The sequence below is a fragment of the Hibiscus syriacus genome, unplaced genomic scaffold (genome assembly GCF_006381635.1).
Source record: "Hibiscus syriacus cultivar Baekdansim isolate YM2019G1 unplaced genomic scaffold, ASM638163v2 tig00113421_pilon, whole genome shotgun sequence".
Lineage (NCBI taxonomy): Eukaryota > Viridiplantae > Streptophyta > Magnoliopsida > Malvales > Malvaceae > Hibiscus > Hibiscus syriacus.
In genome coordinates this window covers 168639-240727 of record NW_024063462.1, presented here as the reverse complement: position 1 = coordinate 240727, position 72089 = coordinate 168639, and the positions used below count along the sequence as shown (strand labels likewise).

General features: G+C 34.9%; 2 protein-coding genes and 1 long non-coding RNA gene across 3 annotated transcripts; 1 reads left to right on the top strand and 2 right to left on the bottom strand.

Moving 5' to 3' along the window:
- Window positions 1–17234: 17234 nt before the first annotated feature.
- LOC120186438 lies at window positions 17235–47707 on the bottom strand. The gene is made up of 4 exons (XR_005522202.1): window positions 47516–47707; window positions 47380–47381; window positions 35841–35927; window positions 17235–17246 (listed from the first exon to the last, which is right to left on the bottom strand). It is a non-coding gene; the product is annotated as an uncharacterized LOC120186438 (long non-coding RNA).
- LOC120186436 lies at window positions 31191–33497 on the top strand. Its single transcript, XM_039190363.1, has 5 exons — window positions 31191–31465; window positions 31578–31614; window positions 31705–31865; window positions 31961–32665; window positions 32844–33497. The coding sequence occupies exons 1-5, from the start codon at window positions 31247–31249 to the stop codon at window positions 33162–33164; spliced, it is 1443 nt and encodes a 480-aa protein (XP_039046294.1). The 5' UTR covers window positions 31191–31246; the 3' UTR covers window positions 33165–33497.
- LOC120186437 (protein yippee-like) lies at window positions 33643–34448 on the bottom strand. Its single transcript, XM_039190364.1, has 3 exons — window positions 34304–34448; window positions 34116–34171; window positions 33643–33864 (listed from the first exon to the last, which is right to left on the bottom strand). Exons 1-3 carry the CDS (start codon window positions 34376–34378, stop codon window positions 33747–33749), a joined length of 249 nt encoding a protein of 82 aa, XP_039046295.1. The 5' UTR covers window positions 34379–34448; the 3' UTR covers window positions 33643–33746.
- Window positions 47708–72089: the final 24382 nt, after the last annotated feature.

The window sequence follows — 72089 nt, the reverse complement described above, 5'->3', positions numbered from 1 at the left end:
TTTTATCTTTTAATGAAGGTATGTAACGATGCACTCTATAGTGTATCGATGCATCCCTTAATATGTGCATCGATGCACTATATATGCATCTGTACACAAATCGCATTCGATGTTTTCATTTTAAGGGGGTGCATAGATGCACTAATTGCATTCGATGTTCATTTATTTGAGAGTGTATCGATGCACACAACCCAGAAATGTTATTTTGAGGACGAAAATCCCTTCATAATCCTCTCAACACTTCCTATTTCACCTCTTTTTATGTCTCTAACTTTCATACACCTACTTAAACTAATTATACCCATTCAATATCTCTTAAACTTCAAAATTCAATCCTCCACACAAAATTCAAGAATCTTACTCAAATTCCAACATGTTCTAAATCTAATTCTAACACTTCATATTCCTTAATAAAGTTGGTGACAAGTCAAATTCAACTTCCAATTCTCATTATGAACTTTATTTCAAAATTTCATTCAAGAACTCCTAACCTTTAATTCTTCATACACTCTTCATCTTGTTGTTTTAAGATAAATTAAGCTTTCCTTAAGCTTAATTATCATCTAATGATCAAAACAAAACTTAAATTTCAGCAAACAATTAGCTCATGAGAAATCTCACCTTTGTTTTGACCCCTTCACGTGTGGAGAAAGAAGAGAACTTTGGAACCTTGTGTTTTGCTTTATTCTCTTCCACGTGTAGCTAATATATATCTCTTCTTTAATTATTTTCCATGCAAATGACTATTATATACTTCAATTCCATCTTCCTTGCAATTTAACCCTATACCAAATTACAATACTATTCAATTATTCTGCTTTAGTCACCAAATTCTGAAGTTTTACAATTTAGTCACTAATCTGGTATTGAGGATGTTACAAATCTCCCCTTAAGAAAATTCATCCTCGAATTTTCATTGCTCGAAGAGATAGGGGTATTGATTCCTCATATCCTCTTCACGCTCCCATGTTGCTTCCTCTACCTTGTGATTCCTCCACAATACTTTGACTATTGGAATAGTCTTGTTCCTTAGTTGCTTAATCTCATGAGCTAAGATTCGAACTGGCTCTTCTTCATACGTCAAATTCGGTTGAATCTTGATCTCTTCTGGAGTCACAATATGGGAGAGATCAGATCGATACTTCTGAAGCATTGAGACATGGAAGACATCATGAATCTTTTCCATCTCAGGTGGCAAAGCCAGTTGATATGCCATTGGTCCAACTCTCTTAACGATCTCATACGGTCCGATGAATCTAGGACTAAGTTTTCCCTTACGTCCAAACCTTAAAACTTTCTTCCATGGAGACACTTTTAAAAACACTTTATCTCCTACTTGAAACTCAATTTCTTTTCTTTTTATGTCTGCATAAGATTTTTGTCTATCAGTTGCATCTTTAAGGTTATTCTGTATCGCTTGGACTTTTTCTTCCACTTCCTGGATCAACTCAGGACCAAGAACTTCTTTATCTTTAAGCTCGAACCAATTTTGAGGCGTACGACATCTTCTTCCATAAAGAGCTTCATAAGGTGTCATTTTAATACTTGATTGATAACTGTTGTTATATGCAAACTTGGCAAGTGGCAAGTACCTCTCCCATGATCCTTTGAACTTGATAACACAAGCTCTCAACATATCCTCCAAAATTTAGATTGTTCGCTCGGATTGTCCATCCGACTAAGGATGGAACGTTGTACTGAAGTTCAACTGAGTTCCCAACGCTCTAGGTAATGATTTCCAAAACTGTGAGGTAAATCTAGGATCTCGATCCGAAACAATAGAAATAGGTACACCATGTAGACGTATAATCTCCCTGATATACAGCTCGACATACTTATCCATGGAAAAGTCAACTCGTACCGGAATAAAGTATGCTGACTTAGTCAATCTGTCTACAATCACCCTGATTGAATCTCTTTAATTCGGAGACAAAGGAAGTCCCGATACAAAATCCATTGTTACATTCTCCCATTTCCACTGAGGAATAGACATTGGTTGTAATAATCCTGACGGAACCTGATGTTCAGCTTTGATTTGTTGACAAGTCAAACACTTAGATATGAATTCCGTAATATTTCTCTTCATTCTAGGCCACCAATATCGACTCTTGAGATCCATATACATTTTGTTTCCTCTAGGATGCATGGTCAATGGGCTACAGTGAGCTTCCATTAACAAGTCTTTCTTTAATTCATCGTTATCAGGAATCACTAGCCTCCCTTGATAATATAGGTTCCCATAAGTCTTCAATTCATAATTTGTATCCTCTCTATTTCTTATATGTTGTAGCTTCTTTGATCACTTTTCATCTCTAACATGCAATTCTTTAATTCGATCTAGCCATGATGGCTTGAGAGTCAATTTCGCAGATATAACTTCGTCTCCTCTTAACGATAGTCTGACATCCATAGCTCGTAAGGCGGCAAACGTCTTTTGACTTAAGGCATCTGCTACTACATTTGTTTTCCCCGGACGGAAATCGATCACTATATCATAATCTTTTAGGAATTCCACCCATCTCCTCTGTCTTAAATTCAACTTCTTCTGAGTCATCAAATACTTTAAACTCTTGTGATTGGTATACAAGTAGCATTGATCACCATACAAGTAGTGACGCCAGATCTTAAGAGTGAACACTACTGTATCCATCTCCAGATCGTGCATTGGATAATTCTTTTCGTGTGGTTTTAATTGCCTCGATGCATACGTACCACTTTACCCTCTTGCATTAACACACATCCCAAGACATTATGAGATGCATCACTATACACTACAAAGTTCTTGCCAGACTCAGGTTGAACTAGAACTGGAGCTTCTGTCAAAATCTTCTTTAACTTTTCAAAATTCTCTTGGCACTCCGGAGTCCACAAAAATTTTATCTCCTTCCTCAATAATTTAGTTAGGGGTAATGCTATTATCGAAAAGATTTTAACGAACCTTCGGTACTAACTTGCTAATCCTAGAAAACTCTGGACTTCTGACACATTCTTTGGAACTTCCCACTCTAAAATAGATTTAATCTTTTGGGGATCCACTCGAATTCCTTCTGCAAAAATCACATGTCCAAGGAAAATCACTTCCTTCAACCAAAATTCACATTTAGAGTGTTTAGCATAAAGCTTCTTTTCTCTCAAAGTCTGTAAAACAATCTTCAAATGCGAACTATGCTCTTCTTTCGACTTCGAATACAGTAAAATATCATCGATGAATATCACTATGAATCGATCCAAATAGAGTTAGAATATTCTATTCATGAGATCCATGAAAGCAGCCGGTGCATTCGTAACTCCAAATGGCATAACAATAAAACCATAATGCCTATATCTCGTTCTGAATGCCATCTTTGGAATATCTTTATCTTGAATCTTCAATTGATGGTAATCAGAACGTAAATCAATCTTCGATAACACTGAAGCTCCCTTTAACTGATCAAATAAATCATCAATTCAGGGGAGGGGATACTTGTTCTTAATTGTCACTTTATTGAGTTGTCTATAATTAATGCAAAGACGCATGGATCCATCCTTCTTTTTGACGAACAAAACTGGAGCTCCCCATGGTGAGACACTCGGTCTGATAAACCCTTTGTCCAGTAATTCTTGTAATTAGATCTTTAACTCTTATAACTCTTTTGGGGCCATTTTGTATGGTGTCATGGCGATAGGTGCAGTTCCTGGCATTACCTTAATATGAAATTCTACCTCTCTATCTGGAGGTAAACCCGGTAATTCTGCAAGAAAAACGTCGGGAAACTCTCTGACTATAGGAATTTCTTCAATCCCCTTCTCTTTAGCTCTAACATCCAACACACTAGTAATAAACCCTTGACATCCCTATAACAATAACTTCTTTGTCGACATTACTGATATTACTTTAGCCAATGGATTCACCTTTCACTAAATACAATGACTTATATACCTTCTGGACTTCTCAACGTTACTCTTTTCAGTCTGCAATCAACATTAGCATAGTAACAATATAACCAGTCCATTCCCAATATCACCTCAAATTCATCAAAAGGTAATTCTATCAGATTAGTAGGGAATTCAATTACCTGAATCCGTATGGGACACCCTCGACATACCATATTGACTCGAGCATTGTGCCCTAACGGATTAGTCACTATCACCTCATTGCTAGTAGCTTCTAACAAAATATTCAATTCTTTTTACTAACTTACTACAAATGTAAGAATAAATAGACCCCGAATCGATCAGTACAAACATATTCTTGTCATACAACTTAAAAATACATGCGATAATCTCTGGGTCATCTCGATCCTCGCTAGTCTTGAGATTATACACACGAGCCGTAGAACGTATCTCTTGCGGAGCCGAGGACTTTGACTGACTTCTTCCTCTGCCTCTACCTCTTCCCCTCTGGGTAGTTGAGGCAAACCTTTCTGGCTGAGAAGATTCACTAGCTAACATGGGACAATCCTGAACAAAATGCCTGGTGCTCCCACATTTAAAGCAGGCTCCAGAAATCATCCTACATATCCCCGAATAATTATTTCCGCAATGTGGACATTGTCTCACTTGACTTGGGCTAGATCTCCCAGCTCCAGATCCCACTGACTGTGTCTGTCAACCCTTATTTGATTTGTTCCCCTCGCATAAGATGCAACTGACTCTGATCTCGCTTGGGGTTGAGAACTCATATCTCTGCCCCTTTTTTATGGTGCAACACTTGATGATGCACCTGATATTTTTGATGACTGAGCTCGAGAATCTCTGAACCTCTCATTCTGAGCTCTTTCCAAAGCTTTAGCACGATTCACCACTTCTTGAAATGAAGATAAATTTAACACAATTAGCATTTCTTTCAGTCGAGGATGCGATCCCTCTACAAACCCCTTGCAAGCATCCTTCTCTATAGGAATTAATTCAGTAGCGAAACGGCTTCACTTGTTGAATTCACATTCGTACTCATACACTGTACGGTTCCATTGCTTCGAGTTCAGGAACTCTTGCTTCATCTATCGGATAAATTGATCTCCGATGTATTTATGCTTGAACTCTTCTAAAAACAAGGACCAAGTTACCTGATCAACAGGCATTCTCAATGTAACATTGGTCCACCAAATCCTGGCTTGCCCTCTGTTGTAACCGTCTTTCGGTTGGGCCCCGAATTGAGATTCAACTTGGATTAAATGAATTGGAGTCACCACCGACCATTTAAAACAAATTTAGGTAGGTCGTACACTATCTTACCTGATTTACGTTATACCAGAAATGTGTCGGGTTCGGGAGTCGGTTACGGTCAATGAAGGATTAGCACCCTTGAACCGCCCTTTTGGTACCAATTAATTCATTAGTTGTCTTAATCGCGAAAATCAAAATTTAAATTGAAATTTAAATTTAAAAATTCAATTCAAATTAATTATCTTTGATCGATTGAAAGTATCCCTAAAAAGTCAAAAGTGTTATATTATAAAAATGAAAATAAACATGAGAAAAGAATAATAAAAAACATTAATATAATAATATTAATAAAAAATGAAAAAATATATATATATATAACAATGTAAAAAGAAATAGAAAATATTAAAATTAGGAGAAAATGAAAAATATATATAAAGTAAATAAATAAAAAATGAAATAAAAAGAATAAGTCAAAAGTTGTTATATCTCTCATGTTTTGTGTGTAGAGAAACTGGATTTGCAATGAAAATGCTTTGCCACTCCTCGTGCTTTTAGATACTGGATTTGGATCCTCCACGTTTATTTTTTGCCCTTTTTTTCCCTCAGTTTTTCCAAATCGTTGCCCCTTCCTCTGATTTTGGTTTCATGTTTTTCTATCCTTTCCTCTTGATGCTTGAGTCTATTTATAGTCTAAAGAAACCTATTTTTAGCTCAGATTTAGAGTTCTACTTGGACTCAAAATGCTTCGGTTTTAGTGTTTTAATAGGACTCAAATACGTTGGTTTTAGTGTTTCAATAGGACTCAAATACGTTGGTTTATTTTCTGAATCTCACTAAATTAGGGTTATTGAGTGTGGGGCCTGCAAAAGTAATAAAATAAAAAATATTAATAATAATAATAATAAATAAATAAATATAATATAATAAAATGTTTTTGTAGACCCGGACAAAAACGAGTGTCTACAGCTGCCCCTCTTTGCATATTTTTGTGTTAACAAGAATAGGGCAAAGATGAAAAAGACAACCAGTTTTTGTCCAGTTCTCTTTGATTTGAGACTTGATAATGTTTGTTGTGACACTAAGTCGATCCATTGGGCATGATATACTTCTTCTTGAAGTTGAAATTGTGGGGAATCGGTAAGTGACTCTTTGCTGCCAATCTTGGTCGACCTTGGTCTTCTTCTCGATTTAGAGACATGGGTGTAAAAATTTGACCGGAAAGTAGTTCCTTGCTGACTTAGTCAATCTGTCTACAATCACCCTGATTGAATCTCTTTTATTCGGAGACAAAGGCAGTCCCGATACAAAATCCATTGTTACATTCTCCCATTTCCACTGAGGAATAGACATTGGTTGTAATAATCCTGACGGAACCTGATGTTCAGCTTTGATTTGTTGACAAGTCAAACACTTAGATATGAATTCCGTAATATTTCTCTTCATTCTAGGCCACCAATATCGACTCTTGAGATCCATATACATTTTGTTTCCTCTAGGATGCATGGTCAATGGGTTACAGTGAGCTTCCATTAGCAAGTCTTTCTTCAATTCATCGTTATCAGGAATCACTAGCCTCCCTTGGTAATATAGGTTCCCATAAGTCTTCAATTCATAATTTGTATCCTCTCTATTTCTTATATGTTGTAGCTTCTTTGATCACTTTTCATCTCTAACATGCAATTATTTAATTCAATCTAGCCATGATGGCTTGAGAGTCAATTTCGCAGATATAACTTCGTCTCCTCTTAACGATAGTCTGACATCCATAGCTCGTAAGGCGGCAAACGTCTTTTGACTTAAGGCATCTGCTACTACATTTGTTTTCCCCGGATGGAAATCAATCACTATATCATAATCTTTTAGGAATTCCACCCATCTCCTCTGTCTTAAATTCAACTCCTTCTGAGTCATCAAATACTTTAAACTCTTGTGATTGGTATACAAGTAGCATTGATCACCATACAAGTAGTGACGCCAGATCTTAAGAGCGAACACTACTGTATCCATCTCCAGATCGTGCATTGGATAATTCTTTTCGTGTGGTTTTAATTGCCTCGATGCATACGTACCACTTTACCCTCTTGCATTAACACACATCCCAAGACATTATGAGACGCATCACTATACACTACAAAGTTCTTGCCAGACTCAGGTTGAACTAGAACTGGAGCTTCTGTCAAAATCTTCTTTAACTTTTCAAAATTCTCTTCGCACTCCGGAGTCCACAAAAATTTTATCTCCTTCCTCAATAATTTAGTTAGGGGTAATGCTATTATCGAAAAGATTTTAATGAACCTTCGGTACTAACTTTCTAATCCTAGAAAACTCTGGACTTCTGACACATTCTTTGGAACTTCCCACTCTAAAATAGATTTAATCTTTTGGGGATCCACTCGAATTCCTTCTGCAAAAATCACATGTCCAAGGAAAATCACTTCCTTCAACCAAAATTCACATTTAGAGTGTTTAGCATAAAGCTTCTTTTCTCTCAAAGTCTGTAAAACAATCTTCAAATGCGAACTATGCTCTTCTTTCGACTTCGAATACAGTAAAATATCATCGATGAATATCACTATGAATCGATCCAAATAGAGTTAGAATATTCTATTCATGAGATCCATGAAAGCAGTCGGTGCATTCGTAACTCCAAATGGCATAACAATAAAACCATAATGCCCATATCTCGTTCTGAATGCCATCTTTGGAATATCTTTATCTTGAATCTTCAATTGATGGTAATCAGAACGTAAATCAATCTTCGAAAACACTGAAGCTCCCTTTAACTGATCAAATAAATCATCAATTCAGGGGAAGGGATACTTGTTCTTAATTGTCACTTTATTGAGTTGTCTATAATTAATGCAAAGACGCATGGATCCATCCTTCTTTTTGACGAACAAAACTGGAGCTCCCCATGGTGAGACACTCGGTCTGATAAACCTTTTGTCCAGTAATTCTTGTAATTAGATCTTTAACTCTTATAACTCTTTTGGGGCCATTTTGTATGGTGTCATAGCGATAGGTGCAGTTCCTGGCATTACCTTAATATGAAATTCTACCTCTCTATCTGGAGGTAAACCCGGTAATTCTGTAAGAAAAACGTCGGGAAACTCTCTGACTATAGGAATTTCTTCAATCCCCTTCTCTTTAGCTCTAACATCCAACACACTAGTAATAAACCCTTGACATCCCTATAACAATAACTTCTTTGTCGACATTACTGATATTACTTTAGCCAATGGATTCACCTTTCACTAAATACAATGACTTATATACCTTCTGGACTTCTCAACGTTACTCTTTTCAGTCTGCAATCAACATTAGCATAGTAACAATATAACCATTCCATTCCCAATATCACCTCAAATTCATCAAAAGGTAATTCTATCAGATTAGTAGGGAATTCAATTACCTGAATCCGTATGGGACACCCTCGACATACCATATTGACTCGAGCATTGTGCCCTAACGGATTAGTCACTATCACCTCATTGCTAGTAGCTTCTAACAAAATATTCAATTCTTTTTACTAACTTACTACAAATGTAAGAATAAATAGACCCCGAATCAATCAGTACAAACATATTCTTGTCATACAACTTAAAAATACATGCGATAATCTCTGGGTCATCTCGATCCTCGCTAGTCTTGAGATTATACACACGAGCCGTAGAACGTATCTCTTGCGGAGCCGAGGACTTTGACTAACTTCTTCCTCTGCCTCTACCTCTTCCCCTCTGGGTAGTTGAGGCAAACCTTTCTGGCTGAGAAGATTCACTAGCTAACATGGGACAATCCCGAACAAAATGCCTGGTGCTCCCACATTTAAAGCAGGCTCCAGAAATCATCCTACATATCCCTGAATAATTATTTCCGCAATGTGGACATTGTCTCACTTAACTTGGGCTAGATCTCCCAGCTCCAGATCCCACTGACTGTGTCTGTCAACCCTTATTTGATTTGTTCCCCTCGCATAAGATGCAACTGACTCTGATCTCGCTTGGGGTTGAGAACTCATATCTCTGCCCCTTTTTTATGGTGCAACACTTGATGATGCACCTGATATTTTCGATGACTGAGCTCGAGAATCTCTGAACCTCTCATTCTGAGCTCTTTCCAAAGCTTTAGCACGATTCACCACTTCTTGAAATGAAGATAAATTTAACACGATTAGCATTTCTTTCAGTCGAGGATGCGATCCCTCTACAAACCCCTTGCAAGCATCCTTCTCTATAGGAATTAATTCAGCAGCGAAACGGCTTCACTTGTTGAATTCACATTCGTACTCATACACTGTACGGTTCCATTGCTTCGAGTTCAGGAACTCTTGCTTCATCTATCGGATAAATTGATCTCCGATGTATTTATGCTTGAACTCTTCTAAAAACAAGGACCAAGTTACCTGATCAACAGGCATTCTCAATGTAACATTGGTCCACCAAATCCTGGCTTGCCCTCTGTTGTAACCGTCTTTCGGTTGGGCCCCGAATTGAGATTCGACTTGGATTAAATGAATTGGAGTCACCACCGACCATTTAAAACAAATTTAGGTAGGTCGTACACTATCTTACCTGATTTACGTTATACCAGAAATGTGTCGGGTTCGGGAGTCGGTTACGGTCAATGAAGGATTAGCACCCTTGAACCGCCCTTTCGGTACCAATTAATTCATCAGTTGTCTTAATCGCGAAAATCAAAATTTAAATTGAAATTTAAATTTAAAAATTCAATTCAAATTAATTATCTTTGATCGATTGAAAGTATCCCTAAAAAGTCAAAAGTGTTATATTATAAAAATGAAAATAAACATGAGAAAAGAATAATAAAAAACATTAATATAATAATATTAATAAAAAATGAAAAAAAATATATATAAAGTAAATAAATAAAAAATGAAATAAAAAGAATAAGTCAAAAGTTGTTATATCTCTCATGTTTTGTATGTAGAGAAACTGGATTTGCAATGAAAATGCTTTGCCACTCCTCGTGCTTTTAGATACTGGATTTGGATCCTCCACGTTTATTTTTTGCCCTTTTTTTCCCTCAGTTTTTCCAAATCTTTGCCCCTTCCTCTGATTTTGGTTTCATGTTTTTCTATCCTTTCCTCTTGATGCTTGAGTCTATTTATAGTCTAAAGAAACCTATTTTTAGCTCAGATTTAGAGTTCTACTTGGGCTCAAAATGCTTCGGGTTTAGTGTTTTAATAGGACTCAAATACGTTGGTTTTAGTGTTTCAATAGGACTCAAATACGTTGGTTTATTTTCTGAATCTCACTAAATTAGGGTTATTGAGTGTGGGGCCTGCAAAAGTAATAAAATAAAAAATATTAATAATAATAATAATAAATAAATAAATATAATATAATAAAATGTTTTTGTAGACCCGGACAAAAACGAGTGTCTACAGCTGCCCCTCTTTGCATATTTTTGTGTTAACAAGAATAGGGCAAAGATGAAAAAGACAACCAGTTTTTGTCCAGTTCTCTTTGATTTGAGACTTGATAATGTTTGTTGTGACACTAAGTCGATCCATTGGGCATGATATACTTCTTCTTGAAGTTGAAATTGTGGGGAATCGATAAGTGACTCTTTGTTGCCAATCTTGGTCGACCTTGGTCTTCTTCTCGATTTAGAGACATGGGTGTAAAAATTTGACCGGAAAGTAGTTCCTTGCTGATGTAACGCGGTTGATACGCCCTCGAGCTGAATTGAATTGAACTCAAAGGTCTTTGGCAGATAGCCCTTCTTGCCTTGAGCTATGCTGCAAATGATGGTGCCTTTGAATTGAGTGGAGTCGAACTCGAAGGTCTTTGTTGACAGATAACCCTTCTAGCCTTGAGTTATACCGTAAATAATGTGCCCTTGAAGCTGATTGTAATCAAATTCGAGGGTCTTTGGTAGATAGCTCTTCTCGACTTAAGCTATGCTGCAAATGATGTACCTTTGAGCTGAGCATAGTCAAACTCGAAGGTCTTTGGTTGGCAGATAACCCTTCATGACTTAAGTTATGCTACAAATGATATGCCTTGGAGCTGAGCGTAGTCGAACTCGAAGGTCTTTTGGTCACAGATAACCCTTCTAGCCTTGAGTTATGCTGTAAATGATGTGCCCTCGAAGCTGAGTGTAATCAAACTCGAGGGTCTTTGGAAGATAGCCCTTCTCGACTTAAGCTAATGCTACAAATGATGTACCTTGGAGCTGAGCGTAGTCGATCTCGAAGGTCTTTGGTTGGTAGATAACCCTTCTCGACTTAAGTTATGCTGCAAATGATATGTCTTGGAGCTGAGCGTAGTCAAACGCGAAGGCCTTTGGTGGGCACGATTCCCTTCGTCGTTAAGTTGAAACTGTGGATGGCCCATTCGTTGTGAAGTTGAGTCTCGAATTGGATATCCTTCGTCGTGAAGTTGAAATCCAAATATTTGTGTTGTTTCGAGGCCAATATCCTTCGCCGTGAAGTTGAAATTGACTCTGAAACTGGAAAGTTATTTGTTGACAGCCAGTCGCCCCTTCTAGTGAAGTTGAGCTTGTGTTGTCTCGAGTCCAATATCCTTCACTGTGAATTTGAAATTGAATCTGAATGAAACTGATAAGTTATTTTTTTGACAGTCAGTCACCCCTTCGCTGTGAAGTTGAGCTTGTATTGTCTCGAGTCTAATATCCTTCATTGTGAAGTTAAAATTGACTTTGAATGAAATTAAAAAGCTGTTTGTTGACAGTCAGTCGCCCCTTCGTTGTGAAGTTGAGCTTGTGTTGTCTCGAGTCCAATATCCTTCGTTGTGAAGTTGAAATTGACTCTGAATGAAACTGAAAAGTTGTTTGTTAACAGTCAGTCGCCCCTTCGTTGTGAAGTTGAGCTTGTGTTGTATCGAGTCCAATATCCTTCGCTGTGAAGTTAAAATTGACTCTGAATGAAACTAAAAATTTGTTTGTTGGCAGTCACCCCTTCTCTATGAAGTTGAGCAACCACCATCAATTTTTGAATACGCTTTTGAATCGAGTATCTTTCATCTTGAAGTTAAAATTTGACTCTAAAAGCTGTAAAAAATTATGTCTGTTAAAAATGATAAATGTGATGCTCTTAAGTATGTCTAAGATGCATGCAACATGAATGAGTTATGTTTTAGCTCTTGGATTGGAGTCCCCTGTTTTAGCTGCTAATCTTGTCCATGGAATTGATCGTGCCCCATTTACTTCTCGAGCTTTGGCTTTACAGACCTTTCATGTCTGAGACTGTTCTGTTTGAAAAATGTTTTTCTCCTTTTTCTTGTTTTAGAAGGGAAAAGGATAAAAATTCTGGAAAGTATTGTTCCTGAATTCAGGCTCGCAATTGAATCAAATTGTAAACATGAGTTCAAAGTATATCAAAGGAATCAATAGCTCTTTTTAAATTTTTAGAGTTATAGCTCTTTGACAAATGTTAAAAAGCATGAGTTGGCTTTAGGTTAGCCTTATTTTTAAGGTTTTGATAACCCCAAATATCATTTTTTTGAAATATCACAACATGCTTTAGCATTTTAATTAGATGCGGACAAAATGACACAACTAGCATTATTGATTACTAGACCTTCTATTTTGGTTCTCTAAAATCTTCCATTTGTTCAATTTTGTAAGCTCCTCTAACAAAGGTAGTGCAGAAATATCATCTAAAAATGAAATTCTTGAGTCCTCGTGTGAAATTGACTATAACAAGTGTTCCTTAACTCCCTTAGTCCATTTTACCGAGACTTCATGCTTAGATAAATTTGATTTAATTTGTCGTTATCTGGCTAGCTGAATCCTTAAAGCCGGGGCGTTTAACAAATTTCTTTAGAGGGGCAACTTAACATTATAATCAGTTTTATCACGTTAATTGAAGGGTTCATCTCATCACAAAGTCTTCGGTAGGACAATTACAATGGAGAAAACACCGAATTGCCAAGTATTCGAGCAATGTCATGGTTTGAACGTAATCTACTCATAAGGCCAGAGCTTTCAAGTTTCCTCTATAACCAATTTCCTTAGTGGAATAGCTCAGCTTTACGGATTTAATTTCTTAAGATTGTCAAGAAGAACCTGTTATAGTCTAGGTGTTGTTGAAAGTCAAGGAATCTCATTTTTAGATTTCAATTTCCAAGCAATTGACCTAAACTAGATTTACCTACTCGACTATTTCATATGTAAAGATAATGATCATCATTGAACGTCTTAAATAAAAAGTATACTAATGTCATATTGAAAAGGATGCCCCATGTTGTCCGCACCTTATGAAATGAAGAGGTTATATTGGTTTATTGCAAAAGTAGGGTACATTGTTTGAGTGCATATTCTGGGTAAAGTCAAATTCCTTGTTTTAAATCATGTTACTTCGTCAAAGATCTGTAACTTTGAACCATTTAAAGAGTTTCTTAATTCAGATGATATTCAAAGAATTGCAAGTTTGCAAATGTAATTCATTGCTTAAAGTCTTTAAAGTAACATAAATTTATTTAAAAGTCCTTACAAAAACTTGAGAAAAAAATGGAAAAAAAATCAAACAGAATGCCTCAAATGATGAAATGATCTTCCTCACTTGGATGCCCCCAAGTTGTTGAACTCGATCCAGTTCTGGTTACGCATGTTTTGCACGACTCTCTTGAATGCGTAATAATTCTCAATTGTGTGCCCTGGGACACCGCCGTGATATTCACAATGAGCATTCTCGTCATACCACTTAGGGTATGGGGACTTCATGGTTTCCACCAGGTATGGTGACACTACATGGGTGTCAAAAAGTTGCTAGTAAAGCTCTTTGTAGGTCCTGGGAATAGAATCAAAATGTTCCCATTTTTTATGAGACATGTGAATATAATAAAAAAGAAAAATAACGTGAAATATACAGGAATGCATGATGCATGCAATGTTCGAGGCATTGATCAAAAAATGTGTCTGTTATTAGAAATAATCCTTATTGGAGGCAAAATTGTTTTATCTTTTAAGAGACAAAAATATCATGACTGCTTCTGACATGTTGACTAGTCTTCTGCCTTCGTCTGTTTCCGGTTGAATAACCTGACGAACCGCTCTGGCTTCTCTGGATGAACCGTGCAAATGTTGAGTTTCTTTTTGTACTGGCCCAAGAAGTCTCGAATGAGTGCATCTCTGGCATTTATCTTTTGTTAAACCTATTCCCAACGAATACATCATTGAAGCCCTCAATTGATAGGAACTATGTGAAGTTCATTTGTATGTTTCTTGAATTCGTCAGCAAGGGTCTTCAATTTCATCTATCGTTTTGCCATTGTTGTCTTTGAAGGGACTCTGTTGAAAACATTTTGATGTTTCGATATAACAAATTAAGTTAAATAAATTTTAAGATTTTACAAATGATTTTATAAGTATATTCGACACAATTATTCAAATATCAAATCCATTACTCCAAGACTTTTCAAGATCAAATTCAAACCTTACTAAATGTGTAAAATTGTGTTTTATACTTAATATATTTTTGAAACAATTTTCACAAAGTATTTTGAACCAAAATCAAGCCTAAAATCAATTTTTCAGAGTGATGCACCGATGCACCAATCCATGCATCGATGCACCATGAATTAAATTGAACATCGAATGCATTTCATGCATCCATGCACTGAGGATTTTATGAAAACATCGAATGCATTTGATGCATCGATGCACCAGCCATGCATCGATACACTCTGGCTATTTTGAAACATCAAATGCACTTGATGCATCGAGAGTGCACTGATGCACTAAGGGTCCAACGGTAAAAATATTTGAATTTTACACTGAAGCACCGATGCACCATGGGTATGCATCGATGCACTGACACTCCCAACTCTTTAATTAATTGTTTTCACACTTAAACGGCTCTATTGACTCAACTAAGCATCCCCAATGTTCAGAATCATTTGAAGGTGTATTTAAACAAGCTTAGAAGCCACTGATCAATAACAAGAAACAACAATCAACAAGAATCAAGAGAGATCAAAGAGAAAGCATCAAACCTCAAGTTTGAGCATTTTAAGCCTATTTTTCATTCAATATTCATTTTGCTTTCAAGAACACTACTTGTACTCAATTGTATTCATTTTTTAGTGTTCTTTTCTTTGTTCTAGAATTGTGCAAACAATCTACCTTGTGAGGATTTCCTTGTAAGTTTGCAAATTTGTAATCTTCTCTTTGAGAAAGAATGTTCTCAAGAATTGGGGTATATTCTTGAGGGAGTTGTAAAGTTATCTCTTTGGCCTCAAAAGAAAGAATAAATTAGTGAATTTGTTGGAAAATCCTTAGTGTGGATAACTAAGGTAGTGGACGTAGACTTTGATTGAGAAAGTCGAACCACTCTAAATCGATGTGCAATTACTTTTAATTTTCTGCAAAAGCTTCCACCAAAATTTTAATTGCCAATTCACCCCCTCTTGGCTGATTCCGTCGATCGATTAACTCAACAGACTCCCTTCATCTTGCCCTTTAAACCTCTGCCAATCAGTTCTTCAAAGATAGACTTTCATTGTGCTTGATGTAGACCCAGTTCATTCTGAGTCATTTATAATGCAGCAGAGTGATACACTCTTCAATTATGGGCACCACATTTTCTGGATTGAATGCGACACATAGTCGCCTTGTATACTATCCTCTATTTTTTCATCTCTTGTATTACAACCCCTTTATCCATTAATGCATATTATTCATGTTTAACAAACACGTTTTTGGTGGATCAATAGATCTTTTAAATGATGCAAGTGATGAAAAATAAAATAAAATAAAAATGAAAAGAGTTAGTGAGGTGAAAATAATAAAAAATAATAATGAAAAATAAGTCCTACCCCACATGATGTTTACCCCACATACTTTAATTCCTACCCGGACATGATCTCTATCTCGCATGATGTTTAACACACACATTTTTGGTGGATCAATAGCTTCCACCAAAATTTTAATTGCCAATTCACCCCCCTCTTGGCCGATTCCATCGATCGATTAACTCAACAATTGGTATCAGAGCCTCACTCATTTGAAGCTTTAATTGCATCTTGAGTCGATTCAGGAAGAGTTACATCGATTGGCAAGTCATTAATGGCCTCTAGTTCAAATGTCAACTCTGGTCTCGATTCGATGCTCGTCAACAAGCATCCTTTCTTTAATGGAGCTAACTATGCCTATTGGAAGAATAGGATGATGTATTGCATTCAAGCAAGTGACATGGGAGCATGGAATGTTGTAGAAGACGGATATATCAAGCCTCTCACTCATCCAAGATTGTGGAGCGAATGAGAGACGAAAATGTTCCAGCTCAACTCTAAAGCCATCCATATCATATTTTGTGCTCTTGGACCAGATGAATATGGAAGAGTTTCATCTTTACAACTGCCAAAGAAATATGGGATAAACTACAAGTCACTCATGAAGGCACCGACGAGGTAAAAGAATCTAAATTAGTCTTCTAAAACATAGTTATGAAAATTTCATGATGAAACCAAATGAAGATATCAAAGCTATGACAGATAGATTCTCAACGATTGTTAATTGTCTCAAATCATATGGAGAGATCATTCCAAACGAAAAGCTTGTGAGGAAGTTAGTTTACTCACTTCCAAAATCATGGCAATCCAAGAAGACAGTAATCATCGAGGCTAAGAACCTAAAGTCCTTAACTCTTGAAGAGCTAATCGGTTCCCTCCTCACTCATGAAATGATGCTTGAAGATGAGGTGGACCTCGATAAGATTAATGAGACACCAAAGGAGAAGGAGAATAAGAAAAACATTGGAGTTGCTCTCAAATCCACAAAAGATGAGAGTGATTCGGATGAAGATGACGATGATGAGGAAATGGCATTTTTTGCCAAATGGTTCAGAAAAGTGATGAGACCTTACCGAGTAAGAAAATTCAAATGAAATGAAGGCCTCAAAAATGAACCAAATGAGAAGGACCTGATCATTTGCTATGAATGCAAAAAACTGGGCATGTCAAATATGATTGCTCACAATTGAAAAGAAAGGGTCATTCGAAGAATAAGCACAAGGCTCATGTGGCTACATGGAGCGATGAAGAGGGTTCCGATAAGGAGGAACAAGAAGTAGCAAACTTGTGCTTGATGGCATTCGGGGAAGATTCTAAGGAAACCTCTAACTCATCTGAATTAGATGATTTATCTTATGATGAGTTATTAGAGGAATATAATGGGTTGGCTTCAAATTATGAGAAATTGTTTTTAAAATATAAAAATGATGTCACAAAATTGAAAAATGAAAATAAACTCATATCCAAGACCAACAATGATTTTGAAAGTAAAATCAAAGATTTGCAAATCAAACTAGAAGAATTTGAAAAGAAAAATTCAGATTTGTAAAATTTACTTTCAAAGGTCAATGATGATCATCAAAAGAAAATTGATGATCATCAAAATAAAATTGATGATCTTAAAGCTTCTTTTGATAAAGTTGGAACAAAACGTTTTGAAAATGGAGAAAATTCAAAATCCAACTTTGATAGAAAAAGGTTTAAAAACTACAATCATAGAGGTCCCCGAAGAACCTCTAATAGAAAAATCATTAGAAGTATATGGGTTCCTAAAGGACTCATTACTACTAAAGATAAAGATATCCTACACAAATGGATACCTAAGGGGACTAGGATTTTGGAAACTAATGAATATGAACCCAAAATAATTTGGGTACCAAAAATTAGAAATTAATCTATGTTTGTAGGAAAAGGAACATTGCTACAAGGCACGAGAAATAAATTCAAACTCATGGTACCTTGATAGTGGATGCTGAAGACACATGACCGGAGACAAAAGCCGGTTCATAGAGCTTAACGCCAAAAATGGAGGAGAAGTGACTTTTGGTGAAAATTCAAAAGGTCACATCGAAGGTATAGGAACCATAGGTAATACCTCTTCCATACAAATTAAAAATGTTTTATATGTGAATGGATTAAAGCATAATCTCTTAAGTATTAGTCAATTATGTGATAAAGGATTAAATGTCATGTTTAAAACTAATGGTTGTAAAGTTATTGACATTGCATCTAATCGGATTATGCTTGTTGGTAATAGAATATGAAACATATACATGGTGCATTTAGACTCTATTGATATGACTAATTTATGCCTAGTTGCTAATTATGAGCATGATAGTTGGTTATGGCATAGGAGACTAGGGCATGCTAGTATGAGTGTTTTGCAACGGCTAATTTAAGGAAATTTAGTTTGAGGGTTGCCTAACCTTAAATTTGATAATGATAAAATATGTGATGCTTTTGCTAAAGGAAAAAAAGAGTGAATTTCTTTTAAATTCATTAATGATGTATCAACTAGTAGAGTATTACAATTGATCCATATAGATCTTTTTGGGCCAACTAGGACTACTAGCTTGGGTGGAAAACAATATGCATTTGTCTTGGTAGATGAAAATTCTAGATATACTTGGGTTATGTTCTTAATTACTAAAGATGAAGCATTAGAAAAATTCATCATGTTTTCAAAAGTAATCCAAAACGAAAAATGTTACTCTATAACTAGTGTTAGGAGTGATCATGAAACTGAATTTGAAAATCTTGGATTTACTAATTTTTGTAATTCTAATGGTATTAGCCATAATTTTTCAGCACCTAGAACCCCTCAACAAAATGGAGTTGTTGAGAGGAAAAATCGAACTTTAGAAGAAATGGCTAGAACCATGCTATGTGAAAACAATTTGCCAAAATATTTTTTGGGTGAAAGCCACAAACACTGCTTATTATGCTGTAAATCGAGTAATGATTAGGCCAATCTTATCGAAAACTCCATATGAACTTTTCAAAAATAAAAAACCTAACATTAGTTATTTTCATCCTTTTGGATGTAAATGTTTTGTTTTAAACAACGATAAAGACAATCTTGGCAAATTTGATGCTAAAAGTGATGAATTAATTTTTATGGGTTATTCCTTAAATTCTAAAGCTTATCGAGTATTTAATAAAAGAACTTTAGTGTTAAAAGAGTCTATACATGTTGTTTTCGATGATAATCCCCTTCCGAGGAAGGATTCTTGTTTGAATGATGATGTAGGTATTATAAATATAAATGACGTTGAACATGACGGTGGAGAACGATCATCAAAGGAAGAAACGAAAGATGAGGAAACTCAAGATTCTCTCGAGAATCCAACCATTGAAGAAAGGGAAGTATCTTACCCAAGAGAGTATAACTATGTCGAGGATGGTGAGATTATAAGTGATTCGTCCAAAGGGGTAACAACTCGATCTTCTCTTAGAAATATTTATAATTATATTGCATTTATCTCATGCATAGAGCCTATGAATATTAAAGAAGCATTAAAAGATGAACATTGGATTATGGCTATGCAAGAAGAGTTAAATCAATTTGAGAGAAGTAAAGTATGGACATTAGTTGAAAGGCCTAGTAATAAATCTACTGTAGGTACTAGATGGGTATTTAGGAATAAACTTGATGAGAGTGGTAATATAGTGAGAAACAAGGCTAGACTTGTTGCTCAAGGCTATACTCAAGAAGAAGGCATAGACTATGATGAAACATATACTCCCGTAGCTAGGAGGGAAACAATTATAGTGTTATTAGCATTTACATGTTTTCTTGAATTTAAATTATATCAAATGGATGTTAAAAGTGCATTTTTAAATGGTTTTATAAAGGAATAAGTGTATGTGGAACAACCTCCAGGTTTTGAAGATTTAAAATTTCAAAATCATGTTCTTAAATTGACAAAAGTGCTTTATGGTTTAAAACAAGCTCCTAAAACTTGGTATGAAAAATTGTCAAACTTTTTAATTGAAAAAGGTTTTTCAAAAGGGAAGGTTGACACTACATTGTTTTTAAAGCATAAAGGTAAAGATTTATTAGTATTTCAAATTTATGTTGATGATATAATATTTTGTTCTACTAATGATGTTCTTTGCCAAGAATTTTCTAAGCTAATGCAAAGTGAATTCGAGATGAGCATGATGGGGGAGCTCTCATTTTTCTTGGGACTCCAAATCAAGCAAAGAAAAGATGGCATCTTCATCAATCAAGCTAAGTACGTCAAAGACATGCTCAAGAAGTTTGGACTGGAAAATGGGAAACCGCATGACACTCCAATGAGCTCATCAACAAAGCTTGACATAGATGAAGGAGGTAAAAGTGTGGATGTTAAATTGTATAGGTCAATGATTGGTTATTTGCTTTATCTAACTGTAAGTAGATCGGACATTATGTTTAGTGTTTGCTTATGTGCTAGATTTCAATCATACCCTAAGGAATCACATTTACTAGCTGCTAAGAGGATCTTTAGATACCTTAAGGACACTCATAGTTTAGGACTTTGGTATCCTAGAGACTCTAGCTTTAGCTTGCATGCCTTCTCTGATGCGGATTATGGAGGATGCAAATTAGATAGGAAAAGCACCTCCGGTACTTTCCAATTCCTTGGAAATATGCTGATTGCTTGGTTTTCAAAGAAACAAAATTGTGTTGCATTATCTACCACTGAAGCAGAATATATTTCAGCCGGTAGTTGTTGTGCACAAGTTTTATGGATGAAACAACAACTTTTCGATTATGAATTTGAAGTAGGTACCATTCCTATCAAGTGTGACAATACTAGTGTTATTTGTCTCACTAAAAATCCCATCCAACACTCTAGAACTATGCATATTGAAATTAGACATCACTTCATTAGAGACCATGTCGCTAAGGAAGATGTAGTTCTAGAATTTGTTGATATTTTGCACCAATTAGCGGATATCTTTACAAAACCTTTAGACAAAGAAAGATTTTGGACACTTAGGAGAGAATTAGGTTTAACTGACCTATCTTCAATTAGTGTTTAAAATAATCTTATCACTTTTAAGTATAAATGAAAAATGCTTATAATAATAATTTTTGATTGCATTCTTTGCTATTAGTTAGGGGGAGTTTTTGTTGCTTGATGAAAATTAATTTTATGTTCAAAAGTAGTTTAAGGATTAATTTGATTGATTAAACATGATTAATTTTCAATATATGAGTTGCCAATACCACTAGAGCCAATTAATTTAGCATTTTGAGTGTTTAAAATAGATTTTTGACATTTTTGTGCATCATGCATCGATACACCTAACAGTGCATCGATGCATCCTTGAATGTGCATCAATACACCATGAAGGTACACCGATACACGCCTTGAATGTGCATCGATGCACAAGGCCATGCATCGATGCATCCGTTGGGTTTTAGGTAATAAAACCCTATTTTCTCATTCTTTCAAATGTCTAAACCTCAAAACACCCCACCGTTCGTCCCTCTCTTATTCAAAAATCTCCTTTTGCTCAAAATCAATGAAATATTATCGGAATCTTCGAGCTTTTCATCTCTATATCCTGCTACTATCATTAAAACGTGCAACACAACATCTCATTCTCATCAATCCAAAATTTTCAAGGTATTTTTTCTAAAAACCTATTTTTATTATATTCTAATCTTAGGACTAGTTTTAATTAGTTATAGGATGAACATTTTATCGGGCATTGATTGTTTGATAATTACAAACTAGATTTTACAACCAATTTCATCAAAAACTCACAAATTTTCAAAGAGATTTTTGAACTTTTGAAATAAAAAAATCAAAAATTTGAATTTAATTTTTAAATTTGATGTTTTTGATTTAATTATGTTGTTTTCATAAAAACTATACATATTATGATTTTACAAAAATTGTTTTCAAATAGTTTTCAAAACTTTCCCATTAGGATTCGGTTTAGAGAACCTTGAATTAGTGAGGACTCAATTGAGTTTTGGGATTGATTATTGTGCATACATGTGTTTCAAATTGCAGGTTACATTCCTTTTCCGAATCTTTAAAACATGTCAAATCCCAAACGCCCTAGGACTTCATCGAGTCATTCTCGTTCAAACCAACCTCCTAATCTCGTTCCTCCTCCACCTACATCTCTATTAGGATCTTGTTTTAACATGCCTGAGCGTCGTAGAGACGAATTGTACTCTAGGTACAGAAATTCTTTTCAATCTTATAGAATCTGGGAAGAGCGTATTCCTTCTCTTCAAGCTATGATAGATATTGACTTTGAATACCTTCTGATTCTTAAAGCTTGGAAGTTTGATAAAATGTTTCAGCTCCAACCAATCGTTTATCAACTGTTAGTTCGCATTTTCGATTCCAATGCGGTATGTACTCAAAACGAAACTCAATGTGGGACTATAGCCATTAGATCCTATCTTTAAGGCCAATATATTAATATTGACCCCGAGACTATAGGTTTCTATTTTGGGTTAGATGATGATGGGTTATTTAATGAGACTGAAAATGTGGAATATCCTTATGTTCCAAATTCTGGTGTTAGTACTCTACGATCTCATCACGATCGTTTTCTTTATTTGATGATCTCTTGGTGGTTTAGACCATCCGGAGGTAGGTACTCCACTCTTCGTGCTAGGGATTTATGGTGGATGCACTGTATTAAAAATAAGATCAAAATAAATCTGCCCCACATTATTTTTAGTCAACTAGTGGATATCATAAACATTGTTCCTTCAAAACATGTTGAAACATTGATTTATGGATGTCTTCTGAGTAACCTGTTTATCAAACTCGGTCTAAACGTCTCTCTCGACAATCCTATCCCACTCCAAAATCAAATCAATCTTACTTCCTTGAAGAAAGCAGATTGGAAACAAGATGAGGAAATCGGTCTTTGGGTATTTCGACCTGGTATGCAAACCTCGGGAGCTAGCTCTTCACGCGCTGCTCCTAGCTCTTATCGTACTCCTCCTCCTCCTCCGGCACCGACTGCTGACGATGTTCCTGAGTTTCAAAAACTTATGCAAGATATCGACGATCACGTTCGAGACGATGAGCCTGCACTGAAACCGGCACTGTAAGAAGATCAAATGCCACCATATTTTCGATCCTTCTTGGAGTCGTTTGATCTGAGGTTTGCCTCCATGGAGTCTCAGATTACTGAGTTTCAGCAGGAGATGTGTGAACGTATGGACGCACTCACTCTTGAAGTTCGAGCTCATTATCCTCCTCCTCCCGATCCTCCGATGGAGTGAATTTGTTTCCTTGTTATGTTTTCTTGGATTTTCAAACTTTGATTGATTTTGATGTTTCTGGATGTTTAAATTTGATGGTTGTTGGATGTTTTGAACTTATTTGTTGTTTTATGGATTTTTGAACTTAATATTTATATATATTTTGTTTGAATTTTCATTATGAGCTTAATTTTATTTTTGCATCATTTACATACTAGTTTCATTATGACCAATTGTGCCATTTCACATTTGTTTATGAATGTTGGTTATGGAACTAATGGCTAATCTCTGTTTTGATTGTGATCTTAGCAGCTTAAGCTATATATATATATATAATCAATTGGCTATGTTTTCAAAACCTTGTTTAAATCTATTTTTTAAGTCTTTTTGATTTAACAAAAAGGGGGAGAAGTGTTAAGTGTTAAAATGTTTTAAAGGGGAGAAGTGTTAAAGTAAGAGAGAGTAATTTCAAACTTAATTTTTCAAAATTTATTTTAAAAGAAAATCATAAAATTACACACATGTTTTGTTATATCAAAAAGGGGGAGATTGTTGAAAACATTTCGATGTTTCGATATAACAAATTAAGTTAAATAAATTTTAAGATTTTACAAATGATTTTATAAGTATATTCGATACAATTATTCGAATATCAAATCAATTACTCCAAGTCTTTTCAAGATCAAATTCAAACCTTACTAAATGTGTAAAATTGTGTTTTATACTTAATATATTTTTTATACAATTTTCACAAAGTATTTTGAACCAAAATCAAGCCCAAAATCAATTTTTCAGAGTGATGCACCGATGCACCAATCTATGCATCGATGCCCCATGAATTAAATTGAACATCGAATGCATTTCATGCATCGATGCATATACCATGCATCGATGCACTGAGGATTTTATGAAAACATCGAATGCATTTGATGCATCGATGCACCAGCCATGTATCGATACACTCTGGATATTTTGAAACATCGAATGCACTTGATGCATCGATGCACTCTTAGTGCACCGATGCACTAAGGGTCCAACGGTCAAAATATTTGAATTTTACACTGATGCACCGATGCACCATGGGTATGCAACGATGCACTGACGCTCCCAACTGCTTTAATTAATTGTTTTCACACTTAAATGACTCTATTGACTCCACTAAGCATCCGCAACGTTCAGAATGATTTGAAGGTGTATTTAAACAAGCTTAGAAGCCATTGATCAATAACAAGAAACAACAATCAACAAGAATCAAGAGAGAAACAAAGAGAAAGCATCAAACCTCAAGTTTGAGCATTTCAAGCCTATTTTTCATTCAATATTCATTTTGCTTTCAATAACACTACTTGTACTCAATTGTATTCATTTTTTAGTGTTCTTTTCTTTGTTCTAGAATTGTGCAAACAATCTGCCTTGTGAGGATTTCCTTGTAAGTTTGCAAATTTGTAATCTTCTCTTTGAGAAAGAGTGTTCTCAAGAATTGGGGTATATTCTTGAGGGAGTTGTAAGGTTATCTTTTTGGCCTCAAAAGAAAGAACAAATTAGTGAATTTGTTGGAAAATCCTTAGTGTGGATAGCTAAGGTAGTGGACGTAGACTTTAATTGAGAAAGTCGAACCACTCTAAATCGCTGTGCAATTACTTTTAATTTTCTACAAAAGCTTCCACCAAAATTTTAATTGCCAATTCACCCCCTCTTGGCTGATTCCGTCGATCGATTAACTCAACAAACTCCCTTCATCCTGCCCCTGCAACCTCTGCCAGTCAGTTCTTCAAAGATAGACTTCATTGTGCTTGATGTAGACCCGATTCATTCTGAGTCCTTTATAATACAGCAGAGTGATACACTCTTCAATTGTGGGCACCACGTTTTCTGGATTGAATGCGACACATAGTCGCCTTGTATACTGTCCTCTATTTTTTCATCTCTTGTATTACAACCCCTTTGTCCATTAATACAGATTATTCATGTTTAACAAACACATTTTTGGTGGATCAACAGCTCTTTTAAATGATACAAGTGATGAAAATAAAATAAAATAAAAATGAAAAGAGTTAGTGAGGTGAAAATAATAAATAATAATAATGAAAAATAAAAGTCCTACCCCACATGATGTTTACCCCACATGCTTTAATTCCTACTTGGATATGATCTCTATCCCGCATGCTAATTTCAAACAAATCCTAACCGCATATTTGTCTAGCTCGCATGCTTTGAACAAAAAGTAAGGCAGGAAACAAAGCAGCCTAGGGTTTGGAATGAGGTTTTGGGGTGGGCTCTAATTCCCTGTACTCTCCCGGTTTAGGTTCTAAAAAATGTACTCGAGTTCTCCTTGCTGGTTCCCCCTTGGGCTTGCCAGACCCTTAGTCCTAAGCCCATCTCAAGCTTATGTGGACTAAGTTAAACTCGAGAGGATACATTCCCTTATGCCCATACGGAGAATAAATTCACACGAAGAAATAAGGTATGTGAATCTCAAAGGTTACTTGCTAGGCCCATACAGAGAATAAATTCCCTCAAAGGCGTCGCTTTCACTCCCACTTAAAAGGGTTCGGACTCGGGTATAGAGCTAAAGATGACAATTTTGAAAAATATCTGAAATCATTAAAAACCGTTAGTACAACTATTTATTTGAAAAAATAATCAAAGATAAATAATAAGAATTGAATAAAGAAATTAAAATTTAAACCTGTAATTTTCGCTAAAAAAGACAATCGAAAATTAATTTCGGCATGACTCACTTACCTATCGCCAGCGGAGTCGCCAAGCTGTCAGAACCGTCTTTCGGTTGGGCCCTGAATAGGGATTCGACTTGGATTAAATGAATTGAAGTCGCCACCGAGAATTTAAAACGAATTTAGGTAGGTATGACACTATCTTACCTGATCTGCGTTGTACCAGAAACGTGTCGGGTTCGGGAGTCGATTACGGTCAAGGAAGGATTAGCACCCTTGAACCGCCCTCTCGGTACCAATTAATTCATCGGTTGTCTTAATCGCGAAAATCAAAATTTAAATTGAAATTTAAAAATTCAATTCGAATTAATTATCTTTGATCGATTGAAAGTATCCCTAAAAAGTCAAAAGTGTTGGATTATAAAAAATGAAAATAAACATGAGAAAAGAATAATAAAAAATATTAATATAATAATATTAATAAAAAATGAAAAAAATATATATATATATAACAATGTAAAAAGAAATAAAAATATTAAAATTAGGAGAAAATGAAAAATATATATAAAGTAAATAAATAAAAAATGAAATAAAAAGAATAAGTCAAAAGTTGTTACATCTCCTATGTTTTGCATGTAGAGAGACTGGATTTGTAATGAAAATGCTCTGCCACTCCTCGTGCTTTTAGATACTGGCTTTGGATCCTCCACGCTTATTTTTTATCCTTTTCTTCCCTTAGTTTTTCCAAATCGTTGCTCCTTCCTCTGATTTTGGTTCCGCGTTTTTCTCTCATTTCCTCTTGATGCTTGAGTCTATTTATAGTCTAAAGAAACCTGTTTTTAGCTCAGATTTAGAGTCCTACTTGTACTTAAAATGTTTTGGTTTTAGTGTTTCAATAGGACTCAAATACGTTGGTTTTAGTGTTTCAATAGGACTCAAATACGTTGGTTTATTCTTTGAATCTCACTAAATTAGGGTTATTGAGTGTGAGGCCTACAAAAATAATAAAATAAATAATAATAATAATAAATAAATAAATAAATATAATATAATGTTTTTGTAGACCCAGACGAAAATGGGTGTCTACACCCTCAAAGTAAAGAGACTACTCCATCCAACTTGTCAGCATCAGAACAATGAAGTCCTTCAAGCATAATTTTCATGTCATTAAGCCAAAGGTCCGCCGCAACAGGACCTTCTTCGGCTTCACCTCTAAACTCTGGTGCTCCTAAACCCTTCAACTCTTTTGCAACATTCATTTTCGGAGTTAAAGTAGCAGGAGGTTGGAAACGCGCCAAGACAGCGTCCAACGTCCTGAAGAACACATCATGATCACTCACAGACACTCCAGAAGGTGTATGTTCTTCACCTTGCCTGGCCAGGGCAGGTGAATTGCTACTTTCAGCGGGTCTGTCATCTCCTGCTTCACTTACTATTATATCATATCAGAAGTTTTCACTATTTTGTTGGCATGTATACTTTATAAGACACTCTAGACTCCGGTTTATGCCGAGAATCGACTAAACCGTAGCTCTGATACTATTAAATGTAACACCTCTAACCCGTACCCGACCCGAATACGAGTCTGAGGTGTCACATTGACTTTTCAAACTTTGACTCTTGACAAAATTCAAGGAAAATTTAAAACATTCATTAAAATAAAGGTAATTTATTTACATAAATTGACCAAAATAACCAAAATCGATCAGAGCATTCATAACTGACACTTTTCTTACATGCCAACACACTATATACAACAAAATACATACTTTATCAGTTACTTCTGATATGATCTTCTAGCAGTGTTGATGTTCTTGCCACTCCTATTTCTGTTCTTCCCGATTCCTGGTACCTACGTGTAAATCACTTACACGCTAAGTCACAGACTTAGTGAGGCATAACATAAATATATATATATACCTATATAACAATGAATTCATGAACATGCATTCTTACAATTGATCATGACATTTCAACTTGCATGTATCTATTACACTATAACAAATATGATGATAATATGCACATATATAAAACTTGTATTCTTATGATAGTTTCACTTTAATTTATCTTTGGATCGCCCATGTACGTTATTGAGAACAGAAGGTACGCGAGTACACTGAGGTTGTGCACAATGCTATCACCACATCTCGAATAAAATCCCACTAGGGGCACTGAATATTTGTCCCGAAGGACCACAATGTCCCAAAGGACCACTGATAATCCCTCAACTCTTGGCATGCCAATTATACCTACAACTCTCACGTTAAGTCACATGGGCTTAATTATAATACGATTCTCATTTTCATATCTCTTCTATCACTTTTCACATAAACACATAATTCACTTCATATGAGTACACATGATAATTTTCATTATTTCCCATATCTGAATGGACTCTCATATTGTTGCATTCATTCAAATAAGTTCCTATTAAAGCATAAATAAATTATGCATGAAAACATTATAGCATTAATACATATATAAATATGCATGTACATGAATGTGAAATCATAAGTTTAACTATAAGAGATAGACTCATCGCAAGTCTTATCTCAATACAATTTCATATAAGATATGCACTCACCTTAGCCTTGCTTTGACTCGATTCTAATACTTTGTTTGTTATGGAACAAGATTATGTTCTATATCTACATAGTAATTTGATACATATCAATATACTAATTGATATATTCTAAATTATCACTTCTTAGACTAAAAAGAAAGCTATTTTTATCTTTTAATGAAGGTATGTATCGATGCACTCGATAGTGTATCGATGCATCCCTTAATATGTGCATCGATGCACTATCTATGTATCTGTACACAAATCACATTCGATGTTTTCATTTTAAGGGAGTGCATCGATGCACTCCTCATGCATTGATGCACTAATTCAATTCGATGTTCATTTATTTGAGAGTGCATCGGTACACATTGAATGTGTATCGATGCACACAGCCCAGAAATGTTATTTTGAGAACGAAAATCCCTTCATAATCCTCTCAACACTTCCTATTTCACCTCTTTTTATGTCTCTAACTTTCATACACCTACTTAAACTAATTATACCCATTCAATATCTCTTAAACTTCAAAATTCAATCCTCCACATAAAATTCAAGAATCTTACTCAAATTCCAACATTTTCTAAATCTAATTCTAATACTTCATATTCCTTACTCAAGTTGGTGACAAGTCAAATTCAACTTCCAATTCTCATTATGAACTTTATTTCAAAATTTCATTCAAGAACTCCTAACCTTTAATTCTTCATACACTCTTCATCTTGTTGTTCTAAGATAAATTAAGCTTTCCTTAAGCTTAATTATCATCTAATGATCAAAACAAAACTTAAATTTCAGCAAACAATTAGCTCATGAGAAATCTCACCTTTGTTTTGACCTCTTCACTTGTGGAGAAAGAAGATAAAAAGAGAACTCTAGAACCTTGTGTTTTGCTTCATTCTCTTCCACGTGTAGCTAATATATATCTCTTCTTTAATTATTTTCTACGCAAATGACTATTCTATCCTTCAATTCCATCTTCCTTGCAATTTAACCCTATATCAAATTACAATACTATTCGATTATTCTGCTTTAGTCACCAAATTTTGAAGTTTTACAATTTAGTCACTAACTCGGTTTTGAGGATGTTACATGTTTACACTTAGACCCTTAAATTTTGAAAAATTCAATGTAGTCCTTATAATTTTCTTTATATTTTTAATTTGGTCCCTTAATTGTAAAGTAATTATAATTTTGTCCTTAATGTTATGAAAAAGATATGATTTGGTTCTTAATCAGAAGCTACATGGGAAATTGCTTAACAAGGGTGATTTATTCATGATTGGCCATGAGATTCACATGTATCATTGAATATTTAGAAATGCTTGTTTAAAATCTGATTGTGATTTCCGATTACATCTCCGACCCTGTTTTTAATTAAGCCGAGTAGAGGGTGTTACACGGCTAGTGTACTATTTTTGCTTTGTTTTTCTACCTATTGCATTGCATGTAGAAAATAAAGGGTAAATTATGTTCCCATTTGCAAGGTAAATTTATAAGTGGTGGATTGTTGTTATCACTATCTGCAATAAACTATGCTTACTATTGTCAAAGAGGCAAAGTCTACAATACCAGTATGATATTTGGTAAGCTCTTTTACTTGAAAAACATAAGGCTTTTGTTCGATAAGCTTAATTTCGAAATCATGGTCTATCATGACTAAGCTCTTTACGTCCTCCTGATGTGTTAATCATTTGCTAAGGTAATGCAATGATCTTGTTTTAAGGATCAATGGCGGTTCTGTTGAACTTGACTCTCTGCAGCGGCGAGAAGGAGAGGAATGAAGTTAGACAAATAGGGGTAAAATGCATTAACTACAACCTTAGTCCCTGAAGTCTCGAGGATTTTCGAAATTGAAAATTTGTAAAGTTTATCGACCAAAATATAAGAGAAGAAAATAGTTGAGTGGTGAATGATGTAATTTATCCAATTTATAATGGTTGTAATTAACATAACATTTAGTTATTGACGAAAATTGTTGGTCAAATGGTATTTTTTCGAGTTAGAGGGCCATATTGATCCAAAAAATAGGATGAGGGCCACATTATTATTTTTTTTGGAAAGTTCAGGGACTTTAGGTGCCTTTCTGCCTTTCTTTTTTTACCCTTATCTATCCCACTCATTTGCACGTATCAAAACAATCAATTGTTTTTAAGGTAATTTTTTCGTTTCTCTTGAATAAATATATTTCCTAAAATTATGTGCATAGTCAATATAAGATACAAATTATATGACAAAGTACATGGGTGGAACTTCATGGGGCCAAGGGGTTGCCAATTATTTTGTAAAAGTATTGATTAATATTAATATATATTTTTAAAAAATAATAAAAAATATTTACTAGACTTCTCTCAATTAAAAAAATTATTTATGAAAAATAAAAAATATATTAATCCGGTTATAATAAATTTTTAACACTGTATTTGAGAGGAAATATTTTTTTGAATTTAATATAGTTGTATTGATTCTCCCATAAGTACATTTAAAGATTGAATGGATTGTGGCGAGTGTTAAAGCCGAAAGCTTTATCGGCTGGACCTTGAAAAATTAACTTTCCAAAACTTGTGGCCAAAAATGGAGCTGCTGTGCAAGCTTTAATTATTAATTGGAGATCTTAAGTTAGTAGTGAAAATATATAATAATATCGAGACATATATCACCGCCCATCGTCCAATCCAACGGTCACGGATCAAAACAACAAGGCTTGAGATTCTGAAGAAAAACTCAGATTCAACACTACTCCAACGCTGATTACGTGTCTAAACGCCACGTGGAAGATGGTGCTATTAGTATAGTTATTTGAGGTACTGATTTCTATGAACCGCAACTGAAAGCTTAGCTACTGTTGGGAAAGATGAAAGCTTTACGAAGTTGTTGTTCCAAGGCCATCATTGAGAAGCATAAAGATGTAGGGTTTTCTTGTTTCTTCAAGGATCTTTCTCGTAATAGAGCTGAATTATGCTTATTCCCTGCAAAAGATGTTAGAATCCGGTGCTTGCATTTGCTTTCTCTGCGGCAACACAGGCGCCTTCAGCCTTTTCTTTCATCTTCTTCTCCCTCACCAGACTCACAGGCATGTACCCTTTAGCCCTTTTTTGTTTTTCTTTTTTTAATTTCTTGAAATTCATTCTTTTTTTTGTGTTTTTCTTTGTCTGATTCTTGATTGGAAAATTTCCTTTATGTAGGTGGACTTGGAGAGTATTGAAAATCCTGAACAAGAGAGTAAGATCTTTTGTCCCTTTTAACTATTTGTCTGTTATTGTGTTTTTTTTCTGAACTTTTTAGTCTCATCCCAAATCCTTTGATGCACAGTTCCATCAAAGACTGTTAATGTCAAATTCGAGTTGCAGAAAGAGTGTTCATTTGGAGAGCAGTTTTTCATAGTAGGGGATCATCCTTTGTTAGGGTTATGGGATCCTGAAAGTGCTCTACCACTGACTTGGTCAGAAGGACATGTTTGGACAGCAGAGCTGGTAAGGAGGAATTTTATGCAGAATGTTAATTGTTTTTCTTCTGAAACTTGTAAAGGCTACGCATTGAAGGGATTTGTTATTTTGAACTTGCTCAGGGCATACCTGTTGGAGTATCTATCCAGTTCAAATTCCTTCTCAAAACTCGAACTGGGGACCTTTTATGGCAACCGGACCCAGATCGGATTTTTGAATCCCTTGAAACCGAGAATACCATTATTGTTTGTGAGGACTGGGAAAAAGCTGAAAATCAGAAAGTCGTTGAAGAAGAGCTGATCGCTAATGAAGATGGACCTCTTCTTGATTCTGAGATGGCAATTGCTGTAGAAAACTTTAAACCTCCGGAGGAAGAACTAATCGCTGAGGCAAATCCCACCTCTCCTGGAATGGAACAATTACAAGCATTATCCGAGGAATCAGCAACCGGCGATGTTGATACTTTACTAGAGAAGCCCTTGCCTATCGTTGCTGAGAATATTAGTTACCCAGAAGAAGACTTTATAGCAAATGCAGATAATGGAGTGCTCTGTTCGAGTAAAACTAACTACCCGTATGATGAGGCTTTGGATGTTTCAAATATGAATGCTTTGATAGCAGAAGACCTTGGAGAAAACGACAGAGTAGAAACCGCCGATGCCGAAGGAAATTTGGAAGAATATGAAGGTAATCCTGTCCTAGTGCCTGGCTTGAGTCCAGTAGAAACAATGTCAGCTGAAGAATCAATGGTGAGTGAAGATGACAAAAATATTACAACTGATGCATCGGTTGGAGTTAATGAAGCTTTAAATCAGAGATCGTCCGAGGTATTGCTCTACCCTTTCTTTTCTTCTTCAACATCTTTTCTATTCCTGTTAAGAATTTTCATGCTACTTCGTTAGCAATATCTGGTTACAGCTTGTATCTTCCTGAGAATGATATGTAATTCTTCCCTTGAAAATTTTGACATTGTTGTATTTTACTGCCCAATGTGACAATATTCAGCCAGAAAAAAAGCAAGAACCCGAAGGTACACCACAGGAAAAAGAAACAACTGCAGCAATCAAGGACTACAGGGAACAAAATATCAACCAACATATTCAGGAACCCGTAAAAGCAAAAGATCACAAAAAGCTCAACCAACATATCCAGCAGCCCCTAGTAGCCGAAGAAGAGGAGCAGCTCAATCAACATATTCAGGATCCCCTAGTAGCCGAAGAAGAACAACCTGATCCGGAGTCTTTTCGAAGCAACGTGTTGCAGAGTGATGTCCAATGGGGTCGAAACGCATTGCAGAAGCTTCTCAATGTTTTAAGATTTCGATAGCTCATTTACACTATAAACTAAATCTTATATAGTCTTTTAAGCAGAATGCACATTACTATGCTTCATTTCTGTTAAATGAAAGGGTTAGGCTACTGGTACTGCATTAGTACTGTTAGTATGTACATACAAACACTGCTTCCTTTTTTTTCTGTTAGGTTCTTGTGTACTCTACCATGTGAAGTAACCATTATTTTGTACTATTTGTTTAGGTAGCACTTTGTTTTGTCTTCTGCGTATATTTGAGGAAGAGTGTACTGGGATGCAAGAGAAGGAAATGTGGTGATTTTATGAAAGAGATGTATTCAATCGTTGATCAAAGATAGTATTTGTTCATAACCTTACTTCACCATTGACGCTGCTCGAATTTAAGACCTCAAGAGAGTGTCACTCAATTGGTGTAGTTCATGCATTAATTATCTTAAGGATAACCACTAAAATGCCATTTATAATAATTAATAAGACTTGCATAAAGATTTCATAAGCAACCAATGAAACAAAAATGGACTTTGGAAGAATGGTATCATTTTCGTATCATTTGCAGAGGTTATCTAACAGAATTTTTCCACATTAAGAGGCCAAAAATCACATGAGGTGAAGAGAATGTACAATTAAAACATTTGGTAGTATAAGAATCACTGCCCTAACCACAGCTTCATGGCTCACCGTGTAGTTGCTTCCATCAGGACCCAACACCTTAAACCTGCTCCACAGTTCAAAAAAGAAAAAATACATTTGAGAATATGTAGTATTATTATATTCAGGGATTTAAATAACAGTTGCAGCCGTATTTTTAGTTGTTTTGGATTTATCGCGAATACGGACATAGCGGGTGTTATTGTGGGTATTGCAGTTATGCAACAACAGTTTCGAACAACACCGATATCGCTATATAACATATCGTTATTTAAATCCCTGATCATATGCAAGCAGAAGAGAGAGTGAAGGTGGGACCTCTCAAGAATGAATTTTCCCTCCTTGTACTTCTGAGTCTTTTCATGTGCAGACTCCTAGAATCAAATCACACACAATTCACAACATTAGGAAAAAGGAAGATGCTCTACTGAATTTAACTCATGGAACTAAGCCTCGAAAGAAATCAAAGCAGCAAAAACTCCAAAAATTGCAAAACTATTTCTTACGTATTTCCATCCCACAATTGAGCCACACCCCACACAGAATATATCAACAACGGTGTGCATCCCAGTCATCATCATCCGGTCTTCTTACTCTCCTACTGAGATATTCACACTGTTATGGATTAACAAACAAAATAAGTAAATTCAAGCATGCATATCTGCAGAATGCATATAAGCAATGAGGGCCATGATAGAAAAAGGAATGACCAATGTATTGATTCTTGGCTGACTGGTTCAAATTGTTTATACCTCATAGGGGACAGCTGGTTCACAGAATATAACATTAACTCTAATAATGAAATTCTTGGAATATAATATTGCTTGACATGAATGTTAGATTAACTTGTTTAGTTTATTTGACAATAATGCAGGATTATCGTGTTTGGTTGGTTGAAAAATCTAAGATTAGCTGATAAAATTATTTTCGTTACATTATCTAAATTTTGTTAAATATTAATATACTTAGTATTATAATAATAATATTTTTTAAAAATAAAGTACACGAATAGTCCCTCGACAATAGGGTGATACTTTATTAAGTCCCTTGACTATTAAAAGTTACAAAATAGTCACACGACTATTTAGTATGTTCTAAATTCGTCGTTTTTTATTAAAAAATTGACAACAGTCTGAGCTAGATATAAATCTGTTGACTGAGATATGATAATTTTTTGAGATTCTAGAATTATATTTTATCATATCTTAGTCAGCAGATTAACATCTAACTCAAGTTGCCGTTAATATTTTAACAAAAAATGACGAGTTTAGAACATAGTAAATAGTCAGGTGACTATTTTGTAACTTTTAATAGCCGGAGGACTCAACAAAACAACACCATATAGTCGGGGGACCATTTTATTATTTTAAATGATCAAATGACTCAATAAAACATCACCTTATAGTCGATGGACTATTTATGTACTTTACCCTAAAAAATCATCAATTATTTGACTTCCTAGTCCTACTACACTTTGTCAAGGAATTGCTATTATAGTTAGTCATTTGCTCTCTTTAATACAAGATTAGATCTTTAATTTTTTTCTTCTATAATTAATTTGAATATCATATACTATTCATATGTTTAGAATATTTATTGTATTTTTAAATAAATTTTTCAAAAACATGTTAGTTTTTTCTATTGTTTCTATTTTACATAATCTTCTTCTATAAAATTTTTAGATAAATAATTTAATATATATTTTAGTGTTATAGTACTATATTATATATGTTATTTTTACATGATATTAATTATAATGGATATTAAATTTAGGGTTAGAATAAAACCTAAGAAATCCAAGATAGCTTGTAAATTTACCCCATCAATCATATTTATATAAAAAATGGAATCAGAGTTAAATAAGTGAATATGTTGTTATATTAAAGAGTATGATTTGTATGAATAAATAAAATTATTTCAGTGATATTTTATACCAACCTAAGAAATGGCATCATTCTTGGAGAAAAAAATGATGTTGTGACGAGAATCTTTTTCCGGAAAAGATTATTACCTAGATAATAACTTTTTCCATGGACCAAACACCTTCTTAATGTGTATTTAGTAGAAGGTAAGATAATCCTATTCATTTCCCTTTTTGTGAAAATAAACACAATTCCTTATAAATACATACTTTTCTGATGAGTATTCAGAATCGTTAATCTTTGCTCATTATTTCTTCGATTTTGTGGAATTATTGTTGCTGAATTGGTCGTGTTATACTTATTTTTGTGCAGGTCCTTGCTTTCCAAAATTAGTGAAAAAACGAGCGAATTCTGCATTTTTTTATTATTTAGTCACGGCTGGAGACATGGGCACGACTCTGGACACGATGCGGTCTGACGTGGCAGTTTCTAGAAGGTCCAGTCAGCGACGGCTTCTAGAAGACTTTCTCCGCACGCATTCTGGAAGATGGATGAGCAGAGTTGCATTAGGAGACTAGTTTAAGTTTGAATTTAAATTTGAAAAACAATTATCTTAGGATTATTTTATTTTCTTGTTTATCCTTAGGTTTTGAGAGACTATAAATACGCACTTGGGGTAAGCCTAAACTCATCACTCAGATTACAATATTCTTTTCTCTCTAGTTTTTATAAAAGCTTTCTTTTTACTTTTCAAGTTCTTTTCATTTTTCTTTTATTTTTCAAGCTTTGTTTTCAAAATGCTAAGTATGATTTTTTCATGCTTAGCTAAATTTTTCATAAGCCGAGAGCTGACGCGATGATTCAATTCCAACGGGAGAATTGAAACAGGCCCTTAATATCTTCGGAATATCTCTCTCAATCTTTGCACTTATTTTTCAAAATCAAAACAGTTTTCAAAATCAAAGATTGACTTTGGTCAAGAGGTTGTTGCGATTAAACGTGTGGGAGGAAGATTCGGCTTATAGAAAGCAATTCGACTTCCTGGGAATACACTTGGCGAGATAGCTTCGTCAAGAGGGATTTGAGATCAGAATTGACGGTTATTGAAACAACATTTGGAGTCGGTTGCCACGAACTTAAACGGAAATTGATCTACGATAATTGATGTTGTTAGAATCAATTCCTGAAGCCGAAATCAAAGATTACCTTGGGTATTTGGTATACAAGATAGAGTCACGGGGATTTCCCTCGTAGACAAAGTAACCGACGTGAATCCCGAAGAGAAAATCTTATTCGATGATCAGAAGGAAATTGAGTCAAAGCAAGGCTTGAGGCTATTTTACCGTATTTATTCACAATCTCTATTCTCTTATTTTTATTTAAATTGCTTTTATTTATTTAATTGCTTTTATCATTTAAATATCTCATTACCAAACCCCCTATTTATTACTTTCACGCCTAGTGTAAACAAACCGAACAAAAGTTTATAATTTCCTAAGTCCTTGTAGAATCGACCCTTACTTCTCTATACTATGAATTTTTTTTATTTATTATCCGAGAAGAAAGAATTTTATTTGACATAAAAAACGATAGTTGTCAAATTGGCGCCGTTGCCGGGGACTTCGCCAAAGTTACTAATTATTGTTTGCTTTTGATTTATAACCAGGACTAATCCGGGAGCATTAGTGGAGTACGACCCGGAGATCGAAGCCAAAGCTAGGAGACTCCACGTACAGACGCTTCGGGAAAGAAGGGGACAATAAATAAATCCAAAAGAAGAATCAAATTCAGGTAATATAAATCCGATGGCCGATCTTACTATCCGGGAGTTAGCCGCGACACCTACTAAACAAGTGCCTTTGAGCATTGATTTTTCCCCAAGGCGAAACTCCGTACCAGATGAAAATTGGCGTTATTCATCTTCTCCCTACATTCCGTGGATTGTTAAACGAGGATCCACATAAACATCTCAATGAATTTCATATGGTCTGCTCCAGCATGAGACAACAGGGAGTAACCGATGACCAAATAAAACTCAGAGCTTTTCCTTTTTCCTTAGACGATTCGGCTAAGGAATGATTATTTTATGTTCCCCCTAATTCTGTAACTACATGGGCTCAAATGACTAGTCTTTTTCTGGACAAGTTTTTCCTTGAGGTGAAAGCAAGTGAACTATGAACGAGAATACTTGGAATTAAGCAGCTTGATGGAGAGTCACTTTACGACTACTGGGAGCGGTTGAAGTTATGTTCCAGGTTCCCACAACATGGGTTAACTGAACAAACACTCATTCAATACTTTTATGAAGGATTATCTCCCCTGGAAATGAAGATAATCGATGCTGCCAGCGGTGGACCCTTGGTGAATATGACTCCTACTGAGGCTAGAGACTTAATATCCACGATGGTTACAAATTCCCAACAATTTTGAACAAATAATGAACCTTCTCGAAGGGTTCATGACATAAGTTCATCTTCCTTAGAAAATAAAATAGATAAGCTAACTGAAGTCATAAACTCTCTTGTTACAAGGAAGACAGGACAAAACCGATTATGTGGAATATGTGCATTACCTGATCATCCGACAGACAGTTGTCCACTGATTCAAGATGATGCAGTAGCCAATGCAATCGGAAAATTTTTGGGACCTCCCCAAAGAGCTTACAATCCCTACATCAATACATACAACCCAAGATGGAGGGATCATCCAAATTTCAGCTATGCTCATTACTCGAGACCAAATCAAGGCTATCAAGCACCACAACAACTACAGAAGTCATCATTAGAATCAATTGTCGAGAGGGTAGCACTTTTCCAGGAAAATTTCCAGAATCATACTGAATCTCACTTACAAGAGATAGACAAGCAAGAGAGCCAACTAGCTCAAACCGTAGATCGCTTGGAATCATAAGGTAGGCATCCGTCTTAAACTGAAGTAAACCCGAGGGAGAACATCAGTTCCATCACTCTTTAGAGCGGTACAGTAGTGGCACCACATGTTCCATCAAACGAAGTAACACAGAAAGAGAAGAAGACTGATGATTCAGGGCCCCAGGAAGAGAATAACGAAGAACAAATAGATGATCCAACGCCATCTCCCTATGATGTGACACTGCCTTTTCCGTCGAGGTTAGTCAAAAGGAATAAAAAAGCTGAGGAAAAAGAAATATTAGATGTAATTCGAAAGGTGGAAGTTAACATACCCCTCTTAGAGGTTATCCGAAAGGTTCCACGGTATGCCCGGTTTTTAAAGGATCTCTGTACGACTAAACGAAAGCTTACCGGAGTCGAGAAAATGAACTTAAGAGCGAACGTCTCAGTCGTTTTCCAACGAAAGTTACCACATAAACTAAAGGACCATGGTATGTTTGCAATCCCTTGTAAAATTGGAAAAGTTGAGATCAAACGAGCAATATGTGATATTGGTGCATCAATTAATGTAATATCTCTATCTGTTTATAAAATGGTTACTAACGATCCTTTGAAGGATACAAAGATTTCGATACAGCTTGCCGACAGGTCGGTGATCTATCCAGAAGGACTCTTAAAGAATGTATTGGTGGAGGTAAACAACTTGATATTTCCCGCCGATTTTTATATAATCGACATGGAGAATAATCACACGAGCACATCATCTGATATCCTTTTGGGGCGCCCTTTCCTAAGCACTGCACACACAAAAATTGACGTGAGGAGCAGAATTTTAACTATGGAATTCGTCGATAAGGTCGTTAAATTTGACATATATAAGGCAATGAGATATCCTGAGAAAGTGGAAAGTTTAAATTCTGTCGATTTAATTGATCCTTTGACTGATGAATTTTTAAGGACTAATTTTTCCTTTGATATATGCAGGGAGCTAGAGTATCATGATGAAAACATGAATTCTGATCATACCGAATTAAATTTGATTTCTTCTAAGTCTAAAGTCTTACCTTCTGTTTTGAAGGCACCTGAAGTTGAACTGACACCATTGCCTGATCATTTGAAATACGCATTCCTCGGAGCAAATAACACTCTGCTGGTAATCATAAAAAAAGTTATCCGAGGAGGAGGAAAGGGACTTAATCACTGTTTTGTGCCAATACAAGGAGGCTATAGGATGAACCATCGCTGATATAAAAGGGTTGAGTCCATCTACTTGTATACATAAAATTAAAATAGAAGAAGGTGCAAAACCAACACGTGAAGGTCAACACCGGTTAAATCCACCAATGATGGAAGTGGTAAAAAAAGAGATATAAAAACTCCTAGATGCAGATATTATATATCCAATTTCGGATAGAAAATGGGTAAGTCTGATACACGTAGTTCCTAAAAAACAAGAGTTACTGTGATTGAAAATTCTAAGGGAGAACTTGTACCAACACGAGTTCAGAATGGATGGAGAGTCTGCATCGAATACAGGAAGTTGAATTCTTTAACTCGAAAAGATCATTTTCCTCTTCCATTCATAGATCAGATGATAGAACGATTAGCCGGTAAATCTCACTATTGTTGTCTTGATGGATTTTCAGGTTTCTTCCAGATTCCGGTAGTACCTGAAGATCAAGAAAAGACAACGTTCACATGTCCCTTCGGCACCTTCGCTTACCGACGTATGCCTTTCGAACTTTGCAATGCATCTGCCACATTCCAAAGGTGTATGATTAGTATATTTTCTGATTTTATTGAGAAAGGTATTGAAGTCTTCATTGACGACTTCACTGTTTACGGTAATTCATTTGATAAGAGTCTATTAAACTTGAAAAATGTGTTGCGTCAGTGCCTAGAATTCAACCTTGTTCTGAATTATGAAAAATGTCACTTTATGGTTGATAAATGTTTAATTCTAGGAAATATTGTTTAATCTAAAGGAATTACAGTAGATAAGGCGAAAACCGATATAATACGTTCACTTCCTTACCCCACTACGGTGAGGGAAATTCGCTATTTCCTTGGTCATGCAGGTTTTTACCGTAGATTCATTAAGGACTTCTCTAAGGTGGCACAACCTCTATACGAACATTTACAAAAGGATAAAATCTTTAATTTCGACCAGCAATGCCAACAATCATTCGACGTATTAAGGGAAATGCTAGTTTCGGCACCCATAGTCCAACCGCCAAATTGGAACTTTCCCTTCGAAGTTATATGTGATGCTTCGGATGAAAGTGTTGGGGTTTTGCTCGGATAAAAGATCGAGAAAGAACCTCATGTCATCGCTTATGCATCCCATACCTTGGATTCCGTATAACGAAATTATTCAACAGTCGAAAAAGAATTATTCGCTATTATTTTTGCATTAGGTAAATTTAGATCATATCTTCTTAGCACTAAAGTTGTTGTTTTCTCTGATCATGCAGCCTTGAAGTACTTGCTTAGCAAAAAGGAGGCGAAACCATGACTAATTCGTTGGATCTTTCTCCTCCAAGAGTTTGATTTAGAAATCAAGGACAAGAAAGGATGTGAGAACTTAGTAGCCGATAACTTAAGCCGGCTCCCAATCACTACAGTTGATCCTCCCATTCGTGAAGAATTCCCAGATGAAAGCTTGATGATGGCGTAAACATCAATACCTTGGTTCGCAGATATAGTAAAATACTTAGCTACAGGTAAATTACTATCAGATTTAACGAGAGCTGAAGTAAACCATATTAAAAGAGAATCTCGTTTCTTCATTTGGGATTATTCGTATCTTTGGAAGCATTGTTTAGACCATGTAATTAGGCGATGTGTTCCTGAAAGCGAGGTAAACTCAATTTTAAATTTTTGTCATTCTTATTCGTGTGGTGGACACTTTGGACCGAAGCGGATCGCTCATAAAAGTTTGGAATGCAGATTCTTTTGGCCTCATATTTTTCGTGATGCTTACTTGTTTTGCAAGTATTGTGATAATTGTCAACGTGCAAGTAATTTGAGCCGAAGAAACAAAATGCCCCTTAATCCTATACATATATGCAAAATATTTGATGTTTGGGGACTTGATTATATGGGTCCATTTGTTTCTTCTTTTGGCAATTGTTATATAATCCTTGTGGTTGATTATGTTTCGAAATAGGTAGAAGCTAAAGCCACTAGAAACAACGATGCTAAAACCACTGTTCAATTTCTAAAGTATTGTATTTTCTCCAGGCTTGGTACGCCAAAAGCGATAATAAGTGACCGTGGCACACACTTCATCAACTGAGTAATTAATGTACTTATGTAAAAGCATGGAGTGAATCACAGGATTGCCATGACCTATCATCCGCAAACGAACGGACAAGCAGAAGTTTCAAATCGTGAAAAAAGAACGATTCTTGAGAAAATAGTTAAGCCAAATCGCAAGGATTGGAGCTTGAAGTTAATTGATGCTTTGTGGGCTTATCGAACCGCATATAAAGGACCTATCGGCATGTCACCATATTGCCTCGTGTTCGGTAAACTATGCCATTTACCCGTCGAGCTAGAACACAAGGCGTATTAGGCCGTAAAACCAATGCAATATGGAGTTAGAAGCAGTTGGCGAAACACAAAAATTACATATACAAGAGCTTGAGGAAATCCGAAGAGATGCTCACAACAATGCCAAAATATATAAGGACAAAACAAAAGAATTCCATGATCGAATTTTTTTTTCTAAATCTTTTTCTATCGGGCAAAAAGTTCTTCTTTTTAATTAAAAATTAAAACTTTTTGGAGGAAAACTTTGATCAAAATGGAGTGGGACTTATATGGTAATTGAAATATTATCTCATGGCGTAGTCAAAATTGAAGACAATTCGAGCAATCGATTTAAAGAAATGGACATAGGCTTAAACCGTATTATGCGAATAGCGAAGTTTGCTTAATTGAAGATCTCGACTTAGAAGAACCCAAAATCTAAATCAAGTCGTCGAGCTAATGACGTTAAACAAAAGCGCTTCATGGGAGGCAACCCATTGTTTTCGATTCCGCTATATTTTTATTTTTTTACTTTTTTTTGGTTTCATCAAGCATGTTTAATTTAATTTCTATTTTTATTTTGTAGAAACCAAATATTTTTATTCAAACTTAAACGACGAAGAATTACAAAATTTCCATTCAAACAATGCCAATTTCGGGACATACAGTGCAGTACACGATCGAACAAAAAAATAGAGAAGGAGAAGCCTGTGCGCACCGTTTCATTAACGGCGCACGTTAGCAGAACCCAAGGGGACTCGACGCACATTAGCAAAGCCCAAATATTTCCCCCCCCAGTTGATTTTTCTGCCGCCCACCTTATCCCCTTCCCCCTTTTGATATTTTGTGGACCCCACCCTATCACCATTTATCCACCTTTTTTAAATATTCAAAACACTTTATCATAAAAATAAAACAACACCCGTTTTGACTCCTATTCAAACTCTTTTTCCTCTCCCAAGCACGACATAACACAATTAAACCTAAATCAAACAAACTTCTTCCCTTTATCTTCTCCAACTCTAGTACCCCCAAAACGCACGCCACTACATCGCAGCTCCTCATTTTCATCACCGGCGGAACCAACAAACAAATCGACTCACTTCAATGTTTTCACGACCACCCACTCCTCCCTAATCTGCTATGGTACGCACGCGAAACCGACCCGACAAAACCAACGCTCCTCTACCCACTATACTTAGAGGATGTCAACGTGTTTGAGCATCGACGTTCATCGAGTTACCGAGTGATTCTGACTCCATTCCACCGCGACCCTGGTTCAATATATGCAAGGTCATGGCCAAGTTCCGATATCACCGTATCACTCGGCATTTGCGCCGACCGCCTCCTTCCGTCCCGGGCCAAGCACGTCTCGCCGTCCATCCCCTCCACGATCTCCATCTCTGTCGTTTCACTCAATGCCGACCTAAGCAACGTCATCACACTCACAATGGACGGTATTCCCGTCATACTAGATGCATTTGGGGACGTCGGATAACACTCCCGAGGTAAACTCTAGCCCTGTTTCGATTTAACCTTTGCTAATGTACCACCCTATCTATGGTTTTACATAGGACTTCATTGCCGATTTTTCGCCACCAGATCCATCGCCTACAACATCGAGCTCACGACAGTAACCTCCACGTGATGCTTCGTTGGCCTGTCTACCTAGCCCGGGGGATGCACCTGACAACCCACCACCAACCCACGAAAACCCAGAGCGCAACCGACGGGGTCGGTCATACGCTGTTCCCCCCAAGGAAATGATGCACGGCTATTTGCAATTCTCCAATAATGAACTGGTACGTTTCGAGTTGGTAAGACACCGCCCTTTCCGAGTAGCTAAATACATTTCGACTCGTACTTTAGAAACATTGCACTTACGTGAGTCTGTTCACACATACTTTGCTGCCATTGGTTGGGAATTATATTCGATGATTAAATGTGGAACGTTTTATAAACTTGTGTTTGAATTCTATGCCACTTTTAATTTCTCTCCCCAACGTCTACTTAATGTTAGTTCACCTGATGTTGTAACATTTTGATTATGTGGAAACTACTTCTCAATGTCTATATCGAAATTTAATCTTGCTATGGGGTTCATGACGGATGTCACGAGTCATTCGTATTTAACCGTTTTACTTGAGATTCTGTAGAGTTTCGATGCCGACATGTCTTATGAGGGACTTACCGGTTTAGCCGACCACAATTTCAACGCTCGCACGACGCGAGCCCATCTTATCCATGACCCCGCCTTGTGCTATATCCATCGCTTCCTCGCTTATAATTATTCTGGCCGGAACAAATCATCATCCTCCTTAAGCCGAGTTGAGCTATTCTTTTTGTGGTGCATGTCAACCGGCGAACTTGTGAACTTGGGATTCTGGTTTGCTCAGGCCTTTGAGATCGTTATTCGATTCAATCGCCCCTTATCCTTGGCCCTTACATCACTCATTTAGCTTCTCGCATCACTAACTTTGATGTAACACTATTTACTTATAATTTTTCTGCAAATGCTTTAGATGAGTGACACTTGGATTTAATGAGCCTACTTACGGGAACCCCGTGTGTACCTTACTTCATTTCACCGGGTGTCCTCACTCCTCGCAGCAAGCAAGTCTTTATGCGCCGTAATGCACCGGCGCCACCACCTGCAACACCACGCCTGGATATGCAATCCCAAATGGATGAAGTTCATGACCACCTCCACTCCATTGAGACGAACATCACATATATCCTCTCCTACCTACGTCCTAGCGCCTCTCATCACGGCCGAGGCCGTGGTCGACACTAAATCCGGGGAGTACTCTATTCCTTCTCTTGCACTTTAATTTTACGTTTTGAGGCAAAACGCTTTAAGTAAGGGGGAGTTGAGTGTAGGATTGAATTTCCCTTTTTCTTATCTTTATGTTTCGATTCTAGTATGTGTTGATTAAATTTACGAAAATTTTATTGAATTTCTTTGTCTTGTTGATTATTTTTGGAATGCTATGCTTGTTTGAGAACACATGATTGTTTAGGTTAGGATGTTCTTGATAGCGAATAGCATGAATTGTGACGAGTTGGTGTTTTTGTGATATTCCATGACTTCGTTAGTTGAAATGTGATTAGCTCAATGCATGAAACAATTTGGTGAGATTTGAGCCTTTACGAGCATATCATTTTTGCTCTCATTTTGTTGGATTGAGTGTGTAGAATTTGGCATTAATATTCTAGAACTTTCATGTTAAATACTGTTGATATTACACATGACCATGATGCTTAAAAATGATTTGTGCACCTTAGGATTAACCATTCCGTTTCCCACTAAATAGCCTACCCATGCATTTTTCCTTTAGTTAACCACTTTTGAGCCTTTTCCCGCTTCTTTGTTTTCACCATGTTTATAAACCCGAGCCTTTTATTTTATCCCTCTTTTCTACCTATTTCAGGGCAAGTGAATCATTAATCCATTGTATGATCCATCGAAAAAAAAGAGAAAAAAATATAGCAGTTCGAAAAAAATGTTGTTCGAAAAAAGAAAAAAAGAAGAAAAAAGAGAGAAGAAGAGAAAAAAGACATGAAAAAGAATTCAGAACGAAACAACAACAAAGAAAAAAATTCAATGCATTTCGAAAAGAAGTTTGTTGTTTGATAGGTTGCCTTTTTATCTTGTTGTGCTTAATGTTTGTTTTTATGGAGTTGAAATTATTGTTTGTTAGTTCCTTGCCTTGAACATTTAGCCATATATTTAGCCTTTTTCCCACCTCTACCTAAGCCCCGTTAAAACCAATAAAAGACCCTTTGATTTATGCATCGTGTTCTCATTAGTAGTGGAGATTTGATTTACTTGTAGACCTATGGTAATATCGTGTCAATTCTGACATTGAGCGTTTTTTTACCCCAAACATATTGAGTGATTTGAGTGAATCCCAGTAAGGTGTTGAGTTATGAGCATTGAGATTAATGAATGATTGGATATTACAATTGAACTTGACTTGTTCCAATTGGTGATGTTAAATTGATTGATTTCTTAACTTGAATTGTTATTGTGGTCTCTACCTTGCTTCCTCAAATGTGAAACTTGACAAAGAACAGTAAATGAAACTTTTGACTAATTTGATTAATCATACTTGAGGACAAGAATGAGATAAGTGAGGGGGAATTTGATGAGTGTTCAGAATCGTTAATCTTTGCTCGTTATTTCTTCAATTTTGTGGAATTATTGTTGCTGAATTGGTCGTGCTATACTTGTTTTTGTGCAGGTCCTTGCTTTCCAGAATTAGTGACAAAATGGGCAAATTATGCATTTTTTTTATTATTTGGTCATGGCTGGAGACATGGGCATGACTCTGGGCACGACGAGGTCTGACGTTGCAGTTTCTAGAAGGTCCAGTCAGCGCCAGCTTCTAGAAGACTTTCTCCGCATGCCTTCTGGAAGATGGACGAGCAGAGTTGCATTAGGAGACTAGTTTAAGTTTGAATTTAAATTTGAAAAAGAATTATCTTAGGAATATTTTATTTTAATTTCTTGTTTAAATTTTGGCTTTGAGAGGCTATAAATACCCACTTAGGGTAAGCCTAAACTCGTCACTCTGATTACAATCATCTTTTCTCTCTAGTTTTTATAAAAGCTTTCTTTTTACTTTTCAAGTTCTTTTCATTTTTCTTTTATTTTTCAAGCTTTGTTTTCAAAATGCTAAGTATGATTTTTGTCATGCTTAGCTAAATTTTTCATAAGTCGAGAGCTGACGCGATGACTCAATTCCAACTGGAGAATTGAAACAGGCCCTTAATATCTTCGGAATATCTCTCAATCTCTGCACTTATTTTTCAAAATCAAACAATTTTTCAAATTTGGAGGTTGTTGCGATTAAACGTGTGAGAGGAAGATTCAGCTTATAGAAAGCAATTCGACTTCTTGGGAACACACTTGGCGAGATAGCTTCGCCAAGAGGGATTCGAGATCGGAATTGACGGTTATTGAAGCAACAATCCGAGTCGGTCGCCACGAACTTAAACGGAAATTGATCTACGACAATTGATGTTGTTAGAATCAATTTTCGAAGCCGAAATCAAAGATTGCCTTAGGTATTCGGTATACAAGATAGAGTCACGGGGATTGCCCTCGTAGACAAAGTAACCGACGTGAATCCCGAAGAAAAAAATCTTATTCGATGATCAGAAGGAAATTGAGTCAAAACAAGGCTTGAGGCTATTTCACCGTATTTATTCACAATTTTTATTCTCTTATTTTTATTTAAATTGCTTTAATTTATTTAATCGCTTTTATTATTTAAATATCTCATTACCAAACCCCCCATTTATTACTTTCACGCCTGGTGTAAACAAACTGAACAAAAGTTTATAATTTTCTAAGTCCCTGTGGAATCGACCCTTATTTATACTGCGAATTTCCTTATTTATTATCTGAGAAGGACTTTTATTTGACATCGAAAACGACAGTTGTCACTTTCACAGATTGCAACAAAGAGAGAATTATATAGTAATTAGTTTAACAAAAACATGAACAAGCATAAATGTTTATAAGAGAAGAACATTTCTAGCCAACACTCTACAGAGACAAAAACTGAGCATGCAACAAAGAAACACTTACACCCTATCAAAAAGATAAGCCTTTCCATGCCTGCAATGGAAAGACTGAAACACAAATAAAGGATGAGGTTTGTATGTGCCTGTATTGCTTTAAGATACCTGATATAATGCAGGGAACAATGAGAACACATCGCTTAGATGAAGAGATAAGACAAAAATCCATCCAGATTCAAGTAAGGAATGATGTACTGATGAGAATTGGTACAAATCATATGTTTCTATCTACATTAAAGGACGAGGTAATTCTAAATATATCCAAAATTTAACATGATAGCCTGATGTACAACCTGCTTATTCTACTGCCTCCTTTTGTCTCGATTTGTTTATACTCAGATTCAGGGAGGAGTCAGAATTTTATGTTAGGGGGAGACAACATATTTTCTATTGAAAATATAAGGAAAATAACTAAAATATATAAGACTTTGAAATTCCGATTATCCGACCGCCCCTCGGTCAATCGCTGCTTGGATTTTGAATGCCTGTAAACAAATAATCAGTCTGGATATTCAACTAACATCCACCATTGCAAAACCGAAAGGAATCACATTGAATGTTACGGTGCAACATTTTCATCCCCAGGAAAAAACTTCAGCATTCAACACCCTTCCCATTCTTTCTTTTATCAAACTATCATTTTTTCCACTAAACCTTCGGAAAGAAATTAAATAAAAGAAGGGAAAAAAAGTAGAGGAAACAACAATAGGATCGAGAAAGAAAGCAATTAAGGAACTGTAATGGCGGACGTCCAATACATACATATTATATATAGGATTAAATCGAAAATAAGTATTTAAGAATATCATTTTTTTATTTAAATGTATAAAGTATTTTTATTAGAATAAATATGTAAAATTATTATTAAAAAATATATTTTCAATCAATATCACGTGTTTCTTTTTGTTCATAAAATATTAGATAAACATCATATTTAATACATAAATTATTAGTTTTATTTCGTTTTAGTACATAAATTTTATTTTTTTTAAAATTATGTCTAATTTTTAGTTTGGGCTTCACTTTGGTACTATGCCTTTAAAACCTAATAGTGATATTGATTATAAGATAAAGTGAAATAATTATTACAAATAATTAAAAAATGAAATGTCCGTAGTTTTGTAAATATTTTAACGATGGGACATCAAATTAAAACATAAACTAATTGTTAGGTATGATTTTGAAAAAAATAAAATTATAGTTTAGGTACTAAATGTATAGTTTACCCTAAAATATTATAAGAACCAAGATAAAAAAATGAGATAGTTTACCCCCTCTCTCTATATATAAGGGTAAAATCCAATTATATAGTGTAAAACTAAGATTAACAGTAGAAAACTATAATATATTCACTTAAAAAGAAAACAATGAATTAATCTTAGCATTTAATTTTCCCCATCTAATTATCCTAAAAAGTGTAAAATTAAAAGTTCTACACTATATGTAAGTCGTTTATATATATAATATTTTTATCAATTGTTCAATTATAAAGACAAAATACATTAATCTCGAAGAGATCTTGACATTTAAAATACTTTCAAAAGTTAAAATATGATACGTTAAGATTTAAGTGCCATTGATTTTGTCATAGGTCGCATATAATATAGACCAAGTTTTTTCAAGCATGGTTGGCACAAGAATTTGATTGCGTAATGCATATAGTATCAATACCTAGACAAGGTATTGATGAAATAGGTTAAACTAAATATTTTAATTGATTATTTAGCATTGATACTGCACATGTGTGTTTAAAAATTTCGATACTTTCACAAAGTTTCGATACTTTCACAAAGTTTCGAAACTTTCTCAAAGTTTCGAAACCGCATATGTAGGTGGCCTTTATTGCAGCTTCCCAACGGCTATAACTCATCCCCAACGGTCATAAACGGGTATCAACTCATTTCGCACAATAAAAACACTCCAAGGACACTTGAAGAAGGTTACTACACCTATCCAAGCTTAGAGTTCAAGAGAAAAGAGTTTTTATTCCTATTTCCTTCATTTTTCTCTTGTACATAATTGTATAGAGCTTAATCGAATATCTTTTGTTTTTATTCTTATGAGCTTAAATCTTTGTAAACACCTACCTTGTGAGGTTTCTTGTTTATATTTCTTATCCTTTGTAAAAGGGGAGTGGTTATAGTTTAGCCTTGAAAAACTAGAGAATTGTAAAGGTTACTCTTGAGCCTAGAAAAAGAAAGAACAAATTAGTGAATTTGTTGAAATCCTTAGGGTGGAGCTAAGGTAGTGGATGTAGATTTTGGTTGAGAAAGTCGAACCACTATAAATCTTGCGTGTAATTCTTATCTTTTATTGCTTCCACACCAATATTTTTAAAGGTCAATTCACCCCCTCTTGGCGGTTTTTGGTTGATCGTAAGAGCCAACAGTAATGCATATAGTATCGATACTTAGACATAAGGTATTGATGAAATAGGTTAAACTAAACATTTTAAATGGTTATTTAGTATCGATATTACACATGTGATATCAATATTCTTTAGAAGATCTAAGATCCTAGTCCCAAAATAGGTATATGTTTAATCATGTTTTTTGATATAACAATTTAATAACAAAATATTTTTGGACTTATTGAATTTGTTCAAAGTTTTTAAAAATAATTGAAAATCCACAAAATTAGAACTTGAACACAAAACAATTTTTTGAGTAAGTAGTATCGATAATATTCTTATAGAATTGATACCGCATGAACAATAGTAATATTATTCTTATAGTATCGATACTGCATGAAAAATACAAATATTATTCTTATAGTATTGATACCACATAAATAATACTGATATTGTTCTTGTAGTATCGATACCAAAGGTAAGAGAAGTAGCGATACTCTCATGGTAGTATTGATACTACATATTGTTTTCGAAAGTGTTCAAATTCTAGTATGCAAAATTGGTATTGATACTCTAGGAGTACTGATAACATTTTACACAATAGTATCGATACCGTGAAACCCTAGTATCGATATTGTTCAAGCCCAATGGTCACTAACGACTAGTTTATTTAAATACTATAAAGAAAGTACTAATACTCCCTTAGGCAATACATATACTCCATGTTCTCAATAGTTTTGATTTGAAGAAAAATAAGTTTGCAAAGGCACCAAACATCCTCCAACGGTTAGAAACAATCACAAACATATTCATACCTATAAAACCAAATAAAAAACTCACTTGGAGAATGTTACAACATTTATCCAAGTAATAGAGATCAAGAAAAAAACTCTTTCACTTTTATTTTCCTTTTTCTTTTGTGCATAAGTGATTTAAGCATAATTGTAAATCTTTAGGATTCTTTCTTATGAGCTAAATTCATGTAAACACCTACCTTTAGAGGTTTTCTTTTACATCTTTTTATCCTTTTGTAAAAGGGTAGTGGTTCAATATTATTCTTTTAAAAGATAGAGATTTTGTAAAGGTTATTCTTAATCCTAGAAAAAGAAAGAAGAAATTGGTGATTTTGTTAGAAATCCTTAGTGTGATAGTTAAGGTAGTGGATGTAGGCTTCATTAAGGAAATTGAACCACTGTAAATCTTGTGTGAAATTATTTATATTTATTTCCTTCATACCTAAAATTTTTAAAGGCCAATTTACCCCCTCTTGGTTTTTTTTGGTTGATATTTAGAGCCTTTTAAATCCTAACAAATTGCACTAGATCTTAACTCATTAAAAGGTTTAACAATCTTGAGACATTCCTTGAAGAAACTCTATTAATTTCCTACTCAACTGAGAAGATGACTTCGACCTCCGACTCATGCTACCTCAAGGATTAACACTCCATCCAAAACTTGCCCTACTTCAATGGTGATAACTAATCATATAGGAAGAATAAGATGATATTATTCATCCAAGCCATCAACCTTTTGATTTGGGATGAGATCATCGATGGTTCTCCCACCCCTCCAAGAAATTGATCGAAGTGGATAAATGAATATAGAAAGCTAGCCCAAGATATCCTTTATTGTGCTCTTGGCTCGAAAAAATATAGTAGAGTATCTTTAAGCTCTAATGTTAAGGAGATTTAAGACAAGTTAGAGGTGACATATGCAGAAACAAGCCAAGTGAAAAAGTCCAAGATTGACATTCTCACTCCCAACTATGAGAACTTCAAGATGAAGCCCGATAAAGACATAAAGACGATGTCCAATGGGTTCACCTCTAACAGTAATGAGCTTAAGAGTTTTGTGAATTTTTATCCCAATGAAGAAGTAATGAGAAAGGTACTTCTTCTTTACCAATGTCATGAGAAGGAAAGACTTATGCTATCAAAGAATCTAAAGACTTGGTGTTGTTTACTGTTGATGAGCTTATCAATCTGTTACTCACCCATGAGATAAGACTAAAAAAGAAGAAAGAATAATAAGAAGAAAGAGGTAGGAATCACCTTCAAGTCCAACAATGAGAGTAATCAAGACTCAAGTGAAGAGGTGGATAAAAAAAAGATATGGCCAAGCTCTTCAAATATTCAAGCGATTTATGACATCAAAAGAGAAAGATGTGAAGTATGAATCAAGAAAAAAGAATGATCAATTGGTGTGCTTTGAGTGCCAAAGAATGGAATATTTCAAGTATGATTGTCCCCTCTTATCGCTTGTGAATATATATGCTAAGGCAAGCAAATCTGTGCAAGTGTACACAATTGATGCAAGTCATATAATAGTAAGTTGAGTTATCATCTCCTCAAGGATTGGTGGGAAATTTTGATGTTTTTCTATAACTAGAACTAGATGTCACGAGTTTGTCCTTAAATTCTTATTAAAGCAGAAAACAATTAGTATCAGAGGATATAAATAGATGGAAAAGTATTTTCGAGGAAATAAATATTGTGAAGTATGATGTACAAAAAAGTTTGGTCGAGGCAAGGAAAATTTGCAAGAGTAAACAAATAAAAATTGTCAAGGCAAATAGAAACATTGAGTTTAATATATTTAGGAAAAATCGCACATAATCAGACTTCTTACGGAGTACTTAGGTTGGTTTTTCTATGGTGAAAAGTTATTTCACGCTAAGGATGATTTAGTACGCTATGCTTAGGCTTCCCGATAGGATTACTAGAGTATTCAAGGACGGTTGCTGTGACAATACTACTCGGCGTGAATTACAACGCTTGGTTTGTCAAATTGTTGTTGTAGCAATACCCCTTAGTATAAACTGCAATATTTGCCTATCCTACTCAAGTAGCTACCCCTTTTAGTCAAATGAAATCATCTCCTTATCTCTAAGGCAAATTAGAACCTCACCATCCGGATTAGTTCTATTGTTCACGTAGATATACCCTAACTCTCTCGATATAGGCATATATTCCTAGAAAAATGGCAATCTCTCGAAAGCTCTTACAAAGTCTAAGAATGTTTTCCTGAGGCACTAGACAATCTCTTAAAAGCTCTTACAGTGTCAAGGAAAAATATTAAAATAATTAACAAAACAACATTAAGCATAAGCAAACTTCATTAGTCATTAACATTCAAATAATGTTTCATCAGAACAATAACCAACACCAAGTAAAATAGTTCATAGTGCGGAAAATATCATCCAGAAGTTAAACATTCAGTACAAGCCCTTTAAACGAAATAAAAATTAATAACAAAGAAAGAAACTTATCACTTTTAGCCGATATCTTAACGTCAATCGTTTGGAACTTGCCTTCGTTCAATATCTACACAATAATATGATTGAAATGAATATCAAGGTTCATATTAATATTAATAAATCATCAATAACTTAAGCTAAATGAAACACCTTATTCACCATTTCAAGCTAAATAGTATATGTACTCTATGCCCAGTATCGATACTTCCTCATTATGGTACCGATATTGTACTTCAGTATCGATACCCAATCTACATTCTGGAATTCATCTCTAAAAATGGTACCGATACTTGTCCATTAGTATCGATACCCTCAATATCGATGTTACTCCTTCAGTATCGATACTGTTCTACTGATTAATACAATTTTACCTTATAGTATCGATATTGTTCTTCCAGTATCGATACTCCAATATAGATTTCTCTTATTTTTGCTTTGAATTATCTATACTGTTCATCCAGTACTGATACCCTAGCCCATAAATAACCCATTTCATTTAAAAAATTTACCAAAACTTAGCTAAATCTCCCACTTTTAACTCATTTCAGGCCTTTCAACTCAAATACACTTATTAAAACCAACTTATATCACTTTAATACTCCTAACCATCCAAAATGCCACTAAATCACTTGAAACTAAAAATTACACCCATTATTCAACATATCCCAAATCCTTTTCCAATACCTTAAACTTCTTGTTCTTGTTTATAACAAGTCAAATATAGCCTTTAGATTCTTTTACTAATAATTTCTCTAAAAAACCCTCTTTACTTAATTACCAATAACTTATTAATCTTTTAGTTTCTACTTCTCTTTAAGCTTTCTCAGGCTTCCCTAATACTCCAATAATCAAAACCAATAAAAAATTATAAGAAATAACTAACTAAATGATTTCTTACCTTAGCCCAGAAACTCTCGGAGGAGAGGAAAAAGAAAGGATGAAGATAATTCTAGATTTTTTTAACCCTTTCTTTCTTTTTGCCACATGTATATAATACCTAAAAATGAATTTTATATTAATTTCTTACCTAAAGTCCAATATGACCTTCCATCTTTCATCTTTGCTAATCAATCCTAAACAAATAAATTCCAATTAAATCCACAAACTTTTCAATTTATCAAAATTGATCACAAAGTTTTGAAATCTTACACTTTAGTCCTTATCTCGGTATTTGGGGTGTTACAAATCTCTCCCTTAAAAAATTTGTTCCTAATTTTTCAATGCATAAAGAGATGGGAAAATTATCTACGTATATCCTCCTCACGTTTCCATATTTCTTCCTTTACTTTATGATTCCTCCATAAAACATTGACTAATGGAATTTTCTTATTTATAAGTTCCTTAACTCCATGACTTAAAATTTTCATCGGTTCTTCTTCATAAATCAGATCTAGTTGAATTTCAATCTTTTCCGGTGTAATGTTATGAGAAGGATCAAATCGATATCTTCTAAGAATGGAAACATGGAAAACATCATGAATCTTCTCCATTTTCGATGGCAAAGATAACTAATATGCTACTGGTCCCACTTCTTTAACAATCTCATATGGGCCAATAAATCTCGGGCTAAGTTTTCCTTTCCGACCAAAACATAACACTTTCTTCCAAGGAGAAACTTTCAGGAATACTTTATCTCCAACATCGAATTCAATCTTCTTTCTGTTTAAATCCGCATATGTGTTCTGTCTATCGACTGCCACTTTGAGATTATGCTGAATCACTTGAACATTCTCTTCTACCTCCTTGATCAAGTCAGGATCTAGAACGTCCTTATCCTTGAGCTCATACCAATTCAATGTTGTATGACACTTTCTCCAGTATAAAGCTTCATAGGGAGCCATCTTAATCCTCGACTGATAACTGTTGTTATGAGAAAATTCAACAAGAGGTAAATACTTCTCCTAAGATCCTTTGAACTTGATAACACATGCCCTTAACATATCTTCCAGAATCTGGATAGTCCGCTCAGACTGTCTATCGGTCTAAGGGTGAAAAGTTGTACTAAAGTTCCATTGAGTCCCTAAGGATCCTGTAAAGCTTTCCAAAATCTTTAAGTGAATCGTTGATCTTGGTTAAAAACTATCAAAATAGGCACAACATGAAGCCAAACAATCTCTTTAATATACAATTCAACATAGAGAAATCAACTTGAACGGGAATAAAATGTGTTGACTTGGTCAATCGGTCAACTATCACCAAAATTGAGTCTTTTTTATTTGGAGTCAAAGATAACCCATCCATCATAATATTATCCCATTTCCACTGAGGAATAGAGATTGGTTTCAACAATCCTTAAGGAACTTGATGCTCATCTTTTACTTGTTGACACGTCAAACACTTTGACACAAATTCCGTATTACTTCTTTTCATTTCTCTCCACCAATAATGACTTTTGAGACCCATAAACATCTTGTTTCCACCTAGATGCATAATCAACGCACTATAACAAGCTTCTAATAACAAGTCATTCTTTAAATCTTCATCTTTTGGAATCACAAGCCTCCCACGATAATACAGATTGCCATCGAGCTTAACTTCAAAAATCCTTAGTCTCTTTATTTTTTCACTTGCTTTATTCTTTTCAAACACTTATCATCTTTTCCTTGTAAATCTTTAACTCGATCCTTTAACATCGGTTTAAGCTTTAACTCCACAAGTAATGCACCATCCCCATTTAATGAAAATCTCACATCTAAAGCTCGTAAATGTGAAAATATCTTCCAACTCAGAGCATCAGCTACCACATTTGCTTTCCCCGGGTGAAAATCAATTACTACATCATAATCCTTGAGAAACTCAATCCATATTCACTATCTCAAGTTCATCTTTTTGAGTCATCAGATACTTCAAACTCTTGTGATCTGTGTAAATGTTGCAATGCTCACTATATAAGTAGTGACACCATATCATTTGAGCAAACACTACTGCAACCAACTCCAAATCATGCATCATATAGTTATTATTGCATGGCTTCAAATACCTCGATGCATATGCCACCACTTTACCTTCTAGCATTAATACACATCCCAAACCATTATGGGATGCGTCACTGTAAACCACATAATCCTTGCCAGATTCTGGTTGGACCAATACTGGAACTTCCGTGAAAATTTTCTTTAACACTTAAAACTCTTTTGACACTTAGGGGTATAAGAAAAAGACATTTTTCCTTAGAAACTCAATAAAAGGAAAAGCTATCATCGAAGGTTTCTTAACAAACCTTCGATAATAACCTGCAAGACCTAGGAAATTTTGAACTTCTGACATATTCTTTGGAATTTCCCAATCTAATACAACTTTTATCTTCTGAGGATCTACCTAAATCCCCTCTACTGATACTACATGTCCAATGAATGCCACTTCAGTTAACCAAAACTCACACTTAGACAATTTAGTATAAAGTTTCTTTTTTTTTTATAGAAGTTGGAGGTCTCATTAAAAACTCCATTCTTATTCGTCCACATACTAAGAAGTATGTTAACGAACATAGGAAGGAAGAAAAGAGTACCTCATATTTCATTGAATAAAACACCTCATTACATATGAAAACACGAAATACCCTCAAAGGATAAACACCATTACAAAAAACATAATCACCTAAAACTCTCGCCTTCTCGACCATAAAAATCAAGAGGCAATCACCCTATACCTAAGATAAACCTCCATCAATAGGAAAACAACCCAACATTTAATGACATAACATACATGAAAACAACACCTAAAACCATTAAACCAAAAACATCCACCTCTGAAGGGGACTCCACAAAATACCAACATGTATCAAAATCACCAAAAAAATCAGCTTGATAAATTATCTTTAATGAACCAAAACCATATTTCCTTCCCTTCAATCAATGTTTCCTTGCCACTTAAATTAGAACTCTTTTCTTTGTCTTGCATTTCTTCGCCACACGATTAGTTCTTAATTTCGCAGGGAAAGGGGGCATCCCTGGGGTATCTTCCTTTAATTGAAATTTGTCAGTAGATGAACCATGAGAAGTAATGAGACATATTATAAGAGCATCTTCCGAGACCCTGAGGCTAACTAGAAGCTCCACGATATTTAATTTTAAATGATCCAAAGCCTCCATTGTGTGCAACCCCAATTTGTTACCCAGATTCTCATTGCTTTTGACACTCTTTATGAGTGAAAACTTTTCAAAGTAGGGACCTTCAATTTCAACATCTTCGACGGGGCAATTTAAACCTGGGGATGACACTGACGATCCTGACAGAGAATTCTCTGACGTTGCCCTGAGAGAACAATATAGATCTGGAGAATCATCGACTTCCTCAGGGATCCAAGAGTTTGGTTTGAAAGAAGGCTCAATTTCATGCACCATTATTTCAAAAGAATTAGAACCGACCTTAAAACTCAAGGACTCATCAATCCTCACTTTAGTCTCTGTGAGGATTTGAAGTTTTGCACGATCAAAAGATGAAGGAAACTGAGAGCTTTCATCAATTGATACTAATTTTCCCCACCTAGCCGCGTGAAAAGGAATTCCTTCGCAAACTACCCATACTCGACTACATTCTATCACTAGACTCTCCGACCAAACTTCAACTCTAGAAAACCACCCTGCAAGAGTTTCTGATTGTTCATTCTTAACCCTTCTCAACGTATCAGATTCCTCGAATATCATAAGAACTACATTCCCAACAGCTCTCATTAACGAGAAATCGTTGAGTCTTTTGTCTAGCATTTGGCTAGCAAGATCGCCGATTTTGGTATAGTTCTTGCACCACCTCATTAGGCAGTTATCCAAAACTTGAAGTTTAGCTTCATCAACAACACCATTTACTGTATAGAGATTATTTCTTGTAACATTTTCCCTCTCGGGATTTTGGTGGACAACTGGTAAAGACTTTCTCCAAAAAGAATGTCTTTTGTTGTATTTATAAAAAGAGACTCCAATTTTACTACCATCAATGCGAGCGCCATTTATCTTTGAGATTACTCTCTGGGCTTCTCCAATTGTAGCAAAGCGAATGAAACTGAAATGTACCCCCTTTGAATTTCTTTTAGTTGGAATGAAGGCGTCAATAACATGACTGTATGGGCAAAATAACGATCCAAACCACTTCCAATGGACATTCTCTGGTAAATTATCAATGTATAATGTAAAGCAGCTAGTTCTAAACCCATTGTTGATTCTTGGATAATCTTTCTTCCTCTAATAGTTAAAAAAGTGGGAATTATGTGGTAGGATTTCCGCCTCAGAAATCTGCGCAATGGCCCCTTCCACACTCCTTGCTTCAACCAACAAATCATCCCTATTCTTGTTTGTCACCAACACTATCCTCTTATATTCTTCCACTGCCACTGTACTTCTCATCTTCTTCCTCACCTCCTCAGATTTCTGCACAGTCTTTGTCTGCTGCCCATCTCTATGATTTTGATGCTCCACTTCAGACACCTTCGACAGTATAAAATTCACCCGTTTCGCCTTAATATCTGGTTTTTTCAAAGGTTTTACGTTCTCCTTTTCCTCTATCTCGGACTGAAGACTATTCTTAGTCTGGCGAGCTGAGGTTTCAGCTCGTTTATTAGTTGCTTCATCGCGATTTTTGAACATCATTTTGAATGCAGAGGCTTCCGAATTAGGTTTTTGTCATGAGCTTCCAGTGTGCACAGCTGGAACGAACTTTGAAGACTTCTAGTGGAAATATCGACAAAGAAAGGCATTTTGATTTTCTCCGATTAAAGGGGAATCAATCAAAATATACCAGGAAAAAGGAAACTCTATGGATAGACGATGATCCTTGAGAAAAACGGCGTCAAAAGGAGGTCAGAGTGCGACAACGAGCGGTGGTCGGAGAACGGCGGATGGCAAGCGGCGAACGGTAGATGACAAGCGACGGACGGTGGACGACTAGCTACGGATGATGATGGAGAAGGCTGTTAAACATCAAGATGTGCATCATGCTCTTCATGGGACTTTGAATACACCAAGATATCGTTAATGAAAACAACCACGAACTGATCAAGAAAAAGTTGAAACATTCTCTTCATAATATTCATAAACGCGGAAGGTGCATTAGCTAACCCAAACGGCATAACAACAAATTAAAAATGACTATATCTCATCCTAAGAGCTGTCTTTGGAATGTATCTTTCTTGAATCTTCAACTGGTGATATCCAAAACGCAAATCAATCTTAGAAAATACCAAAGCTCATTTTAATTGGAGAAACAAATTGTCAATTCTAGGGAGAGGATACTTTTTATTGATGGTCACCTTATTGAGTTGTCGATAATCAATGCAGTGACACATCGAACCATCTTTCTTCTTTACAACTAAAACTAGAGAATCCCAAGGTGACACGCTAGGTCTGATGAATCCTTTATTCAATAACTCTTCCAACTGAGTCTTTACCTCACTCAGTTCCTTCGAGGCCATTCAATAAGAAGCCATTGAAATCGGTTTCATTCCAGACATTACCTCAATTTAAAACTCTACCTCTATATCTAGAGGTAATCATGGCAACTTTGCGGGAAAAACATCTAGAAATTTTGGACCGTCAGAATATTTTTTAGCCCTCTCTCCTTCACACGAGTATAAATCACATTGGCAATAAAAGTTGGGCTTCCTTGTAATAATAACTTCTTAGCTGACATCACCGATATAATATTCGCTAACAAATTAAATATTTTACTGCTCACAATCACTTCTAATCCATTAGGACTTATCAAAGTTACTCACTTCAATCTACTGTCAATATTAGCATGATAGTGATATAACCAATCTATTCCCAATATAATCTCAAACTCATCAAACGGTAATTCCATCATATTAGCATGAAATTTAATTCCCTGAATCCTTATGAGACATCCTCAACACAACTGAGCACTCTGACCTATGGGTTAGTCACTATCACATCGTCACTTATTGTTTCTAATTAGATTCTCAATTCTCTCACCAATTTACTACTAATATATGAATAAGTTGATACCAGATCAATCAATACCAAAATAAATTTATCAAATAATTGAAAAGTACCTACAATGATCTCCGGATCATCATGATCTTCATTAGTCTTAATCTTGTAGACCCGAGTTATTGAACGTATCTTAGGTTGAGTGGACGACTCAAACTAATTCCTTTATCAACCTATTCCTCTACCTCTCTGAGATACCGTAACAGATCAATTTGTTTGTGCAGCTTCTCTAGTCATCAATGGAAAATCCTGGAAAAAATGTCTAGTGTCCCCACATCTAATGTATGCTCCAGAGACTACTCACATGCTCCTGTATGATTCTTTCTACAATACTGACACTGCCTCGATTGACCTTGATTTGATATTCCCGCTTCACACCCTACTGATTGAGTCTGTCTAGCTCTCATTGGATTTGATCCTCAACCCGAGGATGCAGCTGAATCAGATCTAGTCTAAGATCAAAAATTGGAATTTATGTCACTCTTTGATGAAGCTGAGCTGGATAAAGCACCAGCTCTCTTAGTCATCTGAGCTTTTTATTCTCTAAACCTCTTATTCTGAGCTCTCTCTAGAGCTTTAGAATGACTAACCACTTCTTGAAATGAGGATAAATATAAAACTATTAACAATTATTTCAGTCTGAAGTGTAAGCCCTCTACAAACCAATCACATGCATCATTTTTAGTCGGAACCAGTTCAGCTGTAAATCTACTCAGCTTATTAAACTCGCACTCGTATTCATACACGGTGCAATTCCCTTTTCTTCAAACTCATAAATTCTTTCTTAATTTGCCTAATAAGCTGGTCATCGATGTACTTGTTCTTGAACTCTTCTAGAAACAACAAGCACATCACTTGGTCACTTGACATTCACAGGGTGACAGTAGTCAACCATACCCGAGCTTTCCCTCGTAGCAACAAGATTTCTCCATCTAACTTCTCCACTTTCGAACAGTGGAGACCCTCCAACATAATCTTTACATAATTAAGCCAAAGGTCTGTAGCAGCAGGACATTCCTTCGCTTTACCATTCAACTCGGGTGCTCCTAACCCTTTTGACTCTTTTGCTACATTCATCCTAGGAGTTGAGGGAGAAGGTGGTTGGAAACGCGTCAGAATAACATCCAATGTCCTGAAAAAAACTTCTTGATCTTGCACAGGAACTCCTAGGCGTGCTTGTTCTTCACCTTGCCTGGCCAGGGCAGGTGAATTGCTACTTCCCTCATGTCCTTCATCTCTCGCTTCACTTAGGGAGCCCTCATAGTCAGACATCTAATAAGATTTAACCATTTAACTCTATTAGCAAGGACATCATACTTATTACACTATCATATTAGAAATTTGTTTACTTTTTGTTGGCATGTATACTTTTTAAAACACAATTGACTTCGGTTTAAGCCTAGAATCAGCTAAACCATAGTTATGATACCATTAAATGTAACACCCACAACACGTATCCAACTCGGATATGAATCTGAGGTGTCACATTGACTTTTCAAATCATTGACTTTTAAAAATTAGTTGGAAATTTAAAACTTTTGTTCTATTTTAAATGGTGGAACCCTTTAATGAAAGCAAATATTGAAAACTCAAGCTCAAATAAAAAATAAACACTTAATAATTTACATAAATAGAATAAAGTATGTTTACAAAAACTTATCAGAGCATATGCGATTTAAACATTTAATTACATGCCAACAAAATTCAATACAACAAAATAACATACTGTTTAAATCATTTTTGATATGATCTTTTGTAGAGATATGTTGTCTTAACTTGTCCTAGTTTTGTTCTTTCGGTTTCTTTGAACCTACGTCTGAAACAGTCACACGCTAAGTCTTTTACATAGTGAGGCATAAAATGCAAAAATAAATCATTAAAACATTTAATCTTATTCTTAGCTTTTATAAAAGAAATCATAGAATAAAGAAACTATAGTACATTTCATTCACAAAAACATATATTATCATGCATTGTTCATTCATGTTATTTCTGTTAATAGCCCATAGTACATCATTGAGAACTCAAGGTATATGAGTGCATTGAGGTTGTGCACTGGGTTAAAGTCAAAACTGCCACATAGAATTGCACCGAAGTGTCACGTAGAATATGCATCAAAGTGCCACATAGAAATGTACCAAAGGACAACATAGAAATGTCCCGAAGGACTGCGTAGAATATGTCCCAAAGGACCACATAGTATTGTCCTTAAGGACCACGTAGAATTGTCCTTAAGGACCACGTAGAACCCTCGACTCTTGGCATGCCAATTATACCTTTAGCTCTCATATCACATACTTTTGGGCTTTACCATTTATACATTCACATAGCTTATATCTTATATTCATATAATCACATTGATCAATAACACATAGTATAAAATCCAAAAATGCATGTACGCATAGTAACAAAATCAAAACTATGCTTTTATTCATGTAAACATGTAATCATATCATTTAATAAACCTTAAAAATATTGTTTCATTCAAAACATTGAAAATAGACTCATCGTAAGTCTTCTTTCCATATAATAATATATTATAGTAGTATGCTCTCACCTTTTTGCCTCACTTAGTCCTAGCAAAATCCTTATCACTTTTGGCTAATATTTTAACGTTAATCGTCTGGAACTTACCTTCGTTCAATATATACACAATAATATGATCAAAATGAATATCAAAGTTCGTATTACCATTAATAAATCATCAATAACTTAAGCTAAACGAAACACCTTATTCACCATTTCAACCTGAATAGTATTGGTACTCTATGCCCAATACCGATACTTCCTCATTACAATACTTCAATATCGATACTGAATCTACATTATGAAATTAGTCACTAAAAATGGTATCGATACTTGTCTATTGTTCTTCCAATATCGATACTCCAACACAGATTTTTCCTATTTTTGCTTTGAAGTATTAGTATTGTTCATCCAGTACCGATACCCTAGCCCAGAAATAACCTATTGCACTTCGAAAGTGTATCAAAACTCAGCTAAATCTCCCACTTTTAACTCCTTTCAGGCCTTTCAAATCAAATACACTTATTAAAACCAACTTATATCACTTTAATACTCCTAACCATCCAAAATCCCACTAAATCACTTGAAACTAAAAATCACACCCATTATTCAACATATCCCAAATCCTTTTGCAACACCTTAATTTTCTTATTCTAGTTTATGAAAAGTCAAATATAGCTTCAAATCCATTTACTAATCATTTCTCATCAATTCTCTCAAAAACCTCTTTACATAATCACCAATAACTTATCAATCTTTTACTTTCTAATTCTGTTTAAGCTTTCTCAGGCTTCCCTAATACTTCAATAATCAAAACCAATCAGAAATTACAAGAAATAACTAACTAAAAGATTACTTACCTTAGCCTAGAAACTCTCGATGGAGAGGAGAAAGAAAGGATGAAGAGAATTCTAGATTTTCTTTTTAACTTTTTCTTTCTTTTTTCCACATGCATATAATACCTAAAAAATGAATTTTGTATTCATTTCTTACCTAAATACCAATATGCCCTTCCATATTTCAATCTTTGCTAATTAATCCTACACAAATAATTTTTAATTAAATCCCTAAACTTTTTAATTTATCAAAATTGATCATGAATTTTTAAAATATTACATTTTAGTCACTAGCCTGGTATTTGGGGTGTTACAAGATCTACATAAATCCCTATGCATTAAGTTACACTACACTACTGCCTTTCATCCTCAGACAGACGACTAGTCTGAGCGTGTTATTTAGATCCTAGAAGACATTATTGATCTTCAAGGTAGTTAGGAGGATCATCTGCCACTAGTGGAGTTCGTATAAAACAATAGCTACCAGAATACTATTCAGATGCCTCCTTATGAGGCTTTATATGGATGCAAGTGTAGAACTCCACTATGTTGGGTCAAACTTAGCGAATGGAAGATAATAGGCCTGAGTTTGATTAGGGAAACTGAAAAAAGGTTTGATTTATTCAGAGTCAGTTGAAGGAAGTTTCTAATAGGAAAAGATTGTATGCAAATTTGAAACAAAAGGACATCAAGTTTGTCGTGGGAGATAAGGTGTTCCTTAAAGTGTCCTAATAGTAAAAGGTACTTCATTTTGGGTGTAAAGGGAAGTTAAACCCGCTCTTCAAAGGGTTATATGAGACACTTGAGAGGGTTGGTCCAGTGGCATGTCACTTTGCCTTGCCATAGAGTTGGAGTGTATCCATAATGTATTCCATGTGTCTATTCTTAGGAGGTATCATTCCTACCCTTCCTACATCTTACCAATAGAGAAAAATAAAGTAATGCAAGACATGACCTACGAGGAAAAACCGATAACGAATTTAGCTAAGGCATGAAAGAATTAAGAAACAAGAAGATTCACCTAGTGAAGGTTCTATGAAGGAATCATGGGCTCTAGGAAGCAACGTGGGAGATCGAAGAAGTTATACAACTGATATCGCCATCTTTTCTATCCAGGTAAATTTTGAGGACAAAATTTCTTATTAGGAGGGGAGAGTTATAACACCTCAAATCTTAGGTTAGTAGTTTTGGGCTAACTCGAGAGGATTTATATAAGCCCATTAGGTTCTAAGAAAGGCTTGGACCAATTAAGGTTTGGATTTGGGCTTATGGTAGGCCCAACTGGTAGGAAAAAAGGGTCATTTTATTGTCTAAGTGAAAGGAGAAGGACTAAAATAACAATTGTACCCTCTTTTCAAAGAAAGGTTAACTTTTTTTAATTAGGATTAAGTAATGTTACTTACCCACTCCCCTTATTTCCCTCACTTTCATCATTCCTTGTGCCATACTTTTTCTCTGCATTTCTATCTTCTTTCTCCTTCATTAAAACATAGCAAAGGTGAAATCTTGGTGACCTAGAAGCTCTTAAACTCATGGTTGTCCATAGTGACCATAGAGGGGTTTAATGGGGGTTTAGGAAAGTAATGATTTCTAGCTCGTTTTTAGTAGATTTGGGTTCAAGGTAAGAATCATTATCTCCTCACCACAAGATTTCATTCAAGTTCTTCAACTCATGGTTGGCCATAGTGGCCATAAATGGGGTTTAGTGGGGATTTAGGAAGTAAAGATTTCTAGCTCGATTTTAATGGATTTGGGTTAAGGAAAGTGGTCTTAGCTTCATTTTAGTCTCATAAACAAGTTAGTAACTCATTTCCCATCATTTTTCGTGAATCATACCCCAAATTGGTTCTAAATTTTCATTTTATGAATTAAACAAAATGGCTAAAAATCATAATTAAAGGACACGTGGATAATGACTCACCATTTAAAGAAGTATAGGTAAATTAAGTTATTGTTCCTTAATCTTTTACAAACACATGAGTGATTCAAACGATTTTACTTACACTTCAAGTTAATAATTTCACATTTCTTTAATCCTTAATTTCAAAACATCAAAATTAGACCTTAATGATTCAAAATTATTCTAAATTTAATATTAACTATTTAAAAAATTAATTTGAGTATTGGATAGTAAATCATGATCATTAGAAATTGATTAATTTCAAGATTGGTTTTAGAAGTGTTACATGTGACACATTTCGAAGTTGTGATAATACCTTCGCACCTTTACTAAGAGTTAAAATAATATCAATCTTTCCACTATACCATTTAATATATAACACTCTATCCACTTAAAAAATTAAATATCTCACGAATAAAGACATGATTTAATGATTCATTCAAATAATATAGAATAAAAGTGGCATAGTGACACTACCACTATCACCGAAGTTTGGCTGAAAGAGTCGAGGTAACTCTACCACCCTACATATTGTTGAGATGCATACATCCTCCTTTACCATGAGAGAAGTCATCCTTTGTGTAAAATGTTATCCTTTGCAAGAGAATTTTTATTTCACGTGAGATATTATTCTTTGCAAAAAAAAATATCACTCCTATGTTAAACAATGCCTATCATTCTATACATCCACAAAGCATTGAGATGCTCCTGCCACTGTATTGTATAAAGACATATTTTTCATTGTTTGGACTTTTCCAAAATCTGTTAAATTGCCTCCTCCATGATCAACAGAGTTAAAATGCCTATGCTCTAACAGTAGGAGATTTTCCAATACAATTATTGTAGACACTTATTTTCGTCTGGAGTCCTCTTTCATTTAGCATAGTATATAATAATGTCAAATATAACTTTTGAAAACATATATATAGTTTTTTTAAAATGTTTTTGAAAAACATGTACCATATAGTTTTTAAAGTAATTTTGAAAACATATAATATATAATTTTTAAAACGGTTTTGAAAATAAATAGTATATAGTTTTGAAAGTAAGTTTGAAAACATATAGCATATAATATTTTTAAAAAAATAATTTTTATATACATTATTATTTGTATTTTATTTTCCTTTATTTTTATTTTCCTTTATTTATTTATTTATCTTATTTCAGGTCCAACTCCAACAAAACAAAATCGTGAATCTCACGATTCTCGACAAAAGTGAGTGATAACCCGGGTAAGTCGAAAAACGGGGGAGAACAACCTCCGCCAATTTCAGGAAGAACCTCAAACGGGGGGCTATATATACATGCAGATCGAAAACCCGAGGGGAGGATGGGCGGGGGATAACCAACAGAAGATAGACGAAATGGCCTCTCGACCATGGTTGAATGTCGAGCTCTATCACCATTTCCATGTCACTCTCCTTCATGCCTTAAAACCATCAACGACTCCCAAGACCAAATCCTCTATGGATTCATCCAGTACCCACTTAGTTGCTTCCCACCGAGGCTTTGAGCCACTGTCCATTGAACTAAAATATTCGCAGTCTCTCAACCCTTACCAAAACACACACATACTACTCGATTACCAACCCCATCACAACCCCTAAATGAAGCCTTTAGTAATGCCAGACAATTATTGCATCCACCCATGAACCGTACTCCAAACGTTGCCCGTGTTAATGTCGGTTGTGAGCTATCATCAACCAATCATACTCATAATCGATTCACATGGACCCGAGACCTACAAACAACAACCCAAACCAAAAAAAAAACAAAGTACGTGATGAAAGAACCCAAGGAGAGAAAGATCAAGATAAGCAAAAATGGGAACGATGGGCTTTATTTTTCGACGATCCAACTGTTTAGAAGGCATAAGGAAGGATGTTGAGTAACATATTTTGAAATCCGAACGATCTAACGATGGATCAGAGAGCGGAAAACCAAACTGTTTTCGCCCATTTTACAGTAACCAAGATGTTTTTTTGGAGAAACGGGTCCCAGATTCGAGATCTTGAGATTGAGACGAGCTTCGTCTTGTAATTTGGGCTCTAACGCAACTGACGACCGACCAATAAAGATCATCGGTGGTAAATGCCTGACTGTGTGGAAGGGAGAAGGCAGAAGCAATTTGTTATTAGGCGAGGATTCAAATGAATGGAAAAGCCAACTCTTTGGCTTCTGAGCGGGAAAATAATGTAAATCCACATGGTTTTGAACCTTGGGTAAACTCTCCCTATGGCCCTTCAATTATTATGGGTAAATTCCTCCATAGCCCTTCAAATATTGTGGATAAATTCTTCTTATGGTCCCCCTATCTTTGATGCACCACATAGTCTATTTCTTTGTAATTTAATTTTGATGTTTAACTTTGATTATTATCAATCTAACACCTAATTTATTTTCATTTATGATTTGATTTAATATTTTTATTTAAATATTATTCTATTTTCACTAACATTTTTTGTCTTTTCGCAGGTTCCTTCATTTCTTTATTTCGTTTATTTTATTATTTTTAAAATTTAAAATTTTATTTATTTATTTTATTTTTCCCCTTTGATTTATTTATTATTTTTTATCTAAGATTTTTGACTTCTTAGGAAAATTTTTTATTCAATCAAAGGAAATTAATTTGAATCGAGTTTTTAAATTTTAATTTTAATTTTAATTTTTGGAATTAAGAACTGAAAAATAAATGATACCGAAAGTGCAGTTTAAAGGTGTTAAGCCTTCCTTAACTGTAACCGACTCCTGAATCCGACATATTTCTGGTAAAACGCAGATCAAATAAGATGGTGTCCGATCAACCTAAGGATATGCCAACTATGGTCCTCGATCAATTGGTCGTATCATTATAGAAAGCTCACCAACACATGAGACAAAAATAAAGAAATAAAATAGATTTGTTTTGAGTTTTTTTTTTCACTGTTTAAAATCTATGAAAAAAAACAAGCTATAAAACCCAAATCAAGAATCATTGTAAAGGACCCTAATCATGAAGCAATACAAAGCAAGCAATTTTCAAGGTATTTTTTTTTAATTTTTTTGGCATTTGATTTGTGCACGTGTTCTAAAAAATTCAAAATAGAAAAATCGAAGAAGATAAGGTTTTAGAGGGAGTTACCTGAGTTATACGAACCATGATGGGTTTTCCCCGGCTCCATTCCATATTTGTTTAAGATCCCATCACTGGAGCAATATTGTTGAGGCTTGATTTGAGAGGAATGGAAAAAAATAGGAGTGGTAGGTTAGACAAGGGGTAGTTTAGTCACGTAAGGGCCATCAGAGATAGGAAAATGAAGAGTCAAAGGCTATTTTCGATATTTATGGGTGGTTAAGTGAATTTTAACCTTGGATTTGTGATTTTGTGGAGAGAATGAAGGACTAGGGTTAATTTAAAGGAGGTTCTAGTTTCTGCGGTCAGCGTGTTGTGGTGACTGGTGGTTGTTTTGAGACTTGTAAGAGGCGACGTCGAGAGAAAAGAGAAAGGGGTGGTGGAAGAGACAAAATGAGGCAACTGATTAGGGTTAGAAATTAGGTTAGTTTAATATTAGGATAAAGTATTTATATTAATCAATTTGGGTTTATTTCAAAGCCATTAAAGCTTGTTGGTTTATTTCTTTTATGGTCCTCATACTTTTAGCGCAAAATTACATTCTAGTCATCTGTAGTGTTTCTTTGGTTATTAATTCAAATGCCATGCCTCGATTTTGCAATTTTACGTATATCAATTGTTAGTATATTTTATGTTTATTAAAATGGAAAAATTATTCTTTAGTCCCCCAAACTTAGGCACTTTTTTTATATTTTGGTTAATTCTAATTTATTTCAATTCGAAGGCTTAATTCCCCTCACTACATTTTTTCGCCGAGTTGAATGTTGATGTTTTATTTATATTAGGTCCCTAAATTAATATATTGATTTCATTTTGGTCCTTAGTTTAGTTGTACCATTAATAATCCCAATGTTAATTTAGTTTGTTAAATTTATGCAATGAAATGAAATCACTAATTAGTAACTTGTAAAGTTATTTTTGTTACATTTAGATATCTTATTATGCATGCTTGTTAATTCTTTTTTAAATTTTAATTACTTTTAATTTATTTTGATTAAGTTTAATTCTTTCTTTAATTTATTAGATTTAGGGCTAACCTTTTAGTTTTAGTTATTTTTAATTTAGTCCATAATTAGTAGATTTAGACTTTAAATTTAGTCCTTAGATTTAGATTTCTCACACTTTAGTCCCTAAACTTATTTATTTATTAGATATTCAATTTGGTTCTCCCATAAAATGCCCGAGGATAAAAATTGATTATCCGATTCAATAATTGGTTAAAATAGATTAGGATTAATATTAGAGCCTCCACTTTAAGTTTAATTAAATTTTAGTCCGTTAATTTAAGGAATATTTTATTTGGCCATCGCATTAAATGCTTGAGGGTTCATGTTGATTATTCGACTCAATAATTGGTTAAAATCAATAATGATTAATATTAGAGCTTTCATTTTAGATTTAGTCCTCTAGGTTCTTTAAATTTCATAATTTGACACTCTAAGTTAGAGGACTGCCTTAATTAACCCACCTAGTATTCATAAATAGTTGTTTGATTGAATTTTGATTTTAAAAATAATAAGGCAATGTTCATTTATCAAGGAATTAATAGTGCATCCTCCGCCTAAATGCCCAAGGCTGACATTGGTAATTCTTGAAGTAAATCAACATCTTTTCCAAAACCTTGCATCACAATTTTTAAACTTCAAGGTAATGTTTATTTATTGGGATCAATAACAAAGCTTTCGTATAAATGCCCAAGGGGTAGTCGTAATTTGTCTTGGTAAACCAACATCATTTTCCAATATTTGCATATATAATGATTTTTAAATTAAATAAAACCTCAAACTCAAATTGTAAATTTTAAATGCAGTGTAATTGATTAGGTATAAATGGTTTGGACACTGGGAGTGCTAATCTTTCCCCATGCATAACTGACTCTGAAACCCGATTAATGATTTTCGTAGACTAAAATTTGGTATTTTTGATAAAATAAAATTATTTTATTAAAATTACCCAATTTTAGTGTTCCAATCGCACCTTAAAAATGGTTGATGGTGAATCCCAACATTTCATGGAAACATTTTAAAAAAATTCCATATTCGTAACTAGTCGATTTTCCCCGAAGGGTCGATTTCGATAGCTTGGCATCTCCGCTTGGGAGATTGTGCTGCTTTAAACAAATAAAGAGTCGAGGCACGAGTCATTTACCCTATATTTCAAAGTTTGAAAAATTGAGTTTGAATTTATTTAAATTACGATTCATTATGTTTTTTAAAAATTTGAAAATGGTTTTCTTTATGGTTAATGTTTTCACTTGCGTAAATATATTTAGAATTGTTGCATATCATAACTCTATACTTGATCTTTGTCCCGATTAACCTAAGTAGGGAAAACACCACACCACCGATGAATACTGGTTTTTCTTACGTAGATCTAGTAAAGTACCTCTCGAAAGAATTATAAGTGTTTGTTCAGATATTGTCTTCAGTGATATACATTTAATTATGTAATCCCCTAGATTGAATTCAATTCTCAAAGTCTGTAATAGGCCAGAATCGAAGCCCTTATTAACCTTCAATGGTTGTAGGGACAGTTTATGAACTTTTTTAGAACCAAACTTCATATAGAGAATTTAGTAAGCCTACCAACTAGAGCCATGCGAATATCATAAGAGAATTAAAATACATACAGTTAGGGTTTTGAATTTATTTTTGTGTTTTATTTATCATATTTACAATTTATTTATTTATTATGTTTTCTTACTTTTCTTTGATTATTTTTAACTTTACTAACTTAGTTTTTGTTTATTTCTTTGCCTTTCATGTTTCATTTTCATTTCATAAACACGGCATGACATAGAGGTATTGATCACTGAAACATCTGGTTATCATTAGAAAGTTCTAGAAATGGAAATGACTTTCGATGGGTTTGATAATATTTCAGAAATTCATATGTGGTCTGAGTTCAAGCAAGACCGATTTGGAGATAGTCTCATCGCAGGTGAAGGATCCTAGTTACTTGAGAAAGTTTCATTAACAGTAAGATAAAACCATTGGCCAGAGTTTCTACAAATCTAGTAAGGATGGAATGCGTACGATAAAAGGTTGTTTAGGTTGGCATATAGAGATATAGTCGAGTTGCTAAAGGCCCCCATTGATGTTGGAATTATTTGGTTTTTACTATGTAATCTCTGTAAAAATGAAATTTGTATAAAACCCAAAGAAAATCTATTTGTAAAACGTGATTTTTTACAAATAAAAAAACAATACGAAGAGCATTTCTATATGTATATTTTCAGGAACCATTATTGTCATATTTGTGGGAAAGAAACCAAAATATGAGGAAAAAAAGGAAATTCAATGTCACCTTAGTGGTTTAGAGTCCTCACCCGAGTCGAATCTAATCGTCATTAGAATCTTTGTGTTGAAGGTTTCATGTCATTGATTTTGTATAAAGTTAAGGTTTTAGGGGATTGAGTTTCCTTGTATGTATTGTTGAGAGTCCGATCTAGGGTTTAAAGGGAATGATGAAGATTTTAGGGGTGTCAACGGGGATAGGTGGTTGTTCTAGTTGTCA

Bases quoted from the DNA above. Each gene is read 5' to 3' on its own strand.
- LOC120186436 (XM_039190363.1), top strand. From the start codon at position 31,247: ATGAAAGCTTTACGAAGTTGTTGTTCCAAGGCCATCATTGAGAAGCAT. The intron at 31,466-31,577 runs GCATGTACCCTT...TCCTTTATGTAG, and splicing joins CTCCCTCACCAGACTCACAG to GTGGACTTGGAGAGTATTGA. The intron at 32,666-32,843 runs GTATTGCTCTAC...GACAATATTCAG, and splicing joins TAAATCAGAGATCGTCCGAG to CCAGAAAAAAAGCAAGAACC.
- LOC120186437 (XM_039190364.1), bottom strand. From the start codon at position 34,378: ATGATGATGACTGGGATGCACACCGTTGTTGATATATTCTGTGTGGGG. The intron at 34,172-34,303 runs GTAAGAAATAGT...ATTTGATTCTAG, and splicing joins CAATTGTGGGATGGAAATAC to GAGTCTGCACATGAAAAGAC. The intron at 33,865-34,115 runs GTCCCACCTTCA...ACTGTGGAGCAG, and splicing joins GGAAAATTCATTCTTGAGAG to GTTTAAGGTGTTGGGTCCTG.